Genomic DNA, 60,948 nt, shown 5'->3' with positions numbered 1-60,948 from the left:
CAGCGACCCGGCCTCACGACAGCTCGGTGACAGACGCGTATCTGGCCTCGAGGAGGCAGTAGCGCCCTCCCTTCCCCTCACATCCCCCGTCCCCCGGGACGAGCCCCGCCGGCCCCCGCCGCATTCCCGCCCGCGGCAAGGGATCCGCCCCTCCGCCCCGCGCATGCGCGCGCCGCCTGGCGGCTGCCGCCCGTCCCTCGGCCGCCGGGGGCGCTGCCGCGCGCCTGCCCGCGCCGGCCGGGGGCGGTTCCCACTCGGGTCCGCGGCCGGATCGCGATGGCGGCGGCGGTGGCAGGAGCCGGGGCCGGGGCAGCGGCGGGCGGGGGAGGTGGGGAGCGGAGCAGCACCCGGGACCGGCTCCTGGCGGCGCTGGAGGATCTCGAGCTCTTGGCCAGGTACCGCGCTCGGGCCCCCGCCGGCCCCGGGTGGCGGCGGGGCAGCGGGGGCGGGGTGAGGGCTCCCGGCGCGGTGCGTGCGCGGAGCCGGCGGCGCGGGCGGCGGGCGGAGCGGCAGCCCCTGAGGGTGGGATGGGAGGGGCCCGGCGCCGCTGGAGCGCCGGCCTGACCCGCTCGGGTACGCGTTTTCCTGCTCCCGGCCGTCCGCAGGCCGGCTCTGAGGGTGAGGGGCTGGTGCCGCGCCGGGGTTCGGCCCGGCCCTGCGCACCGCTTCCCGGCGCTCGTCCCAGTGGGAAAGCATCGGTGGTTTGCAGAGAGAGGGGCAGCTTCCTTTTTCTACCACTTGCCTTTGTCACTTGGTTGACACCTGTGTTTTCTGTGAAGTTCACACGTACACGTCGATTTTAGGCATTTTATTAGTCACTAAAAAATATGTTTAAGTCAGAAATACGTAGATGGTGTTGCATGACATCAGCTGTTCTGGTCACCGCCTGTATTAGTGCTACATTCACTCCAAGTAGGCTGCAGAGCTCCTCTTCAGAGTGATAGAAATGCTCAGATACTTAATCCAGGGTCTTGAGTCCTGGCTGGTAGTCCCATCCAAGTTGTTAGTCATGTCGTGGAGGCACAGCTGGCAGTGAAGTTCAGATAGTTCCGAATTATTTTCCACACCTCAGCAAGAGCAGGAGCTTAGGAAAGCATTTTCAGAGGAATAACCTGTGCTATCCATGTGGCTCGCTCGCTCAATGATTACCAAGAGGAGGATAAGCTATTGGTGAGTTGCTCTCCTTGTGTCTGGAGCATTTAGAGAATCTTCCTATTGATCAGCAAAGTGTTGCAGCACCCTGGGGGTAGGCCTTTCTCTGTCATAGTACTGGTTTGGTGGTAGGGGCAGAAATTAAGCCACATGTCCAATCTGTAGCCTTTCTGTAGTTTCAAATCTACATCTGCGCATTATCTGGCTGACACAGGGCAGAATTACAGCACCCTGTGACATCACCCTTGATGGTGGTACCTGACCTACTTGAAATGGATTTGCTACTGCTCAGTGCTGGTCAGATGGAATAAAGCTTTAGTAACAGTGACAAGTTTCTTTAATCTCTAGTTGTTTAAAATCATAGTAGTGTTAAGGAGTGACCAAGAGACATAGACCAAGATCAGAGCTTTACTGGGTTTTTTTTTGAGACATTTCTGGCTCCACTGCTGTATTACTCACACACCCCACTGAGCTGCTTACACTGGACCAAGCAAATAATCAGTACTTCGAAGGGCAGTGTCTCCAGATAGGCAGTTACTTGTGCTTGGGGTTGAACTGCCATCCAGAGCCTTAGAAGCCAAATAACTGCTGAATTTACAGAAAATGCTGTTTTGCATCATGGTACCTAGAGGTTCTTGGTGGTTTTTCAGAATAGTGGCAGAGTATCTGGATATCTGGAAGTGTGATCAAGAGGTCTGCTTGAGAAGCACTTCTAGCACCAGAATATTACTAGGGTTCTTTTATATTTTTTGTGTGCTTGATGCACAGCTAATATACCATTGTGGAAATACTTGTTGTAAAAGTAGTTCCATAGCAGACTCTTGGTATTTGAAAGTGTAGATTTAGTTGCTCTAAATTACAAGTATATTGGGGAAAAAATGGAGAAAAGTAGAGAAGTAAAACAGTGAAGACTCTCTTGCAACAAACAAAGGTAGGAGAAGAAGGATCTGAGTTATGCTTCATTATGCTGTTTCTTCTCTCAGCTTCTGTTTATGTCTTTTATGGTTTAACAGGAACTTATTTCTTGAGTTCAAATACATGGGGGCTTCACGAGCTCAAATAACAAAGAAAAAAGTGTGCTTTCTTGGTTGAAAAATCCCTGTCCACACTGTACTATAAAATATAAAATACTCAGGTCTATGAACACTTTTGTAATGATACCAGTACTCTGGGTAATTTTGGGATGACTTGACGTGAGAATGCCTTAGAAAATTGTTCAAACTGAGTTCTCCTTTCAGGGAGCTAATTGAAATTCTGGCAATTTCAAGAAACCAAAAGCTTCCACAACCAGGAGAGGAGAGCCAGGTAAGCTGACTTTCTGAAACGTGTTTCTTTGGGTAAGCATAATGCTTTACTTCTAACTTTTTTCCACTCTTTTATTTGTTCTTTCTCCCTTTGTCCTTGCCTATATTCAAGTTAATGGTCATGATGGGGCTTTGGCCCTGCCTCAAAGGCATTATTGATTCTCCTGTTGTTTATTCATTTTTTATGTGCTTCATAGGCTGTTTCTGCAAACAGGAAGAAATTTTGTTTCATTTTTCATTCAAACAAAAATACTCCTTTGGATACCATTTGCTCTTCTTTGTAGTATTGAGGGTGTGTTTTACTCTAGTCAAATTAAAAGTTCTACAAAACTGTTGTTCAATAGATCCTGGAACTGCTGATTCAGAGAGATGGAGAGTTTCAAGAGCTAATGAAGTTGGCAGTTGATCAGGGAAAAATCCATCATGAAATGCAGCTTTTAGAAAAGGTAGTAGAAAAGCGGGATAATGATATTCAGCAGCTGCAGAAACAGCTTAAAGAAGCAGAGCACATACTGGTAAGTTCATAATGATGTGTTTGCTTTTGAGCATCTCCTTGTAGAAAAGGTGGTTCTGGGCAAAGTGGCGTTGTGTTAGTTTGAGAAGATTTAAATATTTAAAACTTCATAAGAGCTTAGTGGTTTGGGTTTTTTCTCAGTAGTCAAACACTGTTTAGTTATCATGGTATTACGGTTTTTTTTTATAATGCTAATTTCCTTCTAAATCTACTTTATTTCAGTGTATTTTGAAAATGTTCACAGAAATTTCTCTTCTAAAATGCAATTAAATTGAAGGGTTTATTCACAAAGCTGACTTTAAGTATATGTTTATAAATTAAAGATGCATTGAAGGTTTGGTTTCTTTTGTGGGTTTTTTTGTTTTTTTTTTTTTACAACTAGGCAACAGCTGTTTATCAAGCAAAGGAGAAACTGAAATCAATTGAAAAAGCACGAAAAGGTGAGTATCCATGATTGTACATACTACGTAAATGCAATTCTAAAGAAAGTTTTTAGTGAGCTCAAATTAGGCCTTTTTTATTTTTTTTAATTCTCCCATCACAGATTTCAGATGCTTTGTGTGTAAACAAATTTCCATTTCATTATGAAACTGTAACTATTTCCTCAGAATAAAGACAGCATTGAATTATTTTTTTTGTGGCAAACATATTTTAATATGAAAGTGTCTCAGCAGTCTTCTTGGACTGATAATAGTATATCTGATTACCTAAGTGCCTTACCAAATTGCCTCAGGAGGTTTGCTAAGGAAAAGAAGAGAATGTTTGTCTGTATATGCTCTGTATTTTCAAAGACTGACTAGCTGGTGATATTAGATTGTAATTGTAGTAATTCCTGCCATTCTGTGGCACTTACCAAACTAAACTAAATTTTTTTGGGGGGGAAGAAGGCATCTTCTTCCAGTTGTTTTGTTGGTTTGGTTTTTTTTCTTATGGTGTCTTCTATAATTTTGTTATGCCTCTTTCATCTAGAAAATCAAGGAATTTAATTAAGTTTCTATTAATCTAATACAAGTACATATTTGGAAGGACTATTCTGGGTACAGTCTATAGTTACTAAATGAACAAATAAAACTTCTTTGCTACAGAAAATTGTAAAGCAGGAGCTGAAGTTTTAGACTTTTTTTTTTGTGCTTGTCAAGTACACTTGTTTAAGAGATTGTTTGTGTTTTTCACGAGGCTGGAGAACCATTGATATTGAAGGTGTTTTGTACTTGTGTGTGTAAAATTAGTTCACTGCAAAGCTCTTTGCATAGATTGAGAATCTTCTAAACAGTCATTGCTTTTGAACCAGGCTCTTAATGTTTGGCAAAATCACATTTCCAGCGTTCTAGATATTGGTGGCCAATAGTCTGAAATAATTAAATGACACAATCTCTTGAGAATGCAGCAACATTTTTTTCCATTCTTCCAGGTGCCATTTCCTCTGAAGAAATAATTAAATATGCCCATAGGATTAGTGCTAGCAATGCTGTTTGTGCCCCTCTGACGTGGGTACCAGGTAACTCTTGTGTTTGTGACAGTAGATTTTTTTTTAATAATAAATCATGTTTAATATCTGCTCTTAAAGTGTTTTTATACAGCGATAAACACCAGGGTTTATTAGAATAACATTGTTTTCAGCTGTTATATATAACACTTAATTATAAATATTTAGTTTTATTTAAAATGGATATTCAAAACCCTGTGGACTTCACATACATCTCCAAAAGGTTATGAAACTGTCTGCTTTCATTAACAGACTGACCTCCTCTGTTCTCCCTTGTTTACCTTTTTCCCCTGAACATTTACCTTGATTATAAATCAAAGCCAAATATGTGAAAGGCTTTTCTATGTGTTTGGTTGTGTTTCCTCTTGCCCCTTTACAATATTCTTTCACAGAATGTTAGTAAACAGTGGAGCCAGAAGCAGAACTTTTACTATGAAGCGTTTCAATTTTGGGTACTACCCTCTTTGTCCAAAATGAAAATGTGTTTGAGCCAATTCCTGTCCTTGCCATTTAGTTGTGAAGTAGCAGGGTGAGCAAAAATATCTTAAACATGATGGATGATGGGTTTTTTTTGTTTGAGTTGCTTTGGGTTGTTTGGGGTTTTTTTAATATGCTTTTTCTGCCAAGTTTGAGTGAACAAAGTCTGAGTGAAAGACAGACTTGGATTTTAATAAAACAGGTGTGATGCTCATTACTCATCGAAGCAACCAGAGTATGGGGTTTTGTGGTCATTAAACTAGGCTCTGAAGCTAAAGCTAATGTCTGCAAGACAATTGTTAAATATTTCAAGGCATTCTTTTTCCTTTTTTTCTTAAAGGTGACCCACGTAGGCCATATCCTACAGATCTGGAAATGAGAAGTGGTCTCTTGGGTCAGATGAACAACCCACCCACCAATGGAGTCAATGGACACTTACCAGGGGATGCCCTTGCAGCAGGCAGACTGCCAGGTAAGTGAAACTCAGTTTTGTTGTGGTTTTTTTTATTGCTTATAGATTCACAGCAGTTTTACCTTTCCCTTAGCAAAGGCAAATCAGAGGTAAAGCAATGAAAATTGAGGTTAATGTTCCCTAGCAGTGAATACCTAGTAAAGAAAGGTAATTAGAAGTTGCATATTTTTTGTATATGTTTTAGTAGAGCTTGTTCTGTTTGGCTCCTTTGCCTTAGAGGATGCAGATGTGATCCATTTACTTTTGAGTGCTGTCTCTATAAGAACTGAAAGAAATTTTCAGGAATTTTAGGAATTTTCCTCGAGAAGCTGGAAAATGTGGGATTTAAACTCCTCCAGTAAAATTCTTGAGTCTTGGGCTCCTCTGTCAGGTTAAACACTCACATAGCTAGACTGTCGAGGTAAGAGGGAAACATTGATTTACAAGAAAGTTAAAGCTGCCTGAGCATTTTGTGTAGGGATGCTGAATCTGTTGGTGTGTGGAGGCATGTCCTGAGAATGCTAATTATGGGATCTAGTCCTTTTGGAGACTCCTGCATAGATGTCCAGTTACTGAGTCCTTAGTGAATGTGCAGACCAGTTTCTGGACTGCTCAGTAGCCTCCCAACTTCCAGGCTGCTTAGCACACACATTCAGCCTGGTTTAATAGCAGACTAGTTCTAGCATTGAAGCATGGCCACACAATGTAAAACACTAGTTTCCATTCTGAGCTGCTTTTCAGGCATATTTGGATAAAGCCTTTTTCTCTGAATTTTTATGGTCTGCCTGAATTTTTTTTAATCTAATATTTTAATCTATTTTTGCATACTGACAGACGGTGATAATTTTCATTACTCACAGTAGTTGTGAATGCTAAATCAGTTCTAACTGTGCTTTGAAGATGAAAAGCTCTGTATTGACTATATGAGTTATCAAGAGCCACCTACATAAATAGGCCTCTCTGGCAGAGCAGACTTTTACAATTATAGAAGTGCTCCATCATGAGATGTTTTCCAGCTGTTACTGGAGGGTTTAATCTGTCTAAACTTTAGAAAGGATTTCAAGTTTTGTTTTGATTTTAAATTGAAGTTCTGGTTGAGCTGTCATGTTGAATTTATCAATATACAAAACTGACAGTTTTCTTGATGATGCCTCTTTTTTTCCAGATGTGCTTGCTCCTCAATATCCTTGGCAGTCAAGTGATATGTCAATGAACATGCTACCTCCTAATCATAGTAATGACTTCATGCTGGAGCCTCCAGGACACAATAAAGAGAATGAAGATGATGTAGAAGTTATGTCAACAGACTCCTCAAGCAGCAGCAGTGACTCAGACTAGGTACAAGGGGGACAGTATCCCTAGTAGACCTTTCCTGTGGTGAAGGTAGGTTAGATGCTGTTTGTCACAAACTGCAATATCCTTTTGTTACACCAGCAGCCCTGTGTAGGGAGAAGATAACAGCTTGCTCAGAAATAGGGTGGCTAATTTAAAACCATGGACTACAGACTTGTTTTTTTCCTGTTAGATGTTCTGGGAGCTGGGAGAAATGTCTGGGAGCTGTCTGCTGGGGGAGAGATGTCAGATTTTCAGTGATTGTGTAAATGTATGTTTGCAAGAGATGTGTAAGTATATATTTATATATATGTATTTACTATACATTAGATGACATAAGTTCCTGGGAAAAAATGTGTAAGGGGAATCCCCTTGTATGTTTGTTAGTAAATTTACTCTTTTGATGATAGCCTTTTCTATGCCACAGAAATGAAACATGAAGTTTGTAATGTATCTTTTTTTTGTTACTGCCTAAATCTGTGTTCTTGATCATCTGTGTATCAAGGACAAAATTATGGCAATAAGTGTAATAAAAGAGTTTGTAATTATTGTAATATATAATGAATGATTTGTCATAAATAAACTCAGCTTTGATCTAACTTCAGTTTTCCAAACTTGAATCTTAGATGAGTTGCCATGTAACATCAATACTCAGCACATTTTGTCCCAGTATGTGGTTGAATTCTGATTGAGTTTCAGAAGTTTGTACTCCATTTTCCCCTATGCAAAATGCACAGTCAGCATTAGAAGCAGCTGAGGAGGAGCAGAAGGGGAAAGCCTGTCCTTCCTTTTCAGGTGAGCCCTTCCAGGTACACACAAAGCTGGGCAGACCCTGAAGCAGCGAGTGTCCACCCACAAGGCTGCCCCAAATACTTGGTTAAGTGTCCTGGGACCCTGGAGGTGACACACTTTAGGGCATGCTGCAGGTTTAGCTCCTTTCAGATCAAAGTGCTCAAGGATTTTTTTTTGTTCTTGTCATCTATAATTTTTTCAGTTCTTTGAACCTGCTAATTTGTTTACTTTCGCAACTACATTTCCTGCATCAGCTGCAAGGTTATTTTGTCTTTCCAAAGGCACGTCCCTTGGCTTTCCTTTCCTTGTTCTGTTTTGCTTAAGGAGTCATTTTATGACAGCTGCTTTTCTCTTATGTAACCCTCTGATAGAATTTCAAAACTCATGTGAACTGTTGATCCTGGCAGTTAAAGGTTTCTGTCCTGCAAAACAGCTTCCTGCAGCATAGATCACAATTCTCTTCCCTTTTCCATTTTGTAGATTCCTCACAGGAAGTATCTAATGAATCAGGTAATTCCTCCTTTGCTCAAGTAATCTTTCAAACATTGCTGCCAGTAATGCTGCCACCTGTGACCAACCTGTACAAATCCCATAGGGATGTAGAAAGAAGGACTTCAGTCACATTCAATTGCATAATATGGGGCAGTGGGTTTTGTTTATGGAGAAATGGGGAATTCGGTTTTGTCTCAGCTGTTCCTTTTACAAGTATTTTCAGAATTATTAAACTGTCACCGCTTTCATAGCTTAAAGTTATTCATACACATACATATTGTAACCTTTAGTCAGTATCATGATTTCCTCTTGGGTGCTTATGTCCAATGTCTTTACTGTTTAATTTACATTATTCCAAATACATGTGCCCTGTCTCAGTCATTCTAGTTAACCTTGCCCACCCCTTTTCTAGCTCACATTAGTTTTTGTCTTAAAACATGTGTGATCAGAATCATACACAATATTACAAAATGGAGTTTCTTAATGCTTTGTATAATGGGATTGGTATTTTCTTTCTGAATGCCCCTCTCTTTACACACCACTGACACAGTTCACCAGCCTCTTTTATCTTCTAACTTACAAGGACATTCTTGAAACAAAATACAAACATATGTAATTAAAACTCATGGGAAATGTAGTGTTGTAGTCTACTCAAAACTCTTCTATTGGATGTATCTATGTAATTCACCAACTGAAATATTGTGGAGGTGGGTGATTGTTTTCAGACATAAGAGGGAACTGAAGCAATGACCACTTCTTTTTCTGGCTTGTTAGTTACTCTGTTACGGGATTAAATGGAACCAATGTATTACATCTAATAAATAGGTCAGGCAACAGCTCTGCCCACTGTTCATTTAGCATAAAATCAAACTCTGGGTATTAGATGCATCCAAATCAGTTTCCTTGCATCAGTGCTCCAAACTATGTACAGTTCAGGAGTATGCTTCTCAGTGCTGGCTAACTAATGCCATTTTAGGTGAATTCTGTCAGTTACAAGCAGTTTAGTGAACCATGGTATGGTAACTGAGTGTTCTGTTATTCGGTGGCTTAGATATGTACATATAATAGATTTTCCTATTTAGCAAAAGTACCAAAAATCAAAGTAAAGACTTAGTTGAAAGGACTGAGTCTTGGCAGCTAAAATCGTATGAGAACCACATTTTCTGCAGGGGTGGGAAATATAAATGGGTGATACACACAAACAAAGTTATTTAAGTTGGGGATTGCTGACAGCTGGTTGCAGTAATGCACTGTAGTCTTTTAATCTGTCCATTTTGAAAAGATACAGAAATGCTGACATATGGAGATACTGTTTCTGTCCTCATTTCAGTGTCTACTTGTGTATTTACAAGAAATAGAATGTATATAACCATTAACAAAATATACCAAGAAAGTATTTATTGCATGATAGACCATTTTACACTGGCCCCTGTTCTCTCATCAGGACCTAAATGTTTTCTAAAATTTAAAATAGTACTAAATAATTTAATTTTTTTTTCTTCATTATTCTTTGTGACAGATGGGCAGGACATCTGTCAACTCTTCCTACAGCTTCTTTGTTGACAGCTGAATGGAATCATTTTCAGTGTACATAAGGTTGCTTGCAGGAAGCAAATCTCCACATTTGAATAGAAAAATAAGCTTTTTACAAAGTTACAGTAGCAAAGGAAGTTTTGGTGAAATTTCCCATTTCAAGACTGCTGTGTAATGTTACTTCTTTCTTCACTTCAGAGAACGGGTGTCTGTCCTAAAGGAAGTTACACATAATTAATATTTCAAACTCTAAGCAGGAGGATTGCCAGGGGCAGTAGCATCCTAATGCCTCATCACTGTTTCTCAGCAAGAAGAGCCATCTCCATTTAAAAAATGTATGTTCAAAGCAAGGAAGAGCTTTAAATCCCCCAAGCTGATTTCTTTTAAGAACTGAGAAGTCAATTCATAATTTCAGGCAATTTTAATCTCTCCGTATTGTGCCTGTATTTTATTCAAAAGAATAACATTTTTGAACAATGAGTATATCTGAAGGAAATAGACAAGAGATGTGCTATAAAAGAACCCTGGCAAGAAAAAAAAAGAGCCAACTGGTGATTTAGTTAAAAGTTCTATCTTAAAATTAATTGCTGATGTTTTAGTGACAACAGCTGAAAAGAATCAAAAACAGATTCTAGAAAAATTAAAACTATGAACTCCTTGGTTTTATATGTACTGTTGGGTACTGTAATTTCATTCATTAACAACTTAGTCATTTAATCAGTCAAACTGAAAATTCACAATTTTACCAAATCTCAATAGCCAGCAATACAGAACTACATCATGTGTGCAGTTTAATACTGACAACTCTTTTTAGCCATTAAGTATGATTTTAGCCATGGAGCTACACTTATAAATGAGATTTGTGTCAGCCTAGTAGAGTAGGCACCTCTACATTCCAAGAGTTCAGTAACAAATTCAGATCAGTTGCAGAGATCTGAGACATTTCTGCAGATAAATTCAATGTAATTGAGGCTCTAAACAAAACTCTGTTATGAAAACAACTGGCAAGAAAGGTCAGGGAATCTTCATTCCCTGCAATAAGTCATGACAATCTTTTCAAGAGTATTTATAATACTCTTGATTTTCAAGTGTATAGTGCTGTCTGTAGGGAAAAAAGGCACTGTCTATTAAATGTAACTTTTGTTCATGACAGTAGCTTCATAACTGAAGCTAAGAGACAAGGCTAAGCTTTAAAATTGGTCCAATAATTACAAGAAAGCAGGTTTAAATAAGTAAGTTTTGCTGCAACTGTTTTGAAGTGAGCAAGCTTCCCTGGCTGGTGCTGATTTCAAAATAGCTGGTCATCAATATAAAGACTAACTAGATAGAACACTGAGTTTTCTGTAAAAGAAAAAGTTAATTATTAACTACTAAACCTAGAAATGGGTCTGGAATGAGAGACAACTGTCGTGTGAAATATGGGAAAAGCACTGAAACAGTTGGCATGTTCTTCTTCGGGAAAGATAATATTTTTACATGGGCAGGGTGAGCACTTCATATCTTCTTTTCTTCTGCACCAAAAAAACCAGGTCTGTCCTTTAGTTTGTTACATAACATACAATTTGTTTTTACTCTAATTGGTGACTTCCCGTGTACCCCTTTAGATGATTGAGCTCTTCTGTAAAGGGATTGTAACCTTGCTCTCGTAAACAGCGTAAGGCCCAGAACAGTTGATCTGCTGGAGGAAATTCATTCCATTTGACCCATTCCCAGCCTGTAGGGAAAAAAAAAAAAAAAAAGAAAAATAAGTGTATAGAGTTCAGTAAGACAGGATCCAAGGAAACAGCATGAAGCTGTGGCAGGAGAGGTTTAGGCTGGATGTTAGGAAAAGGTGGTGGGGCACTGGAATAGGCTCCATAGTGCAGCCTGACAGAGCTCAAGGGGTCTTTGGACAACTCGGGCACAAGGTGGGATTGCTGAGGTTGCCCTGTGCAGGGCCACGAATGGGATTTAATGATGCTTGGGGGTCCCTTCCAACTCAGGACATTCTTTGTTTCCGTGATACAACAATTCCTCTACAAGTCTAGATGGATCACACAGAAACTACCAATACAAAGTCAGGTTCTCTGTTACCTATAGAGTCATTTTGCCTGAGCAGCTTTTTTGTTTCCCAGAGAAGCTCTGGATTCCGCATCCCTGGGAGTGTTCAAGGCCAGGCAGGATGAATCTCGGAGCCACCTGACCTAGTGGGAGGTGTCCCTGCCCGCGGCAAGGCGCTTGGAACTAGACGATTACTCACCCTCGTTCTTGTCGGGCTCCTGGTTGCGCGGCTCGGCGCCCGGCTCGGCCTCGCCCTTCATGAGCACGGTGACATAGTGGTAGCGCTGGGACGCGCACACCGCGTTCACGGCCGACGCGAACCGCACGTGGCGCAGCGGCAGCGCCGCCTCCTCCAGCGTCTCCCGCGCCGCGCACTCCGCCAGGCTCTCCCTGCGGGCGGGCAGGCAAGGGAAGGCAAGGCACGGCACGGCCGCCTCAGGGCACGGCGGGGCAAGGGGAGGGCAGGGCGGGGAGGGAGGGCAGGGCGGGGAGGGAGGGAGGGCACGGGGCTCCTACCCGAACTCCAGGTGGCCTCCGGGGAGCTGGTAGGTGCCGGCGCCCAGCGCGCCTTTCCGCTTGCCCAGGAGGACGCAGCCGGGGTGCGCGGCGCTGGTGACCACCACCCCAACGCCGACCCCGGGCCGCCGGGGCTGAGCCGCCTCCTCGCCCATGGCAGCCCCGGGCGCTCGGCGAGGCTCCGTCCCGCCGCGGGCAGGCGGGGGCGGATCCGCCAATGGGGGTTGGGGATGCCGGGTTTTGGCAGGCCCTTGGCCGGGGGTGTATCCGGAGCGCACGAGATGCGCGTGGTGGTGACGTCGCTGGTGAGGAAGGTGGCGAGGTTCCGAGGCAGGCTCGAGAGGGAGAGGTGCCCTGTCCTGCTGTTTGCCTGGAGTCCTTGCCTCTCAACGCGCAGGGACTTGTGAGGCCGCCGGGAATAGAAAAGGCGTTTGTGCAAACGAGGGGCAGCTGAAAACAAGCAAGATACGACTCGGTTTTTGAAGGTCACGGAGCCAGTCGGTCTCGATTGCAGATTTTTTCAGAATTTTAAAAGTGGCCTTTCTTTGGTTAGCGCACTGTTTCTGGTCTGTGAAGAGTATGACTCTGAAGTGACACGTTGGAATTATTTAAAAAGGAAGCTGCAAACTTAGCTGAGAGGAGCTCCACAGGCAGAATAACAGTTCCTGACTGATAAAAAAGAAATAAAAGTTTCTGCTGGCAAATACTTACCTTCATTCTCACATTTTTATAAATTACAGAGATATGAAGAACACAAGATACAAGCTTTCATTTTCTTTATAAACAACAGTAAAGTTTGTCAGATTTTCCCCTTCTTCAGCCTATTGATCACAACAGAGAAAGAAGTTCTTTTATTTGCAGACCTTTCAAATTGGTTTTGGGGTTTTTGTTTGTTTGATTTGGGGGATTTTTTTTGTAAGGTTTTAAAATATCTATGTACAGATGTTTTTATTTACATATGAAAGTCATAGAGCCAAAATGGCTGAAGCTCAATCACATTTTCTGGGATCAGTTTTCTGCGGTTTAACTGCCCGAAGTGGCTCAATGCAGGATCAGATGTGGAGATCCAGTGTTGGCATGAAGGGCATGTCAGGAGCGAATGGCTGGGTGTGCTAGAAGCAAGGCTGCCCTTTGGCAGCATTTGGCCCTGCTGCTTAACTGTGATGTCAGGCCATGCCCTGTGGTAATCACGTATCCTCTGAACAGAGAGAGACATAGCTCTCCCAGGATTTTTCCTGAGAAGCTGTGAGAAAGCTCAGAGAAATAATTAAAACCATTATTATCTCAATATCTGCTCCTGGCAGGCAATCTCTTTTTGTCAAAGATGTTTACAAGGAGTTGTCCCTTCTTGACTAATAGGTGAAAGAAGATTCCTAAAGGCCAATCAGGTCTTAGGTCCACCATTGTTTCTATAAGAACTGTGGATTTCTAATAATAAAGTGCCTTTTCATGCCTTCTAATAATGGAGTCTCTGTATCACCTTTGGCTCTCCCCGATACTCCTACAGTGATAATAGCCTGAATTACTGACATTGGTAATAATAAATAGCAATAATAGTAAATAATAGCAATAATTTATAATGACAGCAATAATAATAAATAATCTTGGGCAAATTGCCAAGCTAACAAGACTTTTTGTAAACCAAGCTCATTCATTTGTATCTGTCACCCCAGTACAGCTGAGCATCCTAAGTATCCTAATCCATGAGGATATCCATTAGGAGTATCCTAATCTCCAGATGAAACACCAGACATATCAGTTACATCACTTCTGTATTTACATTTTAAGACAAAGATCTTACAAAAGCCATATCAAAGATTCCTCCCAAGCCATGAAGCTCATTTTGGTCCAATACAATAAAACACCACAATTCTTTTTACCTGAACAGTGAAAACATTCTACTTTCTATGTACACCATTTTCCTGTACCTTTTACCCAACAGCATTTAGTAACAAGTCTTGAGAGTGACCCATTGTCATTCTACTGATTTATTTTTAAATGCAAAAAAACCAATCCATATGGTCATTATGCTTGTTTACTATATTAGGAGGATACAATTAAATGAAAATGTTATATGAAGATGATTATGTAGAGTAAAAAAAATAAGTTTTTACAAACAATATATTTTTATTTGTCAGTACACTAAGATTTTCCCTTCCTCTCTACCTTCTTCTTGATCACAACAAAGATGTGAAGTATTACCCTTTTACAAAACTTTAAAATGGCAAAGTTTATGTTAAGGTTTTGAGATCTTGTTGTATACAGATGTTTAGACTTGTTTCAATTTTTCCACCTTACATTTGTGATCATTAGTATAAAGAATACTGTATGAAAAGAAGCATTTTCTTGACTGATCTGTTCTAATTGGTTTCATTCTAGGATTTATTAAGGACATAACTATGCAGCCAGGTATTGCAGATCATGAAGTAAATATAGGCTGGTTTTCTGAGTCTGATGGTGAACAGACATCCACTGAAGAGAGATAGGGGAATAAACCAAGAATGAGAAAGTAGCAAAATCTTCTGCTACAATTTGAAAAGCTTGCAAGATTATGGTTTATATATACTTGTAAATTTGTTCATAAATACTTTATCTGAGAAAGTATTCTGTGAGCCAAAACAGTGTATTTAAACCAGCATATGTCCAGCAGCTACTGGAAAAGAGGCAGATATTTTCAGGCCCAGTCCCTTGTTCTTTATGCAAATGCTTTTATTGATTGAAGTGTTATTGAATGAACTGTACGTCTGAGCTGAACTGGATCAAAAAAACCTTTTTTTTTTTCATTAATTTGTTTTCTAGCATGCTGTGGGTGGCACAGGGAGGGGACAGGACAGAGTTCAATCAGATTAAACACAGCGCAAAGCTAAACCTGACTCAGCAAACTGGGAGAGAGATTACATTTTTAGTGGGATGTGATCCCTGATGCAATTTACAGCTCAGGTACATAAGTGAGGGAGGCAGTGAGTCAGAGCAACTGGGAACAAGAATGTTGGGACTAACCATATTAGAGACAGGCCAGATTTATGTCAGGTTGAAATGACTACACAGCTGTTCCCTAAGAGGAGCACACATAGGAAAAGCAGGTTAGAAAAGCACACAGTGCACAATAGCTTATTGAAAAGCAGCTACACAAGCAAAAAAATCCATCTTTCTGAGAATTTCATACACATGGCTCCCTGGCTGTGGAATTTACTATATATTTGCATTTTCTTAGCAGAAGTATGAACTGGGAGAGGGAAGGATTATATTAAAATATTTTATTGCAAAGCTGGCATTCAGAAGCTGGGTGGAATGTGACAACAGCGCATGACACCAAAGTCCTGCCAGCACCCTGGCTGAAACTTGAACCTGAAAGATTTTTCTTCTCTTGCATTCAAGCAGCTGGTTGTTATCCCAAACCCTGATATTGAAAATGTAACATTGTTAACTGTTTCCTCACTTTTATTTTAGCAGAATTATCTCCATGACACCACATGTTTCCATTAAATGGCTTTCACCATAAATTATTGCTTGCTGTGATATTATGGCTTCATAAACATTATTAGTGAAAATTGGGCAAAGTGTGATATATAGTTTTTAAGTTGAAATGTAAATAACTTCTGATCACATTTACATATGGAGAGAATAATGGTGTGTGTAAGAGCAATAGGACAAGTTAGAGCTGTATTACAGGTGTGCTGTCATCATTGCTTGTTATTTCTTTTCTGTGTCCAGACAGGACTGAGTCATTGGAATGACTGAAGGTGCTGAGACGATTCTGTTTGGTTTGTAGCTTTGTCATTAACACTTTAAGTGACCTTGGACAACTCATAGGGGGGTGAAGATGGATTGTGCTTCGATGAAACTTCTGTCTGTACTCAATCCCAGGGGACCCTGAATCAAAAGACTATAAAAGCGTCTGTTCCTTATCCATCTAGGATAGTACCTGGAGGTCCAGAATGGATGTCTTGAATACAGTAGGCAAGAAATCATGGCAGGGTTTTTGACTACTATTCTACAGCCATCTGTAGCTCAGTGACTTCTTAAGGCAGAGGTGGCTTCTGTGTATTTACTAACCCTCTTCTTGTTTCTCTTCTTTGACCTATCAAGACTCCTCTTGAGCCCATGTAAATTTTCATCATTTGCAGCATCTGTGGCAAGGTGTTCCGCAGCTCAGCTATGTGAAAGATCATTTTTTTGCAAACCAAATCCTTCTGCTTTCATGGAGCCTTTCATCTGCCAGCCTTCACTGGTTGGGAAGAGATGGCACATTAGTGATTAATGTTCACACTGTATTCTGTAGAAAACTTGCACCTATCCAGACCTGAGAGTGCACACATCAAATGCCTGTTTGCTAGGACAGATGTCAGAATCCTTGCAGGAGATGCACGGAAGCACCTTCAGGGAAGGACCCTGGATTGTCTTTTCTGTATGACTGAGAGAAGAGATGGAATAACCTGTTAATATTGCAAATGGGTGCAGTGAATAGTTTCATGTTGTTAGATATGCCTGAGGGTCCCCTTAGAAACCTGTGGTTTGTCCAGAGACAACCATGATGGTACTCCTGCAGACAAGTGGTGCAGAGAGAATCTACCGTCTGTAAGACATGCAATGTGAGGCAGTGCAGACAACACTGAAGGATTATTCTCACTCTGCTTCCAAGTCAGTTTTTTTTTCTCTGACCATGGCTGATTCATCAGCTAAACCTGTTTACTCACCTACCATACCAAAAAAGTGGGCTCTTACTTCCTGTCTTCAACTAAAAGTGTTCTGGAAAGCTCAGGGTGATTTTCTCCACAGGTATTGGGATGCTTTTTAAACCCCTGATAAATTTCATCTTGGAAATTTCCTACCCTCTGAACTTATGGCCTTGGCAGAGGCTTTCACTTTCTGACTCTGATGTTCTTGGCAAGACCATCTCTCCCCATGTTTTTCAACCTCCAAGTATCAACCAGCGGAGCTTACAAGGTCTGGGAAATAAATCAGATTGTACCATTGTCACTACATGAATGTGATAATTTATAATAAAGCAAATTCATGTCTATTCATAACACCTGAACCTTCCAGGATGCTATATTTGGCCTCAAACAGGATGCTTTATTTGTCCTGCTGGTCCATTAAAACTTCTTTGCTCCTTCTATCTCATTTGTAATGTACCTTTTCCCTGCTTCTTTATAGTTGTAAATACATCTTTTCAAAGAGGGCCTTAATCCTATTTCTGGAGATTTAGCAAAACCTCTGGATATCTGCTGGAATCCTACAGTGCATTCCTTGTGCAGTCTCTTCAATCGTAGGTCAGATATTGAACAAGGCTGAGCTTATACAAACCTGAGTCTATATTGGAATCACTAGGAATTTGTCTGGTTGTAGCCAAGAATGTTATCTTTTCTTGTGTGTCTAACAAAATAAAGAAAAGGTGCATGTGTAATTTCCAAGAACTATTGTTTTTAAGATTTTGAGTTGGGCTTACAACCACCTTGTGCTGACAGTGAGAGCCAGGTGGTGGCACTGGTGATCAGAACAGAAATCTGGGCATGTTTACAGTCCACCCCAGTTAGACTGAGTTTCACAGCCAAGAGGAAATCAGACAATAAAACATTCAGATAGATAAAGTTCTCCATACAGCTGTGTATCAGACTCCAGATAAAATCAGCAGCTGCCTCAGTCTTTCTACAAGCCCTTCAATATCGTCAGCCATGTGACATTTCTTCTTTTGATGTATAAGGTAAAAACCGTCTTCATTTTGAAACTGGAAGGATAAGTCACTCCTAGTGAGAAGAAGATACAGTAGTAGTTGCAATCTGACTGTCTTACAGACATTTGCTAAGGCAAGAATTAATTATAAGCCCAAAGAGGGTTGTCCAATTTCCTTCCAGTAGCAAGCCACTGCGTCAGGATATGTCTTGTTTCCTGACCTGCAGCCAGTACTTATCTCTGAACAGTAGCTTTGGGCTTTTTAGGTTAAAGTTTAAAGTTTTGCCAAGATCCATTACATCCTCTTGTAAACGTTGTTGCAAATCCTTTCCAGGGTGGAGGTAGTTTTGGAGAGTCTCCTGGAGTCAGGAGATTTCTTTGTATGTGGAAATGGCACCCATGTCCTGTCCTGTGCAGTACAGAACTGCTGCAGGCCCTGTGACTAGTGAAGAGCCACCGTGTGTACAGAGGGCAGAAAGAGCACAGAGTTCAAGTGCTTTTTCTTCCCTTCTCCTGGGCCAGAGGAAATATTTTATCAGCTGTGGTGGGAATCTTGGATGGTCTATCAAAATTTTGCAGCTGCTTACAGGGTCAGTGACACATATTCCTACCTTGTGTGTCTGCACACAGGTGCAGAGCTAAGCACTCTGCAGAGCTCACTGCAGTGCTAACAGGTGACAATAACACCAGGTCAGCGGAGGACCAGGAGCAAAAGAACCGAACCAGAATGACTCCATCTTTTGCAATACTCGCCCAAGGAGAAGTTATGAAAATGCATTTTCAGTTTCAGAATAAAAAGAGGCAACTCATCCAGTTATTTATTGAATAATTCAAGTTACAAAACTCAAGAAGAATCACAGCTCTGACATGGCTTTCTTTCACATCAGATCTTCCTTTGATGTTCACAATGTATAGAATAACTGCATTTTTCCTTATTATGGGTAGAGGACATTCTTGTTCCAATTTCCCAGGACAATGCTATTTTCCTAATGACCATTTTGTTTTAAAGGAAAAAGCTTTGCCTGCTGGTGAATCACAACATCGGGTCACTCGTTTCTGCAGGGACACCTGTCCCCTGCTTCAGTTCCATAGTGACCTGAGTCGAGGCCATCAAAGTAAAAGTACAGACACTGAATTGCAGAGGGGAAGGCACAGCATGGAGCTGTGTGGGCAGAAGCGAGGGCTGTGGCATGGGGAAGGGGCTGCAAAATATCTAGAAATACCAGAACCACTGGATGGTTTGGGTTGGAAAGGACATTAAGATTATCTAATTCCAACCCACCTGACCAGGTTGCTCACAGCTCCATCCAGCCTGGCCTGGAACACTTTCAGGGATGGGGCATCCACAGCTTCTCTGAGAAACCTGCTCCACTGCCTCCCACCCTCACAACTGAGAATTCCTTCCTTACATCTAATCTAAACCTGCACTCTTTCACTTTAAAAGCATTCCCCCTTGTCTTAAGCAAGAATGGTTGTCTTACGCAAGAATAGTTGTGTTTACATTGCTGCACGGAAACACCCTGAAATACGGAACCAAAAAAGTCATCCTCTGGAGTGAAAACACTGGTAGTTTTTCTACTGGGAAAGCTGAACTGGAAGGAGGTGTGGGCGTGGCATAAGGGAGCTGCGCTTCCTTCCTTCCTTTTAACACAGGCGGTGCCAACCGAGGCCGACGTGATCGGAACGCTGTGGGTGGATTACAACCCATTTAGGATCCTTGCGAAGCAAAAATAACCTTTATTAAAACCAAAACGGTGGAAAGAAGGAGAGGCCGGGCAGCGCCCCTCAGGCCCGCTCCTGCCCGGCGCCGGGCGGGCGTCACTGCGGGGGCGGGGCCGCGCGAGGCGCTTCCTGGCCCCGCCCCGGCCCGCGAGCGGCGCGTGCGCGCTGCCGGGGGCACCCGAGGGCGAAGGGGCTCAGCCATGGCGGCCTCCATGATCTGCAGCCGGGTGGCGGCCGGGCTGAGGGGCAGCGGCCTCCGCGCCTCGCTGGGTTCCACCGCGGGGAAGGTAGCGGCCGCTCGGGAGCGGGGGTGGGCTGGGCCGGGGCTGAAGCGGGGTCGGGCCGGCTGGGGTCGCGGTCGAGGTCGCTCCCTGCGGAGCGCCGGCGAGAGGAGCGTCCGTCTCGGCGCGCTCCCGCCGCCCTCCTGCCCTGCCCTGCTCTGCCGTGCGGCGGGGCTGGCAGCCCGGCGCTCACCCTAGGTGTGCGGCCCCCCGCCGCCGCTGTTCTTGCTTGTGGCAAGTCTTCCCTGCGTGGTTCCTTTTCCCTTCCTTTTCAGCACCCCCGTCCCCTATCTTGGTGGAAATCCCCTTGTTTCCGTCTCCGCCGTCACCTTGCTCCCAGGAGGGGTCGGGCTGTGCCAGTTGAGCTCTTCTTGCAGCTCGCAGCTGGCCAGCCTCTGTTCTTGCTTCCTGTGGATGCCATTCGGGGCTGCGGGCTTGTTTTTGGCTGCGGCACCCGTGGGAAGCGGTGACACGGAGGAGCTCGGGAGGCTGCAGTGTGTGACACGGTGTGTGACGCTCGCTGCCGCTTTCTCCTCCTGCCACGTACTGGGGAAGGTCGCCCTGAGTGCCCCTCTCGAGTTACACCGAGCCTCCCGGGGCCGGCGGGTCGCTCAGCGCCTCTCCCTTGGGGTCGTGCCAAGGAGAGGACGTCCTTCTTGGAGAAGGAACCCTCTGGAGGCTACATAGGCCCTGTCGATTCGCTAGCTAGGAGTGCTGTAGTAAAGCTCACGTATCGTCTGCTTGTTTCCTTTATTTGCAGTGAAATGAAGCCTTAAAAGTCTAGCTTGTTAGAAACTTCCTAGTTCAGGCTGATTTTTACGGTGCTTGTGCCAATGGTGCATACTAAAAAAATAGAAATAAAAGCAAAAGTTTGTTTTGTATGTAAGTTTCGTTTGTAATCTTTTTACCTTGAGTCTTTTGGTGATCGTCTGTGTTCATGGATTCAGTAGGTTTCTTGCTTTGTGTATAAAATGAAGGTCTTATTTGCACATAGTGAAATACAAAAAATGCAGCAAACATTTCTTTGCATTTATTGTTATTGATCTTTATGTTACAGTCCTTCTCAGTGCTACTAGTTTCACCAGCTCTTTCCCCCTGCCCAATGAAACTTCACAAAATCAAATACCAGATCTGATATGAATGACTAATGTGGAAGGGTAGGATTAAATGTTCAGGTGTTTGCACTGGAACTCTTAAGTATACTTGTTCAATACGTAGATTGGTTTTTTTAACCTAAAAAAAGGGGTAGTCTTTCACAACAGTCACATTCTTCTTTTTGTTTTCTTTTTTTTCTTTTTATTCTCTTCCTTCAGGTGCTTGCTGGAAGTCCAGGAATACTCAGCAATCATGGGTTTCAAGTGCAACAGCAGCAACAGAGGAGGTTATCACTCCATGAGTACCTGAGCATGGGACTGTTGAAGGAGGCTGGCATTTCTGTTCCACATGGAGTGGTTGCCAATACGCCAGATGAAGCTTACAAAATAGCAAAAGAAATAGGTATAATATTAAAGAGAACATATACTAATAGGCATGGGATTGATACAAGGTGTACCTAATTTTTCTGTCTTTCCTGGAAAGATGTTGCTTGGAGTTCTGAATATACCTTCTCTTTAAGAGAGCCTTCCCTGTGAAGCAACCTTCTTGTTAAGAAGGAATAGGTCAGGTATAAATTCTGTTAGTTTAGACTAATATAACTACTTAAACTTCTTTGAGATGGATTTCTTTCTACTTTCAGCAAGGTTTGAGGAAGTCTTATGTGAAGAGTTTCAATGGTGGTGACAAGATCTTATATAGAACAGAAGATGCAAACCATGCTTCTCTTTAGGCTACAAAAGAAGAGTAAAATCCTATTCCTTTGTGAGTGTGCTTTTCTGGTAGAATGCATCTGCTTCACACAGGAGGGGAGGCCTTTGATGGCTTGTCGTTGTATGCTAAATTCCTGTCTTGTTGATGAAAAAGTATCCAGTCTCATTTGCTGGGTGCTTAAATACTTAATTTAGAATTGAGCTTTAATTTTGGACTTGACTTTGCCTATTAATTTGCTGCTTTAACTACGATGTGTCCTCATAAAATCTTGTGTAATTTGGATTTAATTTGGAAGTCAGCTTTTATTGTTTAAAGTCTGGGATTTTTTTTTTCCTTTCTGGAAAAACATATTAGACTTGTCACAAAGTTTTAGTGAAGGACATTGGTTGTCAGATTCCTTTCTCCTATGCAAATGCTCAAATCTCTATTCACCTCCAAAGGGATACATTCATACTGATTCCTGAGGTTACAGGTTTTGTTGGATTCATTTCAGTTTCATACAGAGATTTAGTGTGAGAACTGAGATCTGAAAAAACTGATAATTTTTTTTCTAGAGCGAGTTATGCTGCTTTGTAATGTAGAAAAGAATTGAAAAGCTGCTTTTCCTTCAGGCATGATGTCCCAGAAATTCAGGTATTGTCAGATACCTTCTTTATCTTGTCTCCGTTAGAGAGTAAGTGATACAAAATTATAATAATTTCATTAATATGAAAGAAAGTTGCTGAAATACTTCTGAGAATGGTTTAAACTTCAGAACCTTGCCTTCTGTTAAGGGTGAGTTTATAGCAGGATCAAAACTTCCCAAATCAGGCATACCCCTTTTCTCTACTTTAATGTTTGCACAGATATTGCTGGAGGAAAATGAGAGCACCTTTGTCTGTGGCTCTTTAATCAGCAGCCCAGAAATTCGTAGGTCAGGATTCCTTTGTTTTGTTCCTGCTCAGAGAGGGCTCCTCCAGCAGTGTGGGTATGGATCTGGCTGCTGGTTTATAGCTCTGTGTCATCCCTGTGACATCATAGGTATGCCTGTTATCTGGAGTGTGGGACTCTGGGCAATTTCTTGGGGATTAAAAGAATGAAGTTGTGAAGTGTGTGAGCTGGCATCCTTTAGTACAGGAATTCAGGGCTTCTGGTTGTCAGCCAAGCACTTTGTTGGGGTTGGTTTGTAGTCGATGCTGTGGCTTTCTTTGGTACTTGAGATGAGGAAGGGAAAACTTCCTGAAAGGAGAAGACACACTGAAGGAGCTTGAGGTTTTGAGGCATTGCTCAAACAAGTCCAGAACTCTCATTCTGAGCGGTGACATTATTCTTTGCTCCAGTGTTTGGTTTTCTTTGTTTTTGTAGGCATTGAGCTGCTAGCTTTCGTTTAGTACTTAAAAAAAATTAATCAACAAAACACAAACCAAAGTCTATCAGAATGAAAAAATTCACTTTTTTTGGGCCACCCACGTATTGTTGATTTTTGTTGTGTGGAAGTAGTTGCAATAGATATGAATTTTTTTTCTTTTTATATGCTAGACTGTTTAATCAAATGTTTGTCTAGGCCATTACAAAGACAGTTGGTAATACTCTTTGCTCTGTTTCCCTAGGGCTGATCCACATATTCCTGGTAAATTTACACAGAGCAGATTTCTGACTAAAGGTTGAGTTTGGCATTGGATTTCCTCCCTTTTTCAAATACTTCACTTAGAAATGGGTAAATTTTTATCCAAATGTATAGCAAATGCAAACTTCTCGTTAACAGAGATTATCACAGGTTAGCTGTGGCTGTAGCAAAATCAGTGCTACATAATCATCTCTCTTAAATTTTGAAAAAACAAATGGGCTGAATAAGTTCTGTTCCACAGCTTTGATAAGAGACTGCAGCATGACTTGATTGCCTTGAAGTTTATGGTGTGCTCTTAGCCATGTGTGCATTCCAGCTAGCACTGTGACCAGTTCTGATTGAGAAGCTGATATGTGTGTGTTATCAAGAGCGTGACAAATGAACCTAAAGACTGGTTAGTGAGCAGATGCTTGATCAATGTGATGGCAGGTAGCTCAGCAGAGCACGCTATTCAAAATGAACATTGCTGTTTGTTAAGAGACACTTCCATAGGTGCAATGTATTGTTGTAACTCAAATTTTGATTCTTCTTGATCCCTTTCCGCTGGTAACAGTTGAGTGAAAGGCAGTGATGTATTGTGTGCTTGTCTGGGTTTTTTTAATAGCATATATTTAGATTCATGATGATCTGAGAAGTAAGACTTTGTAAGACATTAATATCTTGGAGCCACTTTTGTGTTCTGGTGATTTTGTTGGGTTTTCAGGTAATGAATCCCACAGCTTTATGTGCATGGCAGACTGCCAGATTTTAGTAAAATATAAAGCTGTATAAAATAGGAAGTGTTGAGAGAGAGTACAAAACCTTTCACCTTTCTACATCAGAGTTCTTGAAAGGAGACTGAAAGGTCCTGGAATTGAGTCTGCTACTTTTGCTGTTGCAGTTTAAGAGGTCCAGTGCAGCTCCATGTCAGTGTGGTTTATAAAGAATGATCTGTTTTGGTATACTTTCTACAGAATAGCTCCAGTAATTGCTTTGGCTGTATTCCTGCTGACAGTTATGTGATTAATAGATTATTTTTTCCAGACCTTCTAGATTTTTTTCAATGTTACTAACATCTTTTAAGTACTTTTCAGTGTTATTTATTTTTCCGCCTGTTGCTTAAACATACAACTTGGATTTGTTAAAAAAACTTTAAAAAGTAATGTGTGAACCTGGGTAGATTTAAAAATAGATTTTTTAATCCCAGGCTTGATTTAGTTGGAAATCAAAGCTTAGTACAATGTGTGCAATTATTTTCTATGTAAAGTGCTGGCTTTACCTTTATTAGCTCTTCAAAAAACGTATTCCAGGCACTGTGGCAAAAAGCTGAGATGGTTTTCTCCTTAGTGTATGCCACACCCACCTTGTCTGTCTGATTTAAGTTTTTGGGGTTTTCTAGCCTATGTCATAGTGAAAACTCATGTCTGTCATACTTTTATGTAGGGATTTTTTTGGTTGCCATTATCAATGTTCCTTGTTGGTCAATTTTCGGTCTATTTTCCTGATATCTTTTAGGCTGTCTGAAATTCCAGATGGTTTATTCCATTGCTCTAGGATATAGATAATGATCTAAGGTGGCAAAAGCAGAAACCCCCCAGGTGTTAAAAAAGTCATGCAATTATGTTCCTACTTACCTGGTCAAAATCTCTAGATAAACAGCAGTAGTAGTTGAGAAACCAAACATTTACTTACATTCTGACAAATGTTATTTTCTTTGGCATCTGAATCTTAAATTTTGCTTCAGCCTTTGCTTTCTTCTGTAGCACTTCACTCCTTTGAAGTTAAAATATCGAAACATTTTGTTGATGATAATTCACTAATTAAAATAGACTTGTATAAGCAGCACATTCAAATTTTGACCTCTGTATTTTAATTGCTCAACTTAAGCTGTTGACAAAACCAAACCTGTCTTGTGAGCTGATAATGAACTTGATGCCATTGATTAATGTGAGGAAGTATTTGTGTAGAAGATATTTTGTAATAGCAAAACGTCTTGTTCAGTCTCCTGATTGGTATGGTCCTTTCAGTGAAAGTATGATGATTCCTGGCACATAATTATTTCAATAGTTATATTTTTGATTTGCACGTAATGAGTTTTCTAATACTGAGAAGTTTCAAATGCTGAAAAAACGTGATTTTGACGTTAAAATTCCTAGTGGCTATACTTACTAATGAAATGCAGTGTACTCTGAAGAGAGTCTCTGCACTGTTGACAGGATTAGGGTCAGAATATTTATATTGACACTCCTGCTGTTAGTTACAAACCCATCTTTTCCTAATGCTAGTAAATACACCTGTATTGTTTAAATTTAGGTTTTTCGTATTTGTGCAACAAGAAAAAATTAGCTTGTGTTATAAATGGAGGATTACTTTTTCTGGTGCAAGAACTTTGAAATACAGACTGAAGCAAAAGTTACAGGTCTCTGTCTCTCCCAGGATAAGTTTGCAGTTGAATGGTAGTTGAGAACTTGATTGACACTTGAGTTACTAACCTGTCACTGCCCTTTACTGTTGTCTGTCTTGTCAGAATAGGTTGCATGGTTGTTCTGAAAGTGTCTGTAATATGTGGAAAGCAGTACCTCTGCTACAGATAGTATTGGGCAGAGAAGTGGCAATTAATGTGATTTGACAAAAGTCAAAATGAAAACCTGTAAAGCAGAACATTTTAATCAGGCCCGTCTGCTGTAATCATTGGACTTTCCACTTGCACAGGAAACTGCAGAGATACAGTGGAATAATGGCCCTTCTTGCCTCTTAATAAGCTTATTAGAAGATTGCATCTTACATGGATGTCTTTCTGCTTGCCTGCATGCATTGATCTTTCTCCCAGTTTGAAAGCTTAAATTATAGAATCAGAAATTTTTCTTTCTAAAAAACAGATATTAGTATTGATAGAAGTGAAGATGGTCTTGTTTGCTGACTGTGTAGCTCTTTCACTGTCTAGTTAATAAATGATTGTTCAAGGTGATAACTGTAGTGTTAGTAAATGTATAGATTTTTGTTGTCCTGAACAGATTAGTGCTAAGTCAGTGTTCTGATTTCAGACACCTCTTCTCACTGGTATCTACTTTTAATTTTCTAAGCATTTCCTAGTTTTTTTCAGGCTATTGTACTTATATGTGCTTTTAGGGCTGACTGCCATAAACATGGAAATGTGATGCTTACCAAATGCTTGTTCAGAGATTTGTGCAGTGGCCGTTAGCTTGCTTGCCCACGTGAATTGTACTGGTGTTCCAGTGCCCTGTGTTAATGCTTTGCAATTTGTCACTGCTGCTGAGAGCTGAAGTCCTGCTCACTGAAGTTCCTATGTGTGTGTGCACAAATCTGCAAAGCACTGTCTGTCTGCTGGATGAGCTTTTGCCTTCAGGGAATCGCTGTTCTGATATGCTTCAAGGCATGATAGCGCAAGTGCTTCTGCTGGCACAAGAAGTGAGGCTGGAGTGAAAAGCTGAGGGCTGGAGGCAGGATGGAACTTCTGTGATGGTGTGTCTGCTGGCATGTGTTTGCTGGTTATCTGCTCCAGGGCAGAAACTGCTATTTTTCATTGAAACACAAGCCTAGCAGTATTTCAAAGCCACGTAAGCAAAAAACAAGGGCACAACTGTTGATACTGAGTAGAGAACTATGGTAGCTGCTGGTTTCCAGATTTTTTTCTTGGGTTACTGTGTATCAGCAGTTCTTTGCTGTGTCAGATTTTGTGACAGTGCTGCTGCTGGAACACTGCAGAGAGGTATGTGATCAAACACTTCCTCTTGTTTTAGAGTAATTTTCATTAGGAGCTGTGGGAAAAATATTTATTGAACAGTAAACTTTCTGCATGATGGGTTCTGGTTTTCTTGGGATGTACTGTCTTAAGTTTGTTTCGGGTACATCTGGGCAGCTTAATTGCTTGTAGACATAGCTGCTCAAATAGACCTTGAACTTGCTTATGCAATCAAGCAGCTAGTTTGCAGTGCTAGAGGAAAACAATTTACAGATCATTAGTAATCTGCTCATTTAATGACTCAGTTGTTGCATAAGGATTACTCCAATGATGTTACAGCCAAATATGATTGTAAAAACCAAAAAGTTGTTATTCTCACATTGTTTTGGATATCTATATGTTGACAAAATATTATAATGCATCATAGTAACAACATTTTTAAGAAATATCTTCCAGGATCAGGGTAGTGGTGCATGTAGCCCACTACTCTGCCTAAGAATAAAAGAACGTTGCCCTATTGAGGACAATTCTTAGCTTCCTTATTTTCTGTAGTCTATTACTCCTCATTTCCCCTCAGCATTCATATTTTTTGTCTGAAGAATATCAGAGAGAATATGTCTGCCCAGTTCCTTTTGACTCTTCTGTTCTTCCTTCATTTCTCCTGGCAGGCTTCCTTATATTTTGTGTAAAGAAGGGTCTTTTTTCTTGCACTTTTTAAAGACTGACTTCCTTGGTAGGTGGCTTTTTTTTTAGGCTGAAAAAACAGAATGCAGAAACCAGAATGAATGATGTACATGTAGTCATATGTTCTTGCTCTGTCCATCATAGGTATGGCTGAAGACCATAATCATGTTCTTGCTTTCTTCTCCTTTGATAGATTTAAGGATGTGCTAAGCTCATTTCTTGTAAGGGAATCTCTCAATTTCAGTGGTCATCTTGGTTACGAATCTACTTTTATGCCCAGAGCTAAATATGTTCCAGCTGAGATCTTACCAGAGCTTTAGTTGGGATCTCATTTGACTTGTTCAGATTCTGGTGTTTTTGCTAGGAGGAATAATTTACAAAGAATGTGCCTGTGGGTGAACTTGATGGCTTTTCTGAAATCTTCTCTTTAGTTACAGCTTTTTATCTTATGGACTTAGTATAGGAAATGGAAAATAAGCTTTGTACTTAAATTAATTGCATAAAAGTTGTCTTGTGTGACTTCTATAAAGTATGTTAACTTGGTTGTCTGTAAAAAGTAGTTATCTTCAGGAACTGAATTAAATATTGGAATCACAAAGTGTAGTAAATCATACTTGTATAATCTACTTACTTTGTAAGTAAATATATTATTGTGTGTTTCATGCCTATTTTGCAAAAGAGCTTTAAAATCGTGTAAATTCAGAGATCTCTTGTTAGGTAGACATTCAAGAGGTAAAATTAACATATAGCTAATTGGGAGGAGTGATTTGAGTCTTCTGCTTTTAGCTACCCTAGCTTGTGATACAGTTTGAGTTTAGTTTCACATGTCCGGGCAGGACACGGGTGAAAATAGGAACCAATACAACTTTTGTGCCTGTCATAACCTTCCTCACTTTGTAGTGGCTAGTTTTGCTTGAGTACTGTAATTTTTCTTAAGCATTTCCATGGTTCTCTTTTAACAGCCAAAGGAACAGCAAAGTTCTTTTTTGGCTTGGAAAGATCAGATTGGCTCAGCTGATGGTGGCATGAGAAAAAATGGGATGTGCTGAACAAATGTCAGTGGGGCAGTTCTTAACATCTTGCAGTCTAGCTGCTGCCTATACTCTGTGTAAATGAGCTTGAGTAATAACTCAGAACTTCAGTTTTTTCTTTTATCACCTTAAATGACTTGATGAATTATTTTTCTTTGCTTTTTTTGTCTCTCAATGACAGTTCAGAGTATCCCAGTTGATTTTTGTTATTTTCTCATGCTTTACTTTTTAAACTCAAATACCCAGTTTCCCCTACCTATTTTGTTAAGGCTTTTTAAACAGTTAAAGCCAACTAAAGGGCTTACTTTACCTAATCTTGGAAGAATAATGGGTTTTTTTAGACCTCTGACTTCTGCAAAGCACTCAAGCTTATGTCTTAGTGCTGTGCTGGATGGAAGCCAGAGTGCACCTGGCAAGCTGACTTGGGTAAGTGCTATAGTTACATATCATTCATGGGAAGGAAATGGTTTACAGGTACAGGGTGTTTGTAGTTATTTGAGGAAAGCCTTGCATATGGCGTGTCAGAGATTCAGTTTCATCTTGTTAATAATCTGTGAGGTGCTAACTGTTTCTTACTGGGTGCTTAATCATACGTGACTCTAGAATGTATTAAAGATGATTAGAGCACCAGCACTTCTGGATACTAACTCACCAAAGTTTGCTCACAGAACAGCCTAAAGCTGCAAATTGTGGATTATTTGAGATTTTTAAAACTATCTGTGTGAATTGCAATATAGTTTTCAGTTCACATGGGTGTTTTGAATGGTGAGCATGGAGAAAGGGGGATAAAATTAAAGCAGCCTTTGTTATTTTACTTGAAGCAATTTGTTGTATAGTCATAGATGACTAATTTTTTGGGTTTTCTTTTTTTCTAGGTTCAAAGGATCTTGTGGTAAAAGCACAGGTCTTAGCTGGTGGTAGAGGAAAAGGAACATTTGAAGGTGGCCTCAAAGGAGGAGTGAAAATAGTTTTTTCGTAAGTTCTTTCTAAGTTATCTAACCAAGTGGAAAAACTTCAAGGTTTCATATTATGGATTGAACCTATTGCTTTCTTTAAAACCAGGGTTTTAATTATTAACCTTAAAATAACAAAAATTAGATAAGACTTTTTTAATGCTACTTCTGTTTTTGCAGCAATTTCTTTGTCACATTCTGAGCTTCTTTTATTCTAGTCCAGAAGAAGCAAAAGCTGTCTCTTCCCAAATGATTGGAAAGAAGTTGTTTACCAAGCAGACAGGAGAGAAGGGCAGGATATGCAATCAAGTATTTATCTGTGAACGCAGATATCCCAGGAGAGAATACTATTTTGCAATAACAATGGAAAGGTCTTTTCAAGTGAGTAATATTAGAAATAAAAGTAAGCTAATTAATTTCTTACAACAGAACTGTTTACTGTTCACTTGCTTTGGAAAATCAGAAGTATGCAAGCTAAATTGTTAACCAGTATATCTGACTATATGATTGACTTTGTTTTTAGATGCTGTAAAGATGTAATGCTAGAATTTGAATTTACAGAATAATAAATGAGTATTGGTAGCCCCAAATGAAGTTCAGAGTCACATGGCCAAAGGGGAGATGGGTAGAATAAGGGGGTAATTTTCATTTTGGTTTTAATTTGCATTTGCCTACTGGATTATGCAATTTAGTTTAAAAACACAGCTGTATGCGTGCATGTGCATTTACACCCAGTTTATAAGTATCAGAAACAAGATAAGTGACAGTGATGTGGAAGAGCAAATGGTCCTGCATAAATCCAACATCTTTTTTCTCCAGTGTGTGAAGGTACCCAGAGGTGCACTGGTGTGTCTCCTGATTTTGAGAGTGCTAGTAGCTTTCTTATACTAATGCTTTTCAGGAAATGGGTTAGAAGATTTAGGCCTAGAGGTCTGTCTTCCTATCTTTCAGGAAAATGAAAGCCAGTCTTTTCTGCGTGTATGGGCTGTATGTGTAGGTATGTAGGTTTTTAGGCCACAATTCAAATGTGGTTGCTGAAATGTGTCAGTGTTTTCTGACAGACAAGTGTTCTATTTGGAGCGTAGAACATGAATTGGTAAGTAACTTTAATGAAGCCAGGATTTGGAACAGATCTTGGAACTTGATTTGCTGAAGCTTAGAAAAACTGAGTTTTGTCTGTTCAGATGCTTAAAGTTTGCAGAGGCACTGGTTTTGGTAATTAGGGGATATTTAAGTATGAATTAAATAATGTTCTGTGGAGGAATGAGAAAACTAGTTTACTCTAATTTTTTTTGGTAGCCGTATTAGGAATTAAGTATTTGTTCCTTTTTCTTCCTCCGGATCAGTTGTGTTGAATTATATGAATTGGGCACCTGCATTGTGATGTGTGCTGGAATAGAGCAAGGGAGATTCAAATGTTACCACAAGGTGGCATTAAAATGCTGCAAATGAATGGATTTTAGATTCTTAAAATTGTGTAAGCAATAAGCAGCTATGCTTATAGAAATAAATTTGACTGTAACTGATTGTAGCAACTTAGATGAAGAGAAACATCTAGAAACATATTTTCACAGCTTGTCCTTGGTCTTGTATAAAAGATAAGTCTTACTAGCATATATTGATCATACTGTGTGGGTTGTTGCTTTTTGATAGGGATGTGCTTGGTTTTTACTGCTAACTTTTTAAGTCATGTTTTTAGATATGCTTGTAATTACTGTAACTTGTATAGGATATTTAGGATGAGGAAATGCCTTTCAAAAGAAGGAAGTGTGAAGGTTGAATAGCACACAGTGTTTATTCCTGATGTTGTTGTGAACCTCTTCCTTTAAGGAGGGGAAAAATGATTAAAATAGCCAGCTAAAACTGGAACTTTATGACTTGGATATTATTTGCCAGCAGGGGTTGGTGTTAAGCAAAACTGTTCACTTTGGTCAATTCTATGGAACGATGAGTTATTTTATGATCAGTTTGTAGCTTACCTGCAGTTTAAGATAAGAATATGCAAAAATGTTAATTGAGTTGAATGTTGCTATTAGATGCAGGATAATTTGCAAGCTATGTATTTTCATTTGGAAGAATGGTAATAGGAGGGGAGTGGTGTGGTTATTAAGCATGTTCTCTGAACCAGGGTCACATTTTCTATAATTAATTGTCAACAGTTGTAAGGCTGTTTAATCTTTGAGTTCTGCTGATAGGAGATGTTGCCTTATACACCCATAGCCATAAACCTTGCATGGGTGGTGATAAGGGGAGGTTGGTTGGAGGGATCAAGGTATGTCTTTACTGTGAACTGGAGGAGAGATTTTTAGGTTCCATGTAATGAGTCCCTCATGTTTTTGTTGAGATTTGGCTTTTTAAAAAATAAAATCAGCTGCAAATGCTGTCAGTTCTGTTTTCTTAATTTCTTTTTTTAATGAATAATTGAGTGCTGTTTTATTTTGCTATGGCTTACTTTCAGGGAAGGCTTTAGTTACTGAACACTGTGATCCTACTGAACAGGTATGGTTTGCAGTAATTTATCACTAGGTTCTGCAGCCCTCCATTTGTCCTTGGAGTTGGAGCATGGCAGAATGAAAAAATGAGGCTGGCATTTGATCTGTATTTGTGTAGGAGTGAGTGGAGAAGGTGGAAGTGAGAAGGTAGTTCCACTTCTCTGGTGACACCTAAAAGATAAAATGTATGTGATTATAAAGTTGAATCTTTCTATCAAAATTTAAAAATAGTATGTTAGTGTTAATTGTTTTGCTGCTGCTTTACAGAGAAATTTTTCCTTGTTAAAAGAAAGTGGACCTGACATAAACTTCAACATTTGGAAAGTATTATTAAAAGGTTTTATATGGAGGTATTGAGTACATACACAAAATTTTTAACGAAAAAAGGTTTTATTGCTGTGAAGTATCTTATAGGAAGAACTAAGTTTTGATTGTGTGGTATCTAATTGCTTATGCTTTTTTTTCCCCTTTTTATTCTAGGGTCCTGTGCTGATAGGCAGTTCTCAGGGTGGTGTTAATATTGAAGATGTTGCTGCAGAGAATCCTGAGGCGATAATTAAGGAACCCATCGATATAGTAGAAGGCATAAAAAAGGAGCAAGCTGTTAGGGTAATTGTTAATGTGGGAAAGTACACATTAATGAGGATGGGAAGGTTGCTTCTAATTTTTATTAAGGGTGTGTGCATTCAGCCTGCTGAGTTGTCTTAAATCCTTGTTTGAAGCACATTTCAACTAGATATTTAAGTATTTTCAGGTGAAACAGTGTAAATCCAACCGCATGGCAGTACTTTATCTAGCTTTTTACAGCTGTGCAAAGACGTAGCATGATAAATTTTTATTAGCTCTTTTTTAGGATGAGTGTAGTGTTCTTTATGGAAAACAATCTCTTCAAACCAAAGAGTAAGTTTGGTTTTTTCCCCCCAGTGGACAGGGTGGGTTCTACATCTACAAATTCCAATGACATTGAAATAATAGCTAAACTGAGACACCCTAACATGAGTTAACAATAACCATTCTTTTACTTTCAGCTTGCCCAGAAAATGGGATTTCCTCCTAATCTGGTGGATGAAGCAGCTGAAAATATGATCAAATTATATAATCTCTTTCTGAAATATGATGCTACCATGATAGAAATAAATCCTATGGTGGAAGATGCATCAGGAGTCGGTAATGTTTCTTATTCATACTCTTCATGTAACACCTTGACATTTTTGTAAATCTAAGCTGCTTCACACTGATAAAACTTCAGCTGTATACAGCAAGAGGAGTTAGTATTGACATGGTATGTTGAAAAAAAATTTAATAAAGCAGATAAATTTGAAAATCTAAATATGGTAGGAATCTGCTCTTAATTGCTAAGTATGATCTTAAGTGTAAGTAATTTCCTTTTTTAATTTTTAAATAAAGAGCACATCTACCCAGGATAAGGCATTTCTGGAAATCAGGTCTTTTCAAAATTCATAAATTGAAACTTGAACCACTGCATGTATCCAGAATTGGTACTGTGATGTTAACCAGAATAGTAGCAACTACAAGAAATCTCCTGCCTTTATGACTCAGGCATTAGAATAACTGATGGAGTGTGATGTATGGAAAGACTGTAGGGGTTTAAGTAATATCTTGATGTTTATGAGGTTTTTAGCATATCCAGTTGCAGAATAGTTATTTAATGTACAATCACAGCCAATTCCACTCTATAAAAAATAAGCCTGTAGAGAGTATTTGTGCTTGAACTCAGATACAACAGTTTGAAATTTAAATATGAATGTAGCTCTTTCATCAAAGTGTGTTATTATTGTCACTGGGGTGGTTTTTTGTGTGGGTTTTTTTTTAATAATGCTTAAGTGATCAGTATAGAGCAGTCTTTACAATCTGTGTCTTGTGCCTTGTTATTTTTATATCATTTTCACTGAGGGATAGAAATGAAGTGATATGATGTTAGTTCTGATGTAAAGAATACTACAGGTTTTCTTCTTGCTAAATCTTAAGTAAATTTACTTCTGTGTGTTTTTTCCTAACATTTTCTCTTCCAACTTAGACACTCTCTCATCGTGTTTCTGTGGGCTTACTGTCATGCACACATTATATATGTTTATTCTAAAAGATAAAACTAAGATGGATGAAAAACACCTCAAATCAGAGACCTTCTTTAAGGATTAGTTTTATGCTAATTACTTGTGGTGCACTCCCCCCATTCTTTTCCAGGCTGCAGTGAGATCAGAGAAAACATAATTTGCTCAGATTTATCAAACAGCTTGTAAGCTTTTTTGAATTTAGAGTGTCTCAAGAAAAAGTTATCTTCCCTTTTTGTGCATAACTGTTTATATGGGGAAACTGGAGAGAATGTTATATTTATTGACAGTGGTACATGTCTTTTTAGCAAAACTTTGTGTTTGTACTGCATGACCTAGCTGCCAGGTTTGACTTAATATACTTTAACACATTCATGTAGCATTTGAATTGTTACTATAATATGAAATGATGGTAAGTAATGGTGAGTTTTTTCCCTTTCAGTGATGTGTATGGATGCAAAGATAAACTTTGACAGCAATTCAGCCTATCGTCAGAAGAAGATCTTTGATATGCAGGATTGGACACAGGAAGACCAAAGAGACAAGGATGCTGCAAAAGCAGATCTCAACTATATAGGGCTAGATGGAAACATAGGCTGCTTAGGTATGTACTATTTAATGAATTTTAAATGACCGAATGGATTTATAAACTGAATTCCTAAATGTTATCTTTATTCTCATTTAGTCAATGGTGCTGGTTTGGCTATGGCCACAATGGATATAATTAAACTTCACGGCGGAACTCCAGCAAACTTCCTTGATGTTGGTGGTGGTGCTACAGCGCAGCAAGTGACAGAAGCCTTTAAGCTTATTACCTCTGATAAAAAGGTGAGGGAAGAGTTGGCAAATCAAGGTCTTACACGGTGCTAAAACAGGCTATGATTTGGAAGACGATGCTTAGTGCATGTTCTCCAGAAAACATGTTTTTATAAGCACAGAACTAGAAAGAGAGAGGATGGAAATCTTAGCTTCATCTTGGTGCAGATCAAGGAGGCCTAATAAGCTATGGGGTTTTTTTACCTTTTTAAATAATAGGGGTTTTGGCTGTGTACTGAGTAGACATTTTTGTGTCTTCTGGTTGAAGTTACAGATGCATTTGAATCTTTCCAGAAATCTTGGAGTCAGACACTCCCACTGTCTGCTGTTTAAACAGAAAGCAGTATTCAGTTGGTTTTCCAGTTTTGTTTTTCTTTTGGACCAGTTTTGCAGCTGGGTCTGTGTTTTGCATAGAGTTGTAGAGATGAATATTTGCTGTGCTGCGCACAAACAAGTTTCTAAGGTACTGATTATATGTAGTGTAATATAAAATTACTTTGTAAGGGTCTTGGAAGAGCTTTAATATTGATCCTATTAGAAATTTATTAGAAGTGCTTGAATATTATTAAAATAATATATTGGTTGAAACTGGAGGAAGAGCTTTTCCACAAAAATAGTGTGAAGGCTGGATTGATGGTCTGCATAGGGATGATTATCCCAGGGGGAACTTGGCAGTTTGGGGCTTTTTAAAAATAAAGAAAACTATTTTAAAAGGAGTAACTATAAAAGGTGGGAATGACTTGCAAGACCTGCTAATGACATGCTACTTTTGCACCACAGTTTTTTTTAATGCACTTGCTCATCTTTGGAAAGGGCCAGAAACAAATAGTGAGTGATATTTCAGAGGAGCTTCGTTTCTTTCTTATTGGAAAGACTTTATATCAAATGCAGGGTCTGTAACACGCTCCAAGAGTGTTACAGAATCATTTAATCATTTAGATTGGAAAAGACATTTAAAATTGAGTCCAGCCATAATCTAACACTGCCCAGTCCTGCACTTAAACCATGTCTCTAAGCACCACGTCTACAAGTCTTAAATACCTTCAGGGTTGGTGACTCAGCCACTTCCTTGGCAGCCTGTGCCAATGATTAACAACCCTTGTAGGGAAGAAATTTTTCCCAATATCCAATCTAAAACTCCCCTGCTGCAACTTGAAGCCATTTCCTCTAGTGCTTGTTGCTTTGGAGGAGGAAGAACCCCACCTTGCTACATCCTTTCAGGCAGTTGTAGAGAGTGATAAGGTCCCCCCGAGCCTCTTTTTCTCCAGGCTAAACACCCCAGCTCCATCAGCCCATCCTTATTAGCCTTTCTTCACATTTTTCCAGCAAATTGAGAGAACAATGAGGGACACAGTCACAGAGCACCCAAATTACAGAGAGAAGAAACAAGGAAGAATCTGAGGGTTGCTGATTTGGGAAGAGTTTTTGCAATGCAAATTCTCTGCTGATGTATGGACAGAGGCTGTCCAAACAGACTTCTTAAGATAGCTTTTCCTTTCTGCTTTCTTTCAGTTTCTCACTATTTTATCAAAAAACAGTGACTATAGCTGGGATTCCTGTTGCTGAAACTCAGAGAGCAGTGCAGCCCACTGGTGTCACAGATGGCACTCAGGGTTCAGTTCAGGGCTTGTTTGGAGCAGCCTTCTGAGGTGCCAGCCTAAGCTGCCCATTAGTAGTAGGAGGAAGAACAATGCTACACAGAAGACTTAGTCTAAGTACAAGATCATGGGAACCAAGTTACTGCTCATGAACCAGTTGCACAGGAATGTTTTTTTTTGTTGAGTTTGTTTTGTCATCTCAGGCTGTCTACCCATTTTGATTCCTGCTGTGTTTCATCTTTCACCTCTGACCATGGTTCTTTTTACCCCTCCTTTCTACCACTTGAGTTCCCTTAACTGTTGGCTTAATCCTCCTGAATAAAAGGTATTTCAAATAGCTTATCTCTAAGTGTGCTGGCTTTTAGGTAAACTGTGTAAACAGAGTCCTTGTGCATGAGTTTTTAAAATTTCCTGTTTTCAGTATGTGGAGTTACTGGTGTGGGGGTACCTCTGATGGAGTCCTGTTAGCAATGGAAAGATAAATAGTTGACAAATACAGTTTTCTGAAGTAACTGCTCTATGTGACTCTACAGAACTGTACTTTGGGTGCTGATGTTCTGTAGAATAGAAATGTTCTGTCTCTTGCAAAGTCCCTTAATAGAATTAAAGAGCTTGAATTATCCTTAGACTGAAGGCTGCGTGCTGCTTTCATCTGATGTGTCTGGCCATTTTTAATGTGAATATTGTCCTTGATTCTGTAGGTACTGGCTATTCTGGTAAATATTTTTGGTGGCATTATGAGATGTGATGTCATAGCACAAGGCATCATTACGGCAGTAAAGGATTTGGAGCTAAAAGTTCCTATTGTGGTACGGTTGCAAGGTGAGTGTGCTTCTTATATATTTCAATATATTTCTCTCTAATTGACAGGTGTCATTGAGCTTATATACTGTGTAGAAAGCTGCCTGTGAGTTGAAGTCAATGGAGAAATAAAGCAAACCTTGAATTTAGATGGTGAGGTTTGGAAAGTTAATAAAAAGAGACTTCCTGCTTTTTAACTACTGATGTTTTCTAGATTTTTTCACTAACTTCAGGAACAGGCTTCCTAGGAATAAGAGACTAGTAGGTAGTAGTAGTAGTAATCTCCTGTTCAATAAGTGGCATTTTATCTGTTTCTGAAGGTACACGAGTTGATGATGCCAAAGCTTTAATAACAGCTAGTGGCCTCAAAATCCTCGCATGTGATGACTTGGATGAAGCTGCAAAAATGGTAAGATAGCTGGTTATGAATATTCTTTTCAGAACATAGCATCTGTTGCAGAGTATTGAAAAGTCAGAACTCCATTCAATCAACTACAGGTAGCTTAGGATAAATCCCAGTGCCAGTTGTTCCCAGTGCCTGAAGGAAATATTTTACAAGTTAGTAAGTGCATAATTTGTCAGGGGAGCAAAGATGCAGTTAGAAGCTGTTTAACCCCACAAACTAAAACCAGATGAATGATCAGGTCAACCGCTCCCCTTGGTGAGGGAATGGTTAAGAGCTTAGCTTTATTAATTGGGAGAAAATACTTAAATTGAGATGGCTGAAAATTGCAATGTAACTCTTCCTTTTATCAACCACTGTATTTCAGTGTGCATGATTAAAACTATAGTTGACCATGATGTGGCCTCATAAGATAATTAGATATTCAGATGTTCAGATGCACTGACTTGTGTGTGTGTTGCTTTGCTTTGTTTGAGGAGAAGAAAGTTGTAATAGAAATGTATAGCAAAAAACTTAGAAGATACCTGATGGGCTTTGTGTCATGGGGAAACTTATGAATTTTTCTTTCCCAAAGAACCACTTACTCTGTTAGAATATTTCATTCTAAGCAGAAAGTAATTCAGAGAAATTTAGAGTTGTTATGTAAGAGAAGATAAGGCTCCTTAAGGTATCAAAATAAGATCCAGAAGTGCTTGCAACAAAAACTCAGAGGAGAAATAGCTTCTCGATATATAGAATTTCTTGTGAGTTGCCACCTCAACACCTCACAAAATAACAAGGTGGCACATAAAATTTAAAACTTAGCTTTTTTTTTTATAACTGAGAAGCAGACTTTTTTAACTCCATGAGATGTTTTCTAGAAGACTTGATTATGTTTCAATTCAAAGGGATTAAGATGTACTGAGCTAAATAGTAATCCCACCCCTAACCCCCTTCTGATATCTTACTGACGATTCCCTGGTATTATTTTGTTTAAAAACATTGATCCAGCTCAGACAAGTTAGGACTGTTTTATAATTAAGTTTTTCTTTTCTGTTTTTCAGGTGGTGAAGCTGTCTGAAATAGTAAGCCTAGCAAAACAAGCTCATGTGGATGTTAAATTTCAGTTGCCAATTTGATCTGGGAAATGTCATGCCAGTGTCTAACATGTTCTCTGAAATACTGTGTTCTGTGGGAAATTCTTAATTTTTCTTTTGTGTGGAGGTTTTGATTGACAGGCGCACAAACCGAAGCATCTGATCTTTAATGTTAACATTCAGAATGGTCAGAATTCTTGTAAAAGTGTGTATTGCTGATATTTAGTCTTTCTTAGCTGTTATTCTCAAGCCTCCAGCTTCTGCTGCAGAATGTCACTTGCAATATACTTCTGCGTTGTCCAAAGTAAAGCTTCTGGTTGAAAAAATAATTATTCTGAATAAATTTTGAAGTTACTTTACTTGTAAATTTGTATTAGCCTTGTTTAAAAGTAAATATGACTGGATTATCTAGTTGTCCATGTGGAAAAATGTATCAAAACGGTATTTTATGTTGGAGACATTTGTACTTAGCAGTATAATGGACATGAGCAAACCAATCATTATTTATGAACAGATGCATTTGAACTTGATCAGAAATATTTTTAGAAGTCCTTCATTGAAGTGGCTGGTAACTCTTCTGGACAACGTGTTAAATCACTACAAAATATACTGTAGCACTTATATTTTCAGAGTTTCTGGTCCTCACGAAAAAGCATTGTGTAGTTTTATATACAAGCAAGCATTTACCAAGCTTCAAGGAGACAGGATAAATAGAGAATTAAAATGTCTATTGTACATTGCTAATAAAATTGTACATTAATAAAATATCTCCCAAAACTTTCGCTGTCTTTCTTTTATATGTTGCCATTTTGATTAATTGCATATAGCCAGGGATTAAACCGTCATTTAAGACAAACTAAAACCTTTCTAGGAGTAAAGTTGTAGTGCCACATTTGTTAACTGTTTTCCTCCTTGAATTGCACTGTGTGGTTAAAACCACATGAACTCATGTTGAAAAGCTTGGACATATATGCTAAAATATAATATCTTGCTAAAATATAACTCATCTCTGCCCAAATAAGTATGCAGGAAATCGTTGCTTCTTGGGGAAATACCACTTCTACTAATGAATAACCATTAATTTTTGTCACTTTACTTTTGCATTACACTGAACTTGGATGATGATCTGTTTACTGTTTAGTTTCCAAACGAGCATTCATTTTTTGTTTGTATTTTGTAGACTTCTTTGTTTGAAATGTTATTTTCTTGGCTAATGATAGTGTAGTTTTATCTGGAAATAATGAAGCTACCTCTGCAGAGGGAATTCAGAATGGAAAATCATACAGTTAATGAGCTAAGAACTTAAAAGGATTATATGAAATGTGGGAAAATCAATCGTGTTGTTATGAAGAAGTGGGGTATTAAATGAAAATACTTTCTACTAGCATGGTGTATTTCAGTAGTCTTTTTGGCAGTAGTAAAGAAAATCAGCAGAACTCTCTCCAAATTTAAACTGGATTATATTTGATCCTAGCTGTTCTCTCACAGAATACTGTGTGTTGTTGATCCAGCGTACGGAATTTGGCTTGTGGATATGCTTGGAGTTGCTTTTATTCAGTAGCCTTGAAATGAATTGCAGAGATGACTGCAATTCAAATTGTAGTTTGAATACATCTGTTAAACATTGAATAATTTAGAGAATATAATTAATTTTTAGCATGTGTGTTTGCTTCTAGCTTTTTTTCTATTTACTTTGAAATCTTTGTGAGCTGCTGATTTTAAATGGAAATGATCTTTTCACACAAATCTGTAGTGGAATGAAGGCAAAACTAGATCCTGCTGTTGTTCCAGAATGTGCTTATACCCTGTTTAAATAGTTGAGTAGGGGAGAGGGAGGAAAGGCCAAGTCATGTCCATCTTTGAGAGGAATGTAAAATACTGACATTCTCAGTAATGTATTTACAAGTAGCAGACTTGTCAAAGCGGTATTTTGCAATTGGGCTATTTCTAAAGCCCGTAAGTATTCCTGTAACAGTGAATGTGGAATAGGTGTGGGATATTTGAATGAGTCCAAATGCTTCCTAACTGGAAAAAGTGGAATTTCCCTTTGGAATTGGTGGTAAGGGGCTCCAGATGGTTTTACAGGATGGGAGACATGGAAAGTGTGTGACCAGTAATATGGAAGGACTGTGACTTGGACAGCATAGATGGTGTATATGTATAGGTGGCTCAGGGATGGCTCTTTTCAATGATGGGTCTGGAAACATTCTTTTTTATTTCACATAATGAATAAACAGAATTCAGGATTGACTTATTTGTAGTATATCTTGAAGTAAGTGTACGGAGATTGCTTTAATTAAGGTATAAGAGTGCTATGGGACCTTTTAATTATGTGTATGTTTTAAACGTTCTTCAGACTGTTTTGCCTAAATCAAAGCGTGTTGCAACCAAGGCATGTTAGTTCATTTGGTGTGTAGTTGATAATTTAAAGGCCCAAAGCTGATGTGTCAGAATCTATTTAAAGCCTTATAGACAACCTCCTTACCCACACTATATTACAGTGTTGATAATCAAAAGGTGTGTAGGAATGGAGACTTGCTGTACAGCCAAAAGCAAAATTCCTAACAATGTAATCAAAACATGAAAAATGTGTAAACAACTTCTTAGAGATGAGAGCTTCAGAGGAGCAGGAATTTTAATAACAGTCGTTTATATTAGATGATTTGCTGTCTTTCGATACAGTGGTTACCAGTGCAGACTTTGTAACTGTTTTTGAAATGCTATGAAAGCAAATGTCTTTTTGTAAGAGTAATGTAACCATTACCAGTCTTGAAATTCAGAAATTAGCTGATCTCATGTTCCACAGCAAGCCCAAGTGCTGGACTCAGGGCACTTTTGTGGCCAATGTGCTTGAAGACAGCTATGGTGAAGGTTAAGGGTCAAACTTACTTCCGAAACATTAAGTATTAAATTACCTCCTAAAATATTAAGTAGAATTTTTTTAATGTGCTGTCTACTCCACCAATTTCTATTTAATGGGTTAAGGCACTTTCTGCTATGATACTTTGGTGACATAGTTGACCTTCATGGAAAAACAGTAGGATTTTAAGTAGTAGTAGTATAGATACTGTTGGGGGATGTAGTCAAATTTGGTTAAAACAATTATTATGCTAGAGTCCAATGTGGAACAGCTGGGAAGAAAAGTATAAAAAATGAAGCTCTGGAGGTGTTGGGAATAAAGCTGTGTTTCAAACTACTAATGGGTCTAATGCATTTAATGTTGGGGAAGGCCTGTATATTAACACCTTGAAAAAGCCTCCCTGCAGCAAGGAGGAAAAATCCAATTTCATGGAAGTGACATTGCTAAACTTCAAGTAGCTAGCTGGCTTCTTACCATGTGCAGAGTAAAGAGCAGCCCTGGAATTAATGGAGGCTTAATTGTAAGCTAGGACTATGCTATTGAAAAGTAAATACCTAAATTCAAATGTCAAGCTGATAGAAACAAAGGCGAAAGTCAATGTAACATGTGCATGAGGGAGCAGCTCACCTTGGAGGGGCTGCAGGCAGAAGGTAGTAGCAGAATTACTGCTATTTTGTAGTGAGGAACCTGGGCCTCAGTCTACCAAGGCTGGCTTCTAAATCCTGATTTCAGTCTGCCTGATGAACCTCTTTGCCAAACAGAGGCTGTCACTGCAGGCAGTGTCTTCACCTGCTGTACCCCAGCTGAGGGAAGCTGCTGTGTAACAAAATGTCTGTACTGGCTGGTGTTTGGAGAAAGATGTGTCATACAGTTTTCATCTTGTGAGGGCAGATAGGGAAGAGAAAAAAGTGCAGCTTGACCTCCCTAGTGAACAGAAGCTGGGGCCAAGGAGGAGGAAGAGGAGACATCAACTGTTCTCTTCTTCCCAGCAAGCTGCCTGGCAGTTGAAGTACCAAACACCTGAGAAAGAGTTCATCACTAGATTTACTTTGAAACCTGGCTGTTCCAGCCTGTCTGGATAGACATTGGCAGCCTTGGTGCATACTGACTGCAAAACTTCCTATGATCTGTAAATATCACTGCAATTCAGTTACTGCTGTTCTGCATCACAGGGCTTGTCTTCAAGGGTCAGATGAAGTACTGACATAGTAAGGGATACCTCAGAAAGGTGTTCAATCTAGATAAGTAACAATGATGACTCACAAATACACTTTCCTAGTTAGCAGTGATTTGGGGTTTGGAGTGTTGTTAGAGGTAGACACAAATGAGGCAAAAATCACTCAAAACTGGTAGTGTCTGCACCCTGGAGTTTCAGTTCTGAAGGTGAGCTTAGCACATCAGGCACATTTATTTTCATTTCAGGTGAATAGCTGAAACACCCTGCAAACCAAATTACATTTTTAAAACTTAATTGGGATCATTAGTTTTGTAAGATATGGTATGTCAGACTAAAGCAATTCTTAAAATGTAGTAAAAGATTTTCTTCAAGTATGTATTAAAGTGCAAGTACCTTGTGAAGGGCCCATGCACATAGTTCTGTTGCTTGGTTTGTGACATTTTTCCCCTCTTCCATTTACAGCTGAGCAACTTACTTTCATGAGCAGGAAATCCTGAGGCAATTGTGGTTTTTACCATAAGGAATAGGGGACAGAGGAGTAATGTTGCTCAAATGTGGTGACTGGGGCCAGTAGAAAATTTTACAAGAATAAAATCTAAAGGACAGAACTTACTGAGAATTAATATCTGACAAACGGTTTTTTGGATTATTTGTTTCTACCTGACTCCAAATTTCATGTGTTAAAATAGAGGAAGCTTTACAGCTGTCTAAGAGACAGAGCAAGTGTGCAAGCAATAGATACACAGCAATGGGGATAGTTTTTCCCTGATAAAGAGTTGTGGTCTTATGTGTCTCCAGGGTAGGTTTTTTGAGGACGGTGTCTTTGGTTTCACAGGCAGTAATTGACTCCTTGGCTCCAGGAAAATAGAAATTCAGAGTGCAGGAAGAGAGCCTAAGGGACTGTGTGCTAGACTTTCCAACATTTCTGATAATTCAGTTTCCTTAAGGGAAATTCACAGCGTTGAATTTTTTGTTTGTTTTGGTTTTGTTGATGGTGTGGGGGTTTTTTGGGTTTGTGGTTTTGTTTTTTTTTTTGTGTGTGTGTTCCAGCCTTTTTCCCCCGCTTACTCTCACTTTCTTCTGGACTTGTGTCATGCTCTGCACTTAAATGATCTTGTTTGGTCTCCATCTGCATCCGAGTTCAAAACCACTGTGGGCCCTTATTTGTGCTCCTGTTTTCCTGCAGTTTCTCTCCTGCTGTAGCTTCTGCTGCTGCTGATTGAAATCTTCACCAGTCTGTCCTTTTCTTTGCACTGGTGGCCAGCTTCTGCAACATTCAAGGAAAATAAGAAGGGCTCTGAGTGGGTACAGCCTGAATAAAAGACTTCACTGCAAATAATGTGAAACTACTGTTTGTATTTGTTTTTTTACTTCACCCAGATTCTGAGAGTGAGAACATGCCAACAGTTTCATTACTGTGTGTGTCTGTTTGCATATATGTGCATATGTGCCTATACATGTGTATGTATATATGTGCTGAGGTTAATACACATGAATGTGTGAACAGTTTATGTGTTTGCATGCTGTATCCCTCTGCTCCCTGCTAACTTTGTTACCCCATTAAGTGCTGCTTGCAGCAGGTGTGGGTTGGCAGAGGTGTTGGTAGCTTTGAGTGTGCTCACCACTTGGGAAGTTCAGGCTGTAGTGAGAATGGAGGTCACTGGAAAATAACATCATATGTGAAAGACAAAGATAGATTTGGGGGTGCTCAGTCCCATGAATTAGCAGTAAGAGAGCTCTCTTCTTTTTCTACACTTTTGACCTTTCCTGAACAACATCAAATCTTTCCACTAAAAGGAGTCACACCAGGTGTGGGTTGTGACCTGATTGCTTGGCTTGGCTGGGTCTACCCACTATGGCTGGGCAGGTGGGCAGCATTCATGGTCCTTGCAAAGCTGGCTGATGATGGAAGGCCTGAAGCTGTTTCCTGGCTGCCAAACTTCAGCAATTTTCAGTATTTACTAGCTGCTTATCCCTTTTCTCTGAACTAATAATGTAACTTGTTCAGGAAAATAGCATGTCTGCTTTTAATGCTTTCCTTATATTCCCTTTAATTTACCATGATTCCAAAGGTAAGTGAGCTGCAGTGGCATCCTTGCAATAGAAGCAAGAAAAATAAGGAAAAAAAAATTGAAGAAAAGGAGCTAAATCTAGTGAAAGATGCAACTGTGGGATATTGAATGGTGCCCTCATTACTGTCACAAGACTGATGTACCCTTTGCCCTCCTGGTCCCCCTGGCATGACCTCAACCTATCATTGTCATGACAGGTCTATTGCAATTTGGAGCAGCCCCACAAGCAGTGTCTGCAGACCACACATGATTACCTCTGACACCTGACATTTCCTTTCCTCCAAGAGAATTGCAGCCATGACCTCTAATCAGACTGGGTCCCTGAAACAAAATCACTTGGAGCAAATCCATCTCAAAGAAAATGGATTTAAAGCAGCTCCTATTCTTGGTGTTCTTGTAAGGAAACTAATGCCACTACAGCACAGCTCTCTGTCAGACAGTGACAGCTTGATACTATTCTACTTTAAAAAAGAAAGCCAGAAAAACCTCTCTAACCCCAACCCCTCCCATATTATTGTTTTCTGGTGTTAGTTCCTTTATAGAAGGAATTTGTAGAAGGCATTTATAGAAGCTCCACTGCATGTTCTGTGTGTTTAAAGCACACTACTCTCCTTTCCTTGTCCTTTCTCTTTGCCTTCCCTGCTGCTTTCTGGCAGCTTGCCCCTGTGTCCTCCGTGTCGCTTTGTCGATTGATTGTTTTCCCCCACGTCTGTCTGTCAAGGTTTTGTCTTCCAAGCTGGCTGTTGTTCCATGACTGCCCATCAGTCTGCTTGAGGGAGGTGGTGAGTGACTGCCTTTGCAGCACTTATCAAATTGTCTCTATGCTGATTCATGGAATCTTTTGCTTTTCTTCACCCTGCTCATTCTCCCCTCCCACTGGGAAGGGCATCTGGGTGGCTGTGTGGATGCTTTTGTAGCTGTGGAAAGATCCTGCTTGAAGTGTGTTGCTCTACCCATCAGAAAGACTGTTTATTCAAAGCTCACTTTGAACAGGTTGGTTGTGAAGACCCATTTAAGTTAAAAAAGGCTTTCTCCTAAATATGTGCAGCTGTGCCTTAAGGTAAAGGTTCCTAGTTTGGCTTTTTGTGTTTTTAAAAAAATTGTTAGGTTGCACATCAGTTTCTGGTGTGATCTTCAGGTGAAAAGAAAGGTGTCTGATTCCCACCTAGCTTTTTGTAAATGGTTAAGCTGCTAGACACTAGTGCTGTCTATTCCTTATGAAGTCACAGGCTATGTTTCAAGGGAAAATGAGTACTTAACTCCCCTGACCTAAGACTTGGCACAGACCGAGCCATTGAGATCTGAATTGCTTATTTCTATAGCAATTGACCCACACTTGAACATGACCTGTCCTTCTCAGTGTGTGCTTGAGTTTTGTGCTAGGTGCTGTGGTGTCAGGAGTGTTTTCCCTCGTCTTCCTCATATGCTTGACCTCACCATCACATATTCATCTCTTTCCTATCTTTGTGATGAAGTTGCTTGGGTGTCCTATTTAGAATCAGGGCTCTGTATTACTTAACCATAGCACACAGATAGGAAGGCACAGTTCCTGCTCATTTATTTCCAATTCAACTAGAATGAAGGGGGAACAAAAGATACATATGCCTTGGAGTGATGGGGGACAATAATAGGAACATGGCACCTTTTTCCAGCCACTTTCTTTTAGCTGTTCCTGCTCTCTTCACATTTCATTGCAGATGGCTTTTCTTCAATTTTTGACATTCATCTTCACGAGTCAAGGCATCTCCCAGCCACCCTGTTTGTTTATCAACACTTCCTTGTCCTTTCTTAAAGGTAAAGCTAAAGCCAGGTCACTCACCTTTGGTTCTGAAGTGCTGTCTCACCCAAAATCCCACCTGCCCTCCCTTGCTGGTGGGCAACTGCTCCAAGTAGTTGTGGTGTGTATCCTGTGTATCCCTGCTGAAGAGGGAGCAGGTCATGCTCTGGTCTGTCCTGGGTCTAACTTTAGCTACATTTGTGAAGAGAGGATATTCACATTAAATGTATGCATGGCATAAAGCTGGGAGGGGCCACATGCGCACTTGAAGATGAGAGCAAAATTCAAAATTATTTAAAGGGTGAAATTTGAGAGGCAAAAGAAGCTGTTTTGACTGAACAGTGGTAACAAACACCAGGGAACCAGTGGCCAGATGGCAGCTGCAGAAAAGGAGGAGAGGTAGGCAGCTGAGGTGTATTATTGTGGAAAAGGAATACATTTTAAAGGGATGAATAAAGAGAAGTATTGCTCTACTCAGCATCTTCCAATTTACCTAGAAAGATGTAACTCAGTGAGAAAGAGTGGAGACCAAGATGCCAGATCTAAGGTGGCAAACCTGACCTGGGAGGAGAGAGAGAAGAACACTGGAATTGTTTAGGCTAGAGAAGAAGTGTCTGAGAGCAAACACAGTTTATGAAGGCTGTTAGAAAGAGGGTTAAGGAATAATTTGTTCTCCATGTTTGTGGTAGATGGGATGAGGAGCACCAGGCTTAAAGCAAAACCTCTCAGGTTGTGAGTAGATACTGGTAGGATACTGTCCTTATCTTTTCCTGGAAAGGACAGCTTGACTGGGACACTGCTGGGTCTTTCATGCAGAGACCTACAGAAACAAGTAGGGGGGGGGGGTAAGTTAGGTCTTGCCAAATTTCCCTTAACCCTATTTTTCTGTGTTTAACTGCAGTGAGGAACTGTTTCCTTGCTGGTGCTGATAAGACAACCGCCCCTTACCTCCTTTTTTATGGGCTGTATGGAATGTTCTTAGCTGTGGGGGTGGATTTGTCTCCATCCTCCAGGTGAAGCCTGTAGCTCAGGGCTGAGAGATTCTGAGCAACCTCCTCATGAAACTGCAATTATTTCATTGTTTTCCAGAGTGGGCATTGCTGAAGAGGAGCTTGGCCTCCATGTTTATGTCTGTGCTCATTATTAAAGTCAGGGATAGTTTTGCCCTGACCCTTCTTAGGGCTACTTTCCTCCAGGGCAGATACATCTTGGAGAAAGCCTGTGAGAGCAGCCCAAAAGAGAAAGGCAGTGATCTGAAAAGTAATCAGGGTGGCAAGGAGAGGTCCTCAACTTGACTTGCTTTAGCAGAGCAGATATACATTAGATCTTGCTTCTCCTCTGACACACATCTCCCTTTCTTCAAAAATGCTTCTGCTTCCTCGTTTCTAGCAGGAAGGAAAGGTCATTTTCTTCCTCAAATTTTCAGCATCTTTGACAGCAGAAATTAAATTCCTTCAAGTCCCCTGAGACTGCTGCTCTTAAAACCCCAGTCTGCACTCCTCAATCACAGAGGATTTAGAGGGAGAGAGAACCGCTGTGATGTAAAAAGAAAATAACACAGAAAAAATTGAGGTGAGAGGGCTGGAACTCCAGCTGAATGACCCTTGGGTTTAACTGCATCATATTCAGCTGGTATCATCCAAATGTTTCACTGAAGCTTTTTCCTGCTTTCCCAGCTCCCCTTGTCCTTCAGTGTGGGACCCTGTGACCCTGTCTGAGGGCAGCTGGCTCTTCCTGAGGGCTCTGACTCTGCCCCCAGTTCTCTCTGTCCTTGTAGCCCTCTGGACAGAGCAGACTAACCTGGGCTCAGGTTTCCCTTGTTCCTATGGCATTCCTGGCAGCTGGGAGGGGACACAGCCTGGACAGCTGATCCCAGCTGAGCACAGGGATCCCATCGGACCCAGCACATAAAGCTGGGGAAGGAAGATGGAAGGGGGGATGTTCAGAATCCAGGTGCTTGCCTTCCAAAGTCCCACTGCACATGGTGGAGCCCTGCTTCCCTGAAGGTGGCTGAACGCCTGCCCTTGGGAAGTGGTGGACGGATTCCTGGTTTTGGTTTGCTGGCATGCACGGCTCTTGCTTGAGTGATGAAGCTGCCTTGATCTCAGCCCATGAGGTTTTCTCTCCCCCATCCTGACACGGGGCAGTGAGTTGAGCAGCTGTGTGGTGCTTCCTTGAGGTGAAACCATGACAGCTGTGAAGAGAGAGGCTCTGACCCCAAGGCAGGAGCTGAGATGACATGATGCTGAGTGACTCAAAACACAACGCTGCTCAGATGAATTTTTAATGTGTTTGCAAATATGAGTGTTCAAACTGACTAAGGCCAGAAGGAAATTTTGACACTTGCCTCCTTTGCATTCTTTGCCTCATTCAAACAACTGAAATCCTGACTGAATTAAAGACTGAGCTGCTGATCACATTCCAGAGTCAGATTTTTATCAGCAACTGCCTTTTCTTGGTATTATGCCAAGTCTGATCCATAGAGATGTTCTCATGCACATGGAGTCAATGGGAGTGATAATGTTGTTGGGTGAAAGGAATCTTTGTGTAAAAAATGTTATTGGCATCCTGGTAAATTCATCTTGAAATGAAGAATACTTTCCCAATGAGACAAACAGCTTTTTAAAAATTATTATTATTTTTTTCCTAGTATTTTTTGTCATATCTATTTTACCACTATTTCCTACTAAACCAAGAATGTTCAGCCTAAACTATGGGACACCACTGATGTCTGTAATGCCACTTTCACAAGCTGAAAGCTTGCAAAATGAGATACAGAAAAATTACTTGCAGTGAAAAAAGTATTTAAAATATTACCTTAGTGGTTTGCTTTGGGGTTTTTTGCCTGCTTTGGGGCCAACTCTCCTTCTTCAAAATTCCAGGTTTTTAGATGAGCATTTTCCCCATTTTTATTGCATGTGAACAAATGAGAAGGAAAGGCTGCAGCTTGGATGGCAATTGCTCTCGTGGGCTATGGTTTTGATTCATATTCTGTCTGATGCAGTATAAGAAGCAGTTTGAATTGCAGAACAGAAAGAAGGATTCCCAAGGAAATGTCAGCTCTAGTTTTCCATCAGATGAGGGACTGAATGGGGCACTTGAGGGAGCTATTCACCTTCCCGTGGAAGTGGTGAGGAGAAGGAATACCCATCAGCTTCATGAAAAAGGAACTAAATGAAAATGACAAATTTTAAAAGAAGCAGCAGTCATTAGCTTTAGGGAAAGCCAGTGCTATTATAATCCTGCAAACAGAAGGGCTTGAAATACATAAAGCAAAGCATTGCTATGGGTAGATCTCTGGAAGGAGCCTGCTGCCACTGGAGTTAATACTAGAGTGATGCTAAAGGATGAGGGCCAATTTAAGTTATTGAGTAAAAACATATTCATTACAGATTTTGAAAGTCTGCTTTCAAGATGTGAGGACTGTTTGCTCAGAGCAGCTGTGGGCAGATATCTCTGTACCTGCAAGATGCCACACTGGGACAAGCAAGGGACTAAAAGCTAATGCCAGCAGCAGGAGGCCAGTGCCTGCTTCTGTTGATAACCAGCTGGGAAATTTGAGCTTGATCAAGGGGAGCAGCAGCCCCATTGTGGGGTTTTCCAAAAGGCCCCTGTCCTCAATCTGTGCTTAAGAGGAGCCTGTCTCTATTGATGAGATGAGAGGCTGCCAGCATTAGACTTAGTGCTTCTCTTTGATTTCAGCAATCACCAGTGCCTGGCAGCTTATTTGGGTAGCTGAGTATCCTTAACAGGGGCCCTCTGCTTTTTTTTGGTTTTACTGTGAGCTCCATCCATTTACTGGAGACATCTCTGGTACTTACTGGGAGTAGGGAACACCAAATACTTGGAGCAGGGATAAAACCTGCAGCTCATCTGTTCAGGTGAGATTTTATGTGGTGCCCTTGGATGTCTGGGAGAGACCTCAGGAGCTTTGCAGAAACACCTTCAAAATGTCAATCCCTCTGCTGGTGGAAAATGAAAGTCCCTAAAAGTGAAGCCAGGTTGTAGTTAAAGCAAATAAAAGTACCTAGTTAACAGACCTAACCTAGAAAAATCTGTCATAGGGGTTTATAAAAATATATTTAAAATAGGAGAAAGCTAAATTTTGCTGATTTATTCCAAAATTGTGTCTCCTTCTTGCTCTGTACTTGGCCATGCTTGCTTGTCTAGCTCATGCTTCACATTCCAAGAGAGATTAAATGGGCTGGTATTCAAACCTTTCTTTAAGGTCTTTGTGGGATCCCCTTTGGATTTTAATCTTCCCCAGGCCCCTCTTCCAGGGACCTCTGAGTCCTGAAGGATCTCTGAGCATGGGGAAGGTCATGCCTTGTCCATATGGGAACAGCTCACACTGCTGTGGCAGATCTCTGAAGCTCTCTATGGGATCACAAACCCATCATTAATCCACTGAGAGCTGAAAGGTTCTTCTGCCCCTGAAAAGGCAAAGTGGAAATAGCAAAATGAAATGTTTTTAAGCTCTTAACCTCATATTTCCTGTTACTGTACAAGCTGTAAGTCATGTGTGATATGAGGAATTCATGTGAGATTTTTCACTGTTTTCTGGCTGAGGGCAGGCATGTTGATTATCCCCTTGCTCATGGAAGTAGCAGCCAGGCCATGTCTGTCTCAGAGGGAAATGGACCATGACAGAGAGGAACAGGGAGAAAACTGTGGTGGCTTTCTCGCTCCCAGTAAAACTCCAGTTCTGGGAGGACCTGGAAGAGAGAGACCCACCAACTGGCCAAAGATAGAGACCAAGCATTTTTGATGTGATGCTGGAAGGATGAAGGCTGGGAATCAAAACCTAGATGTGTGTGGGAATGCTGGAATTGTGCTCCATTGGCCTGGAAAACCAGGGCAAAAGGGTTGGTTCTTCAAAAAGCCAAATGTACTGTTTTCTAGACAAAAGTAATTTCTTGGCTGTCAGTGACAGCTCCTTTTTAGGAGGATCCTGTTTTGTAACTGTGAATGTAAAGGGCTGCTTGGCAGCCAGCCAGCAGCACAGCTACTTAATTTACCAATGAAAATTTTGAAGAAATGGGGGAAGTTTGCTAGAAAGCAGGTCTGCAATACAGCAGGCTGTGTTTCTCCTTGCAACAGAAACTCCGAGAAAGATTTGAAGGACCACATAAATATATTTTGTGTACTCAGATTTACCAAACCATATAAAATTTAGTGGCTAGAATAGAGTACACAGGGTAACTCTACATTTACCCTTCACTTCTGAATGCCAGCTCCTGGTCCACCTTGGGCCTCCTTGGATTTAGAGCAGTCAGGCTCTTGCCCTTTGTGTAGGGGTAAACTGCTCTAGCTTGACATAGCTGGAGCCCTACCAAACAAACATATAGATAAAAAGTAATTTTCTGAATGCTCCTTCCTGGGATACATCCCAGTGCCTAGAGAACAAGTGGAAAGATCTTCCCCACTGCAGACCCTTAGTGCCTGGGTGCACATACCCAAAGACACCAGTGTGAGCCACAGGAGGATGATTCCAGCCCTGTGAGTGAATCCCCTGGGGAATAAAACCTGTCAGATCACAGCATTGCCAAGAGCTCAGTGCTGCATCAGCAGGACACTCACAACCAAGCAACTGGGAAGAGATCATTTTATTAATGATAGTCCCTGCTGCTAGAGCCTGCTTCCTTTAGGAGATTCTCCTCATGAAAAAGGCCCTCCATGCTGCCTGCTGACACCTCTCATCGCTGTGGGGTTCATGATCAGCTGGCCACCCAACTGGGCTCAGAAATGTAAATTTTCCTTGGAACATTATTCATCATGTGACTCCAAAAACAGGCATCTCAGTTGGCAACCCTCCTTAAGCACAGGCTCACGAGGCACTCCACACCCTCCTGGTCTACCTCAGCTTGCTGCAGCTGGGGTAAGAAATAAATTCTGTGGAGTGCATCTTCCCGCCTTCCCAACATTAGGCTTGCATTTTATTTAATTAGTGGTGAGTTTGGAAGACCCAGGTACCAAAGTTTGTGCTTCCCTGCACAGTTGCCCGTGCCTTACATCCCCAGCAATTCCAGCTGTCCTCTTTTCACTCTCACCAATACTCAGTGTTTTCTCTAAAACTTCTGTAAAGCCCTTTGGCATTTCCAGCCTGAGATTCTGCAGCAGAAGGAAAATTAAAATTTAGGGCAGCATTAAGTTAATTAAACTTACCATCAAATTAATAACACAAGAAATACTGTGCAGACTTCATTATTCATGGTCATGTTTTATTCAGTAAAATCTCAATTTTTAGTGCTTTTAGTATTAGTGGAGGATTTCTACTCTGCTCTGCTAGAGTTACATGGCACACATAGGGTCTCTCAGGTTCTGTATATAAAGTCAATGTAATTTTCACTCAAGTGATAAAAGATCCCCAATCAGTAAAAGAAATGAAAAGTCCCACATCCCTGGTTTCTTGGAAGGAAATAGTCAAACATGGAGGATTAAATTCCTATATATTTAAAGAATTAATGTTAATTCACTACCTTTCTTCTTGTTTTCTTGCACCCCAACTATTCTCCCCTCCATCAGCTTTGAAGTCCATCAGCAAAGTTCCAGTTCACCTGGTAAAGGTTTTTCTAAAGGTTTTGGTGCTGAAGCCTCATTGCTCCACCGTGGCACATCCCAGCATCATCTGTACAGCTCTGCTCCTGACCACACTGCAGGAAGTCCTTATTTATGGATAATGCAGTGAAGCACCACATGAGGTATGAGGTTAGGATTCAGAGACTCTGTGCTCCTTCAGTTTTTTTTTCAAGTCCAGCCAAGCAAGAGCTAAATAGCATGGTTCAAAGAGCTCTTCCGTTCCAAGGGGACTGCAGATCACGGTCTGAAAGAACTACTGCAAAATGAAATTATGGGCAAAATAACCTAATGCATGCTTTGAAAAGAGGCAGGGGGAATGTAACTTCCCTTGGAGAAAGGAAGGAAATTAATGAAAGCTGAAACCATGGCACAGAGACAGCATTATCGAGGAAGAATGCACAAGGAAGGAATTATCAGGAAATGTGCAGCTATTGCTGTGACACAGCGCAAGGGAGAAAGGCAGCTCATATAAGCATATTAGAAGTTCTCTTGCTTAATTGCTGTGTTTATTAGAGGTTATTCTTGATAAAAAGTGTATTGTTGATACAAAGATTAATGTTTATTCTTCCCTCTTCTACGTCCTTTGGCCACCTGCCCCATTTTTGTTTGGTGAAGTCTTAGCATTTATAATATTATTTTCCTGATAGCTGGAAATAATGTTTAAAATATACATTTTTCAGAAAAAATGCAGCAATAACCTACTTACCCAGAAGAGCTTGGGGTATTCTTCTAGACCAGCTTCTTTATTTCCTTTTAAAGCAGTCTTTTATATGTCTCAGCCACTTCATGAATTTTTATATTCTATTCTGGTGTCTCTCTAGCATGAAGGTTGGTAGACCTTGCCAGCGTGCTTCAAGCCAGAAGACTTTAGAGCATCTTTAGCATCAAAAATAAAACTCTCTTCCTGTGGCTGTCTGAAGAAAGGTGTGAAAAGGACTTTCATGGTGTGAGATTCAAGTGCTGCAGTGCCCAGAACAGAACTGATGTCTCCAGGAGGGGAATTCATGAGGCTGAGTGGCACCTAACCAGCGAGGGAGGGAGAGCTGGGTGCCTCAAAGTGGGATTAGCATCCTTCATCAGTCTGAGTGGGGAAATGAGAAAGAACTGAAGCTATTCCTGAATTAACTCTCTACCTGCTACTGTGGTATTTATACCTGCTCTTTGATGTGCATAAGCTGGGGCTTTCTCTTCTGCTCTTCAGAAGAGAGGGTGTGAGAAAAGATTATATTAGTAAAGTTTCTTTGAGCTCTTGGTCAGGAAATAAGAGACATGTTTTCTACATACTCTTCAATCTGTAAAGACTTGAACTTATATTGCCCCTTTCTCATTTTTGCTAAAACTTTCAGACAACAACAACTGAAATAAGCATCCACTCACAGCTATCCATTTACCCCACGGAAAACCTGGCTCCAAAGGCTGCACTTTGATACTATTGCAACTAGAAAGAGATTTCAAGAGATGGAAACTTGTGACAGCAGGAGACGGAAGCTGCCTTCAGGGGATCTACTGTGCTATCAGCCAAGAGCAGACCTTCTTCAACATCTACATCCATTAGGATATTTGACCCAAAACCTGGTGGCTCTCATTTCTAGAGGGGTAGAACAGGATGATTAAGCCACAAAATATGATACAGGATGCACTGCTGGAACGAGGGTTTGGAGCAGGAGCTGTTGTGGGCCTGAGCAGGAGCTGTTGCTTTGACTGACTGTAAGCTGGACACTTCCACAGAAGTGGAACTGGGAGGTTCTCCCACATTTACAGCTCCTGTGGCCTTTGCTGGTGGCTCAAGGCTCCCATGCACAGTGCAGCTCCTGTCCTCCTAAGGTACCAAGCTCCCTCTAGGCAAAGAGCGCCCCGAACGTTCTGTGGCAAGAATATTGGACAGAAAAGCAGCAAGCTGTCTGTGGGCAATACAGGGAATAAGTGCTACATCATGCAGTCATACCCTGGTCTGATTTTCACAGGCAGAAAATTTACCATTGGAAGGTGAGTGTAGTTAATGACTCGCTTCTGTAGTGAGGATGGCTTATCAGCATCCTCTGGCTGACCTGCAGAGTTTGCATGAAGATCAAGGTTTGCATGACCATACCTTCACAACAGAGACATCAGGCACAATTGCAATTGAAAAGGATGATAAACCCAAGTTTAGTTGACAGCACACTGTGTGGGCTCACTGACCCATTAATCAGTGACATTTTTGGTTTACTGGCCATGTAGCGTGATTTGTTTTACAGCATGCAGCTTTGGATACCAACCGTGTATCCTCAAAGGAACTGAGCACTTCCAGCTTCTTTGTGTTCATTCCTTTGTGGGAGGGTGAGGGACATCAGCACCTTCTTCAACCAGCCTGGAGATGAGTTTTTGCAACAGCAACTGCTTTGCTTTTTTCATTGTTGTCTGAGTAGCATCCTCAGAGAGAAAATTCCAAATGGAGCCAGCTCATGGCCATGCATTATATACAGTTCCCTGCTTTCACATTAAGGCTTTAAAGCAGCTGTGGAAATCCAGGGCTGACAGTTCAAAGTAACTCTCCTGTGTCTCTCTTGTTGCAAACACTGGAAGAGAGGAGTTGCTCTGTGCTTGAGTGGGCTGTTGGGCTGAATAATTAGATGCTTTTGGATGCAAAGTTCATACAATGGCATTTGAGGATGCTATTCAGCAGTTAATTCTGTGAATAATAGGGCATCACTGAAAGCATTCCAAAGTCTACATAATAACTTTGGATTTGGGCTTGGAGAGAGACTTGCAGCAATAATACATGTCAGTACTCTTTTGGGGAGGCTGGCAGTGGAGGAGTGCCAACTGATCAGCTTCGGTTTTGTTTTTGCACTGTTTATCCCGTTTGTTTGGGTTGTCAGGCTGAAGTTCAAGAACTAATCAGCAAACTATAATGGACATATTTTCATTATGGCTCAAGGAGCCTCAAGTGTCCTTCATTCATGTATTATTCACACGAATGGATGAACAAAGAAGCCATCTACTACAGCACACAAATCCTAGGATATCTGCACTTAAAAATACACTGAGGTCCAGGCAAAGCCTCCACTCCCCTGCAGTTGCAAAGGCAAGAGTAAAATTTTGGGTTATTGCAGAAGTGTGATCACTTGCCGTGTTTCCTTTAACTCAAGCACTGTTAGATGCTGGATACAGAGGTGCCAAATGCGTGTTTGCTGGGAGGCCTTTGAAGTGTCTTCAGGATGGACATTAGGATCATTCCATCTCTAAAAAGGGAACATTATCTCACGGTGAGAACTGAGCAGCAGCCACTGGAAGACAGAAGATGTTTATATTTGTCTGCCACAGAAAAAAAACCCACGGATGGTATGCTAAAACCACCTGTGTGTGTAACAGTGGTAGAGACCAATGCTCTGTGAAGGACCAGGGTAGAATTATTCCAAGTTATTCCCATATTCCCCAAATATTAGGAGAAGTGTTTCCCCATTTTCATTTTATCTGTGCATTAAGAGTTTAATTCTACCAGGAAACTCTATACTTGCATTCACTGAAAACCAGCAGGGAATGATTTATACATGCTTTCTAGGATTTCTCATGTAAAACCTTGAAGACAAAATCTCTGCAATGCTGTCTGAAAAGCCCATAAGGCTGTGATTATAAACTGCATTTTGTGGGAATTGTTGGCTGGTGGCATTTGGCAAAACAGGGAGCATGCAGCAACAGCCCCAGTGCTTCCTTGGAGAGCTGTATCCTGGCCCTGCCTCTGCCATAGATGCAACATGGGAATATTTTTCAGTCAAGTTTTCCCTGCTCTTTATTTCCTAGATAGCTGAACTGTGGGTCAGAGCCAGCATGCTAAGCGCCAAAACTTTGGTCAGGGGGAGATTTTTTTTCTGACTGTGCATGAAAATTGATATTTAATACCAACAGCTCAAAGGTCTCACTTGGGGTCTCTGTGAGGGCTTGAAATCTGCTGATGTCCCTTGTGGCTTTTCCTTCCACCTTTGAAATGGGAAAATGCTCCCTTGACACAAAGGGGCTTTGTGTGAACAAATGAATGTGATGATGATGGATCCATAGGAATATCTTGGTGGCCAAGGCAGGGCTTAAGCACTGCTTTGTGTGTCAGGGGCTGAGCTCTGCAGCAGGAAGAGACCGACATGTTGACTTGCTGTTCATAAGCTGAGCACCTTCCAGCGTCTGTGGAGTGGGAGCTGGGCATCCTAAGGTGAAAAAACCCCATAAAAATTTGTGATTAAATACTAATGTGACAGAGGCAAACAGGAGGGGTAAAATGCACTTGACTCTGTTATCTGCTGCATCTTTCCCAGGATGCTGCTGTGTGTGCCCTAGCTGCTCTCCCTTAGGGCAGCAACAGGCGCTTGAGGAAGTGAAGCGTGTCCTGAAGCTAGTTTATGGGTTTATTTACTTTGAGTTGACTTCATCTGGGTTCTTGTGACTACAAGCAGACTGGCACATGGCTGTATATTTGTCTTGTGGGTGTTTTTAAATAAAACCACTTTATATTTCTTCACCTTGGTGAATTTTGCTACTCTTTCATTTTCCCAGTCACCCTGCTGGCACAAGGCTACTTTCTTCTGGATTATTGTTTTCTTTATATTTTAAACAAGACTCTTGATTCTCCAAATAAGAATATTAAAAGGTTTTGTTTCCATCTGCTGTAAGCTTCTCACTGAAATTGCTGTCCTATAAAGCTGCACTATGCTACAATTTGCTCTGAAACACTGCTGAAGAGAAAAGAAGGAAATGAACTTCTTTTACAGAGTGTCTTTAGCAGAAGTTGGAAAAAAATAGGACATTGTTGCAGTTATAAAGATTTGTCCCTAAATAGGGATGGAATGGAAGAGTCCACAATGCCCTCTGCCCTGCCCTTACAGGCTGCTGTCACTTTAAAATGATGCTCTACAGTACATGCTGACATAGTTTGACTAGTTTAAAAATTACAAGCTCTCTTTCTGCTTTTAGTGCTTTTTTCAAACATTACTAGAGTATTCAGAATAGTAAATACTACTACTAATAACAAAAGAACACTTTAAGGATGTGTTTCAATTTGTTCTAGGACAGAAACAAGCTGGCTCTAAGCAATCATGGTCCATGGGTAAGCAGAGGGATGAGAATTTGAGTCATCCTTGACATCATGTCACTACCAGTGTCTGACTTGTCAGGCACACACTGGAATCCCAGGTGCCATTCTGAAATCAACATCTTTTCAGGAAGAAGCTGGAAAAAGATATCAGAAGAGTCTCTTTGTGGGGTGTCCACTTCACTAGAAACAGGAAAACTCAGATTGCTGCCAGACCAGTTCAAGGGAAGATTGGATTGTCCAGGCAACCCACACTTAAATTGGACTTTTCTAACAGAACTCTAATAATTACCCAGAGGAAGAACAGTAATCAAGGCAGCTAAGGAAATACAAGACCTAAACCTTGTTCCAACTTTCTCTCTGTTGCCTGTGGTGACAAAGCGTATAGGCTGATGCATTCATCACTACTTCTAAGCGTGCATCCAAATGAGTTTGATGGTCTAAACTAGTATTCCTCAAACATTTTGCAAGTATAACACTCTTTCCACTGCAGCTGTGTTCCTGAGATAACCCTTCAGTTTACACCTTTAACTTTTCATTGTTGGCAGCTGCTCCGTTCCTCCAGCGAGGTGGGATTGGCAAGAAAATCAGGAAAAAAGAAGAGGAATCCAACATGTGCATATTTTTACGACATCTCAGTTTTTCTTAAAATTGTTCTAATCTTCTGTGCTGCCCTTTTACCATATTTTTGTGAAGGCTTAAAGAATTGCAAATCAGTTCCTCCCTTTGCAGACACATGGCACCTGCACTGCTTGGTGAGCCCCAGCCTTGTCTGTTTGTTTTCATTCCTCCTGAAACCTGCTCACGTTTCCTTCTGCATTCCCTGGCATAGCAAAGCATAAAGCATCTGTCTCTTACAGGCACCAACACAAAGGTGGGTTTACTAATATAAGAGAAGTAATTAAAATTTTGATTTTAAAAAAATCTATTCTAGCTCCAGTAGAAATATTTCCAAGAAAAGAATGCAAAGCTTTTCTCAGGCCACCTCTGGCATATGTGAGCAACACCAGCTAGATTGTCACCCTGATTTGGGACCAGCCAGAGTTCATTTTCTTCTGAGGACCTGTGATTCTGATTCAGTATGAGAATCATGTCAATAACACACTAATGTTTTGGCTATTGCTAAGTAGTGTTTATCCCAAGTCAAGGACTTTTCAGTGTCTCATGCTCTACCAGCGAGGAACTGCAAAAGAAACTGGGAGGGAACCTGGCCAGGGCAGGTGACCTGAACTGATAGAAGGGGTGGGTATTCCACACCACAGAATATCATGTCCAGTATACAAACTGGGAGAGTTACCTGAAGGGTTTTGATCCCTGTTTGGGGCCAGGCTCAGTTTGGTGGTCAGCAATTGTATTGTGCATTACTTGTTTTGCTTCTGTTACTCTCTCTCCTCATCATTACAATTATTATTATAATTATTATATTTTGTTTCAGTTATTAAATTTTTCTCATCACCATCCACAGGGTTTACCTTTTCTTTCAGGTTCTCCTCTCTACCAGAGGGAAGGGTATGGAGGGAATGATGAGCGGCTGCTTGGTACTTAATTGCCAGGTGGGATTAAACCACAACAATTGTTTTCAGTTATTTCCTTTTGAAAGCTTTCTCAACAACAGTATTCACAGAGGTGTTCATCTTTCTCCAGATTGCCTGGAACCAAATCAGAAGCTACTTTGTTGTTTAAGAATCATTACTTTAATTTCCACCTCACTTAAAACACATATGGGCTCTCCAGTGGATCAAATTTTCACAAGTACAACAGAGCTTGAAGTAGAAAAGCAGCATGAAAGTAAAGCCATGCCAATTTTGTGGAATAATTTTTTTGTTGTTCAGGAAGATGTTTTGTGCTCAAATAAAGGCAGCTTTATTATTTTCTCTCTTATAAGCTTGTTGTAGCTGAAATGCAACTCTTTCTTCAGCGAGGTCAGCACTGCAGATCAGTAAGCGGTGCCAAATTAAGACAAAGCAGCTGCCTTCACGAGGAAAGCTAGAGGTGGGTGTTAGAGTTTAACACTAGCCAGTGTTAGAGTTTGAAACACTAGGGCAGTCTTGAAGCCTAGGTCAGTCTTTCTTCTGTCCATCCCTTGACCCTTTTGCCAGTCAGGGGACTCATGCTGCAAGCTGACCTAACCCTTGGAAATGTGTTCCCAGTCATGGAAGCTCCAGGTCCTTTCCCATAGCTTGGTTTAATTAGCCTCATCTATTTCCCTACAGTTCTTCATTTGCATTGGCAGGCATTGTGCCTAGCAATTCTCGATGTTCTGAGCTGATTTGAGGTGAATTTCCTTGATTTTGTGTCCATGAGAGTTGAGCAGAGGTATCACTAGGAGCTATGCACAGGAGGGACTTCTGGAGTTCTTTAGTGCAACCTGCTTCTCAAAGCATGGTCAACACTTTCATGTTAGACACAATCCAGCTTTTTCTTGGTTTTCTCCCCTCACTGATTATCTTTATCTTTCAGGTCAGGCCTGGTCATCTCCCCTGCATAAGTGTGGACAAGCACGTGGGCCAGCAGCAATTGCCATTCAGCAGCTATTTCCATTGTGTGAGTCAGGCTTTCTGTCTGTGACCCCTGGAGGGGCTGACTTCTAAGGCAAAATGTTTGTATCAGGGTTGTAAGAAATATCTGAACTTGGCCAC

The 60,948-nt window shown here is 40.7% G+C and overlaps 3 protein-coding genes across 4 annotated transcripts; 2 read left to right on the top strand and 1 right to left on the bottom strand.

Annotated features, from left to right (window-relative positions):
* Nucleotides 1-276: 276 nt before the first annotated feature.
* On the top strand, nucleotides 277-7,225 carry MED4 (mediator complex subunit 4; the record flags this gene model as incomplete). The annotated part of the gene is made up of 7 exons (XM_084226645.1): nucleotides 277-395; nucleotides 2,391-2,457; nucleotides 2,801-2,971; nucleotides 3,353-3,410; nucleotides 4,382-4,468; nucleotides 5,274-5,405; nucleotides 6,550-7,225. The coding sequence occupies 7 exons, from the start codon at nucleotides 277-279 to the stop codon at nucleotides 6,720-6,722; spliced, it is 807 nt and encodes a 268-aa protein (XP_084082771.1). The 3' UTR covers nucleotides 6,723-7,225.
* Nucleotides 7,226-9,313: 2,088 nt separating this feature from the next.
* On the bottom strand, nucleotides 9,314-12,676 carry NUDT15 (nudix hydrolase 15). Of its 2 annotated transcripts, XM_084226711.1 has the most exons (4): nucleotides 12,090-12,676; nucleotides 11,773-11,963; nucleotides 11,170-11,247; nucleotides 9,314-9,747 (listed from the first exon to the last, which is right to left on the bottom strand). In XM_084226711.1, the coding sequence occupies exons 1-4, from the start codon at nucleotides 12,242-12,244 to the stop codon at nucleotides 9,728-9,730; spliced, it is 444 nt and encodes a 147-aa protein (XP_084082837.1). In that variant the 5' UTR covers nucleotides 12,245-12,676; the 3' UTR covers nucleotides 9,314-9,727. The 2 variants fall into 2 exon arrangements, with proteins under 2 accessions (XP_084082837.1, XP_084082836.1); XM_084226710.1 differs by lacking the exon at nucleotides 9,314-9,747 and having other exon boundaries at nucleotides 9,761-11,247.
* A 6,966-nt stretch (nucleotides 12,677-19,642) lies between these two features.
* SUCLA2 (succinate-CoA ligase ADP-forming subunit beta) lies at nucleotides 19,643-39,698 on the top strand. The gene is made up of 11 exons (XM_084226781.1): nucleotides 19,643-19,771; nucleotides 21,079-21,262; nucleotides 29,450-29,549; nucleotides 29,746-29,908; nucleotides 32,500-32,628; nucleotides 33,048-33,186; nucleotides 34,534-34,695; nucleotides 34,777-34,919; nucleotides 37,207-37,327; nucleotides 37,627-37,715; nucleotides 38,753-39,698. Exons 1-11 carry the CDS (start codon nucleotides 19,685-19,687, stop codon nucleotides 38,825-38,827), a joined length of 1,392 nt encoding a protein of 463 aa, XP_084082907.1. The 5' UTR covers nucleotides 19,643-19,684; the 3' UTR covers nucleotides 38,828-39,698.
* The last annotated feature ends 21,250 nt before the right edge of the window (nucleotides 39,699-60,948 follow it).

Source organism: Fringilla coelebs (genome assembly GCF_963513975.1).
Source record: "Fringilla coelebs genome assembly, chromosome: 2".
Classification (NCBI taxonomy): domain Eukaryota; kingdom Metazoa; phylum Chordata; class Aves; order Passeriformes; family Fringillidae; genus Fringilla; species Fringilla coelebs.
Note: the sequence above shows the minus strand (reverse complement) of the source record. Positions and strands in the feature narration are given on the sequence as shown.

Bases quoted from the DNA above. Each gene is read 5' to 3' on its own strand.
- NUDT15 (XM_084226710.1), bottom strand. From the start codon at position 12,244: ATGGGCGAGGAGGCGGCTCAGCCCCGGCGGCCCGGGGTCGGCGTTGGG. The intron at 11,964-12,089 runs GTAGGAGCCCCG...GCCCGCCCGCAG, and splicing joins GGAGGCCACCTGGAGTTCGG to GGAGAGCCTGGCGGAGTGCG. The intron at 11,248-11,772 runs GTGAGTAATCGT...TTTTCCCTACAG, and splicing joins GGAGCCCGACAAGAACGAGG to GCTGGGAATGGGTCAAATGG.
- SUCLA2 (XM_084226781.1), top strand. From the start codon at position 19,685: ATGGCGGCCTCCATGATCTGCAGCCGGGTGGCGGCCGGGCTGAGGGGC. The intron at 21,263-29,449 runs GTATAATATTAA...CTTTTTTTCTAG, and splicing joins CAAAATAGCAAAAGAAATAG to GTTCAAAGGATCTTGTGGTA. The intron at 33,187-34,533 runs GTAATGTTTCTT...TTTCCCTTTCAG, and splicing joins GGAAGATGCATCAGGAGTCG to TGATGTGTATGGATGCAAAG.